Genomic DNA, 69,437 nt, shown 5'->3' with positions numbered 1-69,437 from the left:
TCCTGGAAATCCTGTAGCCGTGCCACATCTTTATCCTGTTAGAAGAACACGCATACATTTAGACAGATGTAGTGTTGGATGATCTGGAACAGGGCTGTGTATAATACACACACCTAGGATGGCTTGAGGGCGAGTCCTTTTTTATTTTTAGGTGAACTATCCCTTTAATATTAGGTATTTCACTGATTCACTGCAAGCCTCTTGTTTTTATGTAGACAGTGTTTATTTATATTAAGATAATATAATGAAAATATAATGCATCAAAGCTTGATTAGGGAAAAAGAAACCATGCATGTACTGACATTAAGTTGATTGGTGGCTTGTGAATGTGCAATGATTCTGACAAATCTAACAAAGCAATTTCTAAAATGACAATAATCATATATAGGGGTGTAACAGTACATGTACTCGTACCGGACCATTTCGGTACAGGGCTTTCGGTTCGGTGCACGTTATTTTGTGTGCGGAACGTAGGTACATTTTCGTGTTTCCAAACGAACATATTAAGTGGCGGAAGTCTCCGCGTTCAGCGCAAATCCCACCCTGCAGCTGAGTCTAAGGCCGGTGACACACTGCTGCGTGGCGTGAGCGTGGCGTTTCTGCTGTGTGTCAGTTGCGTGACGGCTGCTTCACGTTTTCTGTGTCTTTACACACCAGAATCGTGCCTGACGCGGCGCTGGCGCGCTGCTGCTGTAGGTGACATAGAGGGAGGCTGCCTACAGACCAGGATCTTGTCTTCACGACAACAATATCTATACTTCATGTTGAGCATAAATATAAAGCCTACTGATAAAGGACACCGTCAACAGTATTGACGGCAAAATAGACTATGTTTGACAGGTGCAATATGCCAGTGTGTCACCGGCCTAATGTTTTCAAAAGGCATCACATCACGCGAGTTTGAACATCACTACGACTAGGAAAAAAAAACGATTGTAATTCAAACGCAGCTCCCGTCGGCATTTAAACAGACCTTTGCTCTTAATTCCGATCAGTCCAACGCAATAACGAAATCTGAGCAGGTCTAAAAACTGAAACCGTTGATGCTGCAGTTTACACTTTGGAAAAGTTATATATTTTTTTTTAAATATGAGCAGGCCTACAAGCTGGGATTGGTAATGCTGCACTGTAATCATAGTTATTTATTTATATTTTTCATTATATTTTATTATATGATAATGGTTTGAGACTGAGAGTATTTTATTTAGTGGAGAACTTTGCAGCAGTATTTTATTTCTTATTCTTTTTTTATTTCATATATATTTTATTAAAAAGTTCTTCCATAAATATCTTCATTGGTGTTCAACAGAAGAGACTCATACAGGTTTGAAACAACTTGAAGGTGATGAAATGATGACAATTAAATGTTTAGGTGAACTATACCTTTAAGTTTCCACCTTCTGCTTTAATTATTTATTCCTTACATGTAAATTAAGATTTAGATTTGGGGAAAAAAATTATAGTGAAAAACTCTCAATGAAAACAAAATTATTGTAATCGAAAATAATTAAATAAAAAAAAAGAAGTAATTATTTAAATAAATTATAATGAATTAAAAACAGACTATTTTACCCAATTTTTTTGTGTCTGCGTCCAAATTGTTCTCACTTAGGATACTACATTAGAAGGCAGCTGCCTATGTAGGTGACTTGACTTAGCTGTTAATAGTCTCAGGCCTCACCTTTCTGAGCATAGTGTTGGGCAGCTTGCGGATCTTCTCCACGTGCTCCGCGCTGATGTCCAGCTCGCGGCAGCACACGCGGAGGAGTGCGCGGTACGTCAGCTCCTGCCGGTCCAGCTCCACCTCGATGAAGTCATTCTCTCTGACGCTGCTGTTCTGGATGCGCACCTTCAGGACCAGCTCTGAGAAGAGACGGCAAGTCTGAGACTGGGACTTTAGGAATCTCTCTGCATTCCTCAAACCGGTCTGTTTGAGTGCATGGATATTTAAAGAAAGAGTGCGCAAACTTGTTAGTGGAGATCTATAGCTGCCTTCAAGCAGTGTTGGAAAGATCGAATTAAGGAGATATGCATTTCTATGTAAAACCGCCTTAAATGTAAAATACACTACTGTTGAGGTCACTTTTTTTTAAGGATGCTTTAACTTAATCCAAAGTGACAGTAAAGTAAAATGTTATAAAAGATTTCTATTTCAAATAAATGCTGTTCTTTTAATTGACTATGCATCAAACGGTGATTCCTGGAAAAATATCACCGTTTCCACAAAATTATTAAGCAGCAGAAACATTTGAAATATTTATTTAATTATTTATTAAACAGCAAGTCATCATATCAGAATGATTTCTGAAGGATCATGTGACACTAAAGACTGGAGTAATGATACTGAAAACTCAGCTTTGCATCAGAGGAATAAATTATATTTAAAAATATTTAACTAAAAATGAATATGTTTTAATTGTTATAATTCTGATCAAATAAATGCAGCCTCGGTGAGCATAAGAGACTAAAAAGATTGAACATTAAAAATCCTACTGATTTGCTGATGACATATGTACGTGTATGTATGTATTTTATTCATTTATTTTACTACACACACACACACACATATATATATATATATATATATATATATATATATATATATATATATATATATATATATATACACACACACATAAATATAGTGTGTGTGTGTGTATTAAAGCTAATTCATTAGCATTCATCTGTTACTATAAATCTTATTCTAAATATATAATTAACAAAATGTATATTTATAATTTTATTACCAGTTATAATTTTTAGAATTATAATAAAAGTAAAATCGCAGTAATTTAAAGTATCAGATCAATGTTACTTTCATCTTCTTTCATTATTTTCATTATGTACGGAGTATGCCACGCTATCTGCTTCCTCATAAAATCGTCTTTCAGCAATTTCTCATGTGGAGGTCAGAGCAGAGGTGCATCGAATCAAATGAAAGGAAGTACTAAAAAAGTTTCCTAACAAATCCTCACTGTACCTTGTACGTTAACGGGAAAAGTGCTGGTGAAAAAGAAGGGCTGGAAGGCCGGCATAGATCCCCCGAGCTGGGAGCAGTTGATCTGCTGCGGGACGGACTGCTGCCGGGTGACGCTGGCGCTGGGGACCTGTGGCGGGCCGCTGGGACACACCGGGCCGTTCTGTGCTATAGGATGAGGGTGTGTAAACTCGCAGTGGCTGGTGTGATGAGTCTCTGAGGAGAGCTCCATGGGCAGGCCGTTCTGCTCCACTACGGGGATGAAGGGTAACTCCTGCTGGCTCTGGCTGTCTGAGTAAAGGCTCTTGGGCTGCTGATGCTGAGGCGGAAGCTGCTGCTCCTGTGTGGGTGATAAAGTCGCTGGTTCTGACTCCAGGGGCTCTGGAGGACTGTTGCTGCCGTTCTGCTGTGCTGTGCTCAGGGTGTCGTTTTCCATCTTGCTGTACAGGAAGGGCGGGTTGGAAAGATAGTTTGGGATGATTGGCAGCTCTGGTTCCTTCACCTCAGACACATCTTCTTCTTCCACTGGAGACGGAAAGACGACAAGCATGAATGTGACAGTGTAAGGACATTCATCTGCTTAATGGACATATGCAGAAGGTTTTCTGTTTTTTGCATTTTAGTGTATTGCAGGGTAGAGAAATTATTATATGTGGTCCTGGACCACAAAACCAGTCATAAGGTTTCCATTTTTAGAAATTGAGATAAGCTTTCCATTAGGACAGGACAATATATGGTCGAGATACAACTATTTGAAAATCTGGAATCTGAGGGTGCAATAAATTGCATGTAAAGTCATCCAAATGAAGTTCTTAGCAATGCATATTACTATTCAAAAAATTACGTTTTGATATTTATGGTAGGAAATTTATGGACCATGATCTTTACTTTACTATTATCATATTGATTTTTTGCATAAAAGAAAAATTTATAATTTTGACCCATACAATGTATTGTTGGCTACTGCTACAAATATACCTCAGCGAGTTAAGATTTAAGGTTTTGTGTTCCAGAGTCACATATGTTATAATAAAATAATAATTCAATAATAAATTATACATTTATGGCCAATGATGGATTGATGGCCAGTATTAGATTTTGTATTATTTTGTCTAAATATCTGAAAAAATTTAACACTACAAACTAAAATCAATAGTAATTTCATGCAAAATGAAAATGGATATTCATTTTAAGATTAGCTAAACATAACATTTAACACTATTCCTATATTTGTAGTGCTTGTAAAGGTTAACTTTAAATCAAGCTTTAAAAAGTTGATCAAGATGTCAAAACAGTGGAAGATGGAAGCTTTTAAATATATTTGAGTGTTTTCAAGAATTAATACGATGCAAATATAAAATTTTATGCAAACTATGAAAATTGATAATGTAATGGCTATTCAATTCTGTAATATTTTTCAAAAAAAAATTTTTTTTAATTAAAACATTAAAAACTAAAAACAATAGTTTCGAATGCTACAGATTTGGCATCACAATATTATAAAAATTTAAATAATACAAAATCGAAACCAAAGTTTGAAGGATCTTCTGTCAAATTCATGATATTTATAATTATTTTTACATTTATTGTCTTTATATCTCAGGAAAGAGCACTGTAAATTGACCATGTAAACACTGAATAAAATTGTCAAAAATTAATCACTAACATTAGTCGACAACCAATGATACTGAAACACTGTAAAAATAGACTAAGCACAGACATTTGATTTAATATGCAAATGTATATCATTTCATAAATGCGAGTCATATGAATGCATATGAGTATTTGTATCGGTCTGGACATTTAATACCTAATAAGTATGAATGGATACTATCCACACGCATTTATATTCCAGTGCAGAGGTTCTCAACTTTGGCCCTCGAGCTCCAACCCTAATGAATCCCACCTGAACAAGATATTCAAGGTCTTCAGGATCACTGGAAAGTTACAGGATGGCGGTCAGTTTAACCAAGACTGGAGCTAAGCTCTGCAGGAAAAGTGGACCTCGAGGGAGAAACCCTGTTCTAGTACACATATACCACTCAACATCACCCTCAGGCCATAAACTATAAATAACTAGACTTTATAAGAAAACATCTAAGGCACCTAACACACCATGTCCTGTGACACAGAAGGCAGGTTTTCTGAAAACATACCTCCGAGCAGTCTTCTGATTTCAGGTTTGGAAGTGAGTTGAACGGCTAGCTCTTCTTTCGCTGTTAGAATGTCTTTGTCGGCTCCGGCGTTCAACAGATAGGCCACTATGTGTTTGTGGTTTCTTTTACAGGCCCAGTGCAAACACGTCCTGGGTGAACAGGGGACATCACAACTTCTTAAACATGGTGTGCATTATGCAATGTGCACTGCATCAGACAAATGAGTTTGAATGCATTCAGGCATTACTAAAACAAAACAGTCAAGGCTTGGCATGCATGTCAGAACAAATCTTACACCTCAATTCAGTTGCTCAGCAAATATCCACAGTGAGAACACAGAGAGAATAAAGACAGGCAGTCTAATTAATCATGTCAGGAATGCTGCCAGGCTAGATGAAAGGTAAGGGCTTATCTACAGCACTCAGAAACTACTCAGCTTTCCTCAGTCCTGCTCTGTTCATTATAAACGGCTTTCTGCATTACATCATGACTCTGGGCTGATGCATTTTAAACCCTATTAAGGCCACATTAAACCGGAGTTATGTAGCACTATACATTAAACATTAAGCGACATACACATTAAACAATGTAAAATAATAAGAAGGTAGTGAGAAAACACAAAACACATAAAATCCCGTCCCAAACTCAAACTATTGGTTCATCCCATATTGCCTCTGCATATTAAAATTAAACTATTTTCAAACTATTAGAGAGTGAATGGGTGCCGTCAGAACTCGACAAACCCATCATTAAGATGTTTTTAATCTCAAAACCATTGCATCCAGCTAAAACACAAATCCTCTACTCCTAATATTGCTTCATCCAGTGAAAAAGTAATTTTGTCTGAATCAGGAGAGAAATATGTACAGATCAAAAACCATTTAAAAAGCATATGTTGCTGCTTTGATGCGAGAGGACAACAGGTAGGAAATGTTATTATGGACTCACATTCACATGTAAACTACAGGTCCTTATGCCAAAAAATTAGCATATTGTGATAAAGTTCATTATTTTCCATAATGTAATGATAAAAATTAAACTTTCATATATTTTAGATTCATTGCACACCAACTGAAATATTTCAGGTCTTTTATTGTTTTAATACTAATGATTTTGGCATACAGTTCATGAAAACCCAAAATACCTATCTCAAAAAATTAGCATATCATGAAAAGGTTCTCTAAACGAGCTATTAACCTAATCATCTGAATCAACTAATTAACTCTAAACACCTGCAAAAGATTCCTGAGGCTTTTAAAAACTCCCAGCCTGGTTCATTACTCAAAACCGCAATCATGAGTAAGACTGCTGTCCAGAAGGCCATCATTGATACCCTCAAGCAAGAGGGTAAGACACAGAAAGAAATTTCTGAATGAACAGGCTGTTCCCAGAGTGCTGTATCAAGGCACCTCAGTGGGAAGTCTGTGGGAAGGAAAAAGTGTGGCAAAAAACACTGCACAACGAGAAGAGGCGACCGGACCCTGAGGAAGATTGTGGAGAAGGACCGATTCCAGACCTTGGGGGACCTGCGGAAGCAGTGGACTGAGTCTGGAGTAGAAACATCCAGAGCCACCGTGCACAGGCGTGTGCAGGAAATGGGCTACAGGTGCCGCATTCCCCAGGTCAAGCCACTTTTGAACCAGAAACAGCGGCAGAAGCGCCTGACCTGGGCTACAGAGAAGCAGCACTGGACTTTTGGACAAATTTTGCATGTCATTCGGAAATCAAGGTGCCAGAGTCTGGAGGAAGACTGGGGAGAAGGAAATGCCAAAATACCTGAAGTCCAGTGTCAAGTACCCACAGTCAGTGATGGTCTGGGGTGCCATGTCAGCTGCTGCTGTTGGTCCACTGTGTTTTATCAAGGGCAGGGTCAATGCAGCTAGCTATCAGGAGATTTTGGAGCACTTCATGCTTCCATCTACTGAAAAGCTTTATGGAGATGAAGATTTCGTTTTTCAGCACGACCTGGCACCTGCTCACAGTGCCAAAACCACTGGTAAATGGTTTACTGACCATGGTATTACTGTGCTCAATTGGCCTGCCAGCTCTCCTGACCTGAACCCCAAAGAGAATCTGTGGGATATTGTGAAGAGAAAGTTGAGAGACGCAAGACCCATCACTCTGGATGAGCTTAAGGCCGCTATCGAAGCATCCTGGGCCTCCATAACACCTCAGCAGTGCCACAGGCTGATTGCCTCCATGCCACGCCGCATTGAAGCAGTCATTTCTGCAAAAGGATTCCCGACCAAGTATTGAGTGCATAACTAAACATAATTATTTGAAGGTTGACTTTTTTTGTATTAAAAACACTTTTCTTTTATTGGTCGGATGAAATATGCTAATTTTTTGAGATAGGAATTTTGGGTTTTCATGAACTGTATGCCAAAATCATCAGTATTAAAACAATAAAAGACCTGAAATATTTCAGTTGGTATGCAATGAATCTAAAATATATGAAAGTTTAATTTTTATCATTACATTATGGAAAATAATGAACTTTATCACAATATGCTAATTTTTTTAGAAGGACCTGTATAGTGATGTTTTTAATCAGCTGTTTGGACTCTCCTTCTGACGGCACCCATTCACTCCATTGGTGAGCGAGTGATGTAATGCTAAATTTCTCCCAATCTGTTCTGATAAAGAAACAAACTCCTCTACATCTTAAATGGCCTGGGAATAAGTAGCTTAATTTAATCAAATTTACATTTTTTGTGAACTGTGCCTTTAAGAAGGGGGACACTGCGCCCGCTGGTCACATATCTGACCCTGTCCTCACTGCCAAGTATAAATGATGCCCAGCGGCTCAGAATAAGGGCGAACTGATGTCTAAGAAAAGGTTAATGTAACTGCACGCACTTGTAAATCTAAATAAGCAGTGTGTAAACACGCACCATCCGTTGATCTCATTCTGAGAGTTGATGTTGACTCCGCTCTCCACTAAAGTCTTCACCTCCTCGAGGTCTCCGATGGCACTGGCCTCTCGCAGACGCTCCTGTAGCTCTTTATCCAGCGATGTCGTTGACATTATTCAAGTCTTTATGGAAATAAAAGCTTCATACGAACTGACACACTGTGCTTTTAAGACAGGAGACGAAAACAGACGCTCAACTTGCTCCGCCGTGGCTTTAACTGTTGTCTGTTCCGGATGAGTTTCGACAGGCGAGTCTATTTACAGTCTCTAGATTAAAATCGGCTCAAAACAGCACAGTACAGTAAATCGGGTTGAGTCAAATAATCTTTCGCCGACTACCGCAGTCCGCTGGTATCTGCTGCACCTCCCATGTTGGGGGCAACTTTCTGTGTAACACCTTCAGATCATGAACTTTAGTTCCTACGATAGCCAGTGAAACACACTTGAAAACTAAGATAAGAGTCCGATCAGAGGTCAAGAATACAAAACCTGCAGTCAATAAACAGACTCTGTGGTGCAAGATAACGCACTGATATTCTTTATTGAGCAAGGAACGTCAGTTGAATAATCAAGAGCAGAAAATACATGCACAGTGCAGCTAATATTAGTGTTTCGTAAAAAAAAAAAAATGCATTAAATGTATTTAGCTATAGGCATTGAAATATTTAATGAAGTTATATTCATTGCAACTGTGGCTGAATTGATGTTATCCATCAGTTGGATTAAAAGTATACATTTACATGTATGCATTAGGCTTAAAAGCAAAGGCAGCTCACGTTGCATTCAAAATAAACAATTGATCAGGTTTTATCACATAGTGGTTGTTCAACAAGCTTAAAGTGGATATTACAAGACGGGTGAATCTTGAAACAACCCTGCAGAACTATAATCCAGATGACCAATGAGGATGAACAAAGAAATGCATGGATACAGCTCGATCAATATTAAGTGCACATCATTTGAAACATCTGTCTAAATCATAATGAATTTCCTTTGGTTTGAAGAAAAAAAAATACAAAATAAATATTTTCCAGAAAAAGAGTGACGATCAATTTCAGCAAAGCCGTTGTATTATTCAGTATCTTTAAACCGTTGAAACACTGCAGAGTTCGTCCGCTCGATTGTAAACACAGAGTTATTGTATTAAACCACGCTGTCCTTGTGAAAAAGTAAGCACTTGTTGTTGGCGGGCATATCCACCTAGAAAATCAAAAACACAAACAGATGTATTTACAAGCCTTTGGTGACTCCAGGCGGTGAATCATCACATAATAAAGCCATTTAAGAGCAAGAACGGCATTTATAAGGCACCATGTCAGGTTCATTTACAAATGGAGCATGGCCAAGTAATGGATCGCAGCCTCTAAGAAAAACCTTCACAGCGAGAATGTTAATGAGGAGACTTGTCATGGACCATAGCATCTGAAAGTATATTTTCATCTACAGCAGATTTTCAATTAATTTTGATACTAAAACACTTACAATTTCTTCCAATCGCAGTCCATTTTCCTGGCCTAGCGTCTTCAGTAATGACACATCTCTTAGACCCCACTCTGGATTTCTGTAATAGTTTAAAAACAATATGATATACAGGGTACAATTGTAAGAGAACTTGTATTAAGACGTTGATGTTATCTTTTGGGAATCACATAGCAAAAAACTCACTTTCTTTCTCGGTATTTTTGTCTGGTTTTGCAGTACAATCTAAAGATATTTGTTTTGCAGCAAATATCTAAACGGTCCTAAAACATGACATCGAGTGAGTTTATGCTTAAAACAAGACAAAATCTATCGGTGGGGTGAGAAATAAAAATAAACTCAATTCAAAGGCAAAAAAGGGTTTTCTTACCTCCCTGACAGTTTTCGTTTGTGTGTCTGTTAAGCATGAACTTAATTTTATTTAATTTACTGTTGCTAGTCCTTTTTTCAAAAAGTAGCTTAAGTAGCTTTTAGATGTTTGTAATGGAAATCAAGAAAAATACACGATTATTAGTTTCTATTTTCTGTGAGCAAATCCACATATAAGACCATTTTGCAAATTGCAACCATCTAAACACACTGTAAGTGTCCTATAGCCTGAGAAGCATGTCTTTTCACACCAGTGGAATAAATGTGATCAAGAATCTTCTTATACAGGTATACAGGAGCTGTACCTTTGCCAGTGATTTCCTTTATCATCACTAACCTGTATCTCAAGCTGTGGTCAAAGTCAACATTACTCTGAGGAGTAATTGATCCATTGAAAGCATAAGGCTGCAAAACATTATCAGATGCAAGCCATTAGAAGTCAATACATGTAACCGAATGCATGTATATATATTAAAAAAAAATCAGCTTAACATGCTTGACGTACCCCATAAGTCAGAAGCAGTCCTTGTGGCTTCAGTATTTTTCCAACACCATTAAACAAACCCTGAAACAAGCGAACACATGTTAGGTGATCTATAATGCAAACGTTCAACAAAGAGAAACACAAGTAAGCAAGCTTAATACGGTAGTGCAGGCCAGAGGGGAGATGTGCATCATGTTGATGTTCACGATGAGGTCACATGACTCGGGTTGAAGTCCGGTCCAGTTCTCCCAGCTCTGAGACACATCCAGATACATGGGCGGCTTTACATTCTGCAGCTTATGATGCTCTCTGTATGCCTCAATACTGCAATACAAAAACCAAATCACAGATTAGTTCTTAAAATAAGTCACTAAACATTTCCCATTCAATAGCTGGAATACATTTCTGGTATGCTGTCTAATTTAAAGAACGGTTGGGACTCAAGAGTTTGAACTCGCCTTTAAGGCAAGCTCACCCAAAAGTAATTTTTTTTTAACTCAACTCCAAACATTTGAGTTTCTCTCATGTTAAACACAAAAGAATATATTTTAAAGGATGTTAGTAAGCAGACAGTTGGCGGTAGCCATTGACTTCCATAGTATTCTTTTTTCCATCCTATGGAAGTCAATGGCTGCCGCCAAATGTTTAGTAGTTATTTTTAAAAATATTACCCTTTGGGGGGAAACAAAATGCGGCTTAGAACACCAAGAATGTAAGTAAATAATTTTTACATAAAAAAGACATTTCATTTTTGGAACTATCCTATAGCTCTGTCAGAATAAGTGTTTGTAGTTTGACTATACTTGAGTATTTCTCTCTTATTTTAAGTTAATTAGTTCAATTCTGTGAATTAGCTTGAGACAAAAAAAAACTAACTTTAATGTAGCTCTTTTTATAAATGGTGAGAGAATTGCCTATATTTTATTTTATTCCCTGTTGACAGCAATGACATTCAGAACATTATATTTCTGACTAACACAAGAAACAAAGTAGGGCAACTTGATTTATCCATTGAGAATTGATTAGATTGTTTAATTTCTGTCGTTATTTGCTATTATTCCGTCAAAGTGTATTATATGAACTGGTATCATTTCAGTACCTAAATGATTATGTGGATATTACTGAACAATATGTATTAACCCTGCGTTGATGTCAGCTCTAAAATGAAATAGTTTCAAAAGGGGAGCATGCAACTATTTGAATTTTGTGAAAGCTTAGATTAAATAGTTTTTAACTTTTGGATTTTATGAATAATGCTAAGATCAAGAGCGTGTACTTTGAAAGACCTGTACATTAGAAAAAAAATTGTATTCGTTTTTAACTAACTAGAGTAGAGCACAGCTACAAAAGGTTTCTAAAAGTGACTGAGCACCGTCATCTAGTGACAGATGTCTGAGCAAACTTTGTCATAATCACAAGATTGCACGGGGAAATAGAAATTAAAGGATTATTTCAGGAAGTATTTCAACGACCTGACTCTTTGCTATTTAGTAAATGATATTTGTTGTCATAGTTTCAACCAATGCATTTCTGTAACTCTGGTGCATAAGAGATTTCATGTCTAAGTTACATTTAAAGTCGAGAGTTCACGACTAATCAAAGTGTTGCGCATATTTACCTCGATATCGACTGCGACTCTATCTCAGACGGTTGCCATGTAATGCTGGGAAATGCTTTGGCAAAGTGGACGACATGCTGTCCTGTGCCAGAAGATATTTCCAGACCGACCAGAGGCCTGTCTGATGCCAGTCTGCTTCTTAAAACATCGAGGATCGGCTCTTTATTTCGGTCGGCTGCTGCAGCATTCAGCATCTTCCACCTCCGACGACAAGATCCTGGAACCGAGAGCAAACCGTGAACAGCTATAGCAGCACTTGAAAGAAACAATCAACCAGAATCCAACAAGACCTTCAAAAGAGGCAAAGCACGGCGATCCGAGACACTTCCGAAATTGTGCAAATGCCCAAAACAAATGCATGCATTTCGATGATGGCAGCTCACACCATGCAGGTCACATGAGATGCATATAAAAGCTTGGGTGTGACAAAAATAAATAAATCAAAGCAATTAAAAATATCACTTCAGAAACATGTGCACTAGATAATAATTAATTATTATTGCTGTTGTTGATTTTCTTATTGTTTATTTTATTCAGATCACCAGCGTTTCACACCAGTGTTGCAGTAAAATAGCACCGTCAGAGCCCGTCTACGGAGAGCCTTCCCACTCCCTATTAAGTCCTATTGTACCGAATTTTGATTGCAGTTCCAACAGAGTTCCACTGGGGGCGATCCCCATGAGTGCAAAATGAATGGGAGTCTATGGGGCTAGACGGCTAAATTTTTCCCTTTCACCCGATTGCCGTTGAGAAATCTCAGATCTGATTGTAGGTTTTGCAAGTTCAACATGGGTTATAGGTCGAAAGTTGAATGAACGAGTACTTATGTCCTTTCAATTTCTTACAGGTTGAGTTGTTGTTGCCCATAACACGCTAGCATTATGTTAATGAACTCTGATTGGTCAGTGAAGGACTGATTATGACCAGAGATACCGCTTGATAGCATCCGAATCAGAGGGATCAGAATGTTAAGGCGGACTTTTTCGCCCAAGTTTTTATTTTCAACGCAGCAACCTTTTTTTTTGGTTGCTGGCACCTTTATCTAACTATTGTTATGTATGTACTGTGAAATTTACACGAAAAATAAATGGAATTTGAGTACTTGTTGTGTTATTCTTGTGTTAAGAAATACTGTAAAGATATGGTATAATATTTCCACCTTAAAAACAAAACACACAAACAAATGTCACGCTCAATAGTGTTAAATATCAATAAAAATTGAAAATGGAAAAAAAAATGCCTCGCAGGTGTGCAATGATAAATTGTTCTAATAGTGGGCAAGGGTTGTCCTATTTCTCATTTCCCAAGGACGAAAAAAGTTAACCCATGTGGACTGTGTTAATTGTCAAAGCCTGCCTGAATTTGGTCTTTCAAACCAACAAAACAATAACTTTCCTAGCACGTGTATTTACCTGTCAGCTGTGTTGTCGATGCCTCGAGAGAAAAGAAAGTGCAGAGCACGAAAGCACCAGAGACGTTGAATAATAAATTTTTCAACGACTCTGGAAAGCACCATGGACATTCTCGGAAAGCACCAAAGTGACTGAAGGATTGCGAGTATCTCTGGTCGTACGATGTGTATGACGTCATTGACTTTTTAAGAGACTTTTTAAAGCAAATAAGTAACTCTAAATTATATCCTGAGAAAAGTGGATTTTGAGTGGTATACCGCCATTGACCTCCATTCATTCTGCACTCGTCCTGTGAGCGCCCTCATATGGAATCAGAGTGGAACTGCAACCAGTTCAGAAGCCGGAAGTGCAGTGAGAGTGAAACTTCTCGCCATATTAGACATTCTCTCTCTGGCACCGTGCAGGAAGTATGGCAGAAGCGTAACTTCACCGAGGACTCTTCGAGTACAGTATGTCGAGACGAGCATTACTAACACAACAGCACGCTGTACTGTGTTTGGGAGCGGCGCTCGGTTCTGTACCGTCGAGATCTCTCGCCACTAACCACAGACTGCCTCCTCAAGCAGATGAAGCGTCTCTTTATGTCCACGTGAGTGTCTAGTCACAGTCATTGGCAAATGAATAGAATAAAAGTTAAACGGTATATCTTCTGCTTACAGTGGCCCTATTGCCTAAAGAGATGCTCCTACTGCAACTTCAACAAGTATATTCCTCGGAATCAAAACCACGCGGTCATGACAGCATGTCTGCAGAAAGAGACACAGACCTTACTGCAGCTCAGTCAGGTCTCCAGGTCAGTGTGCAGAGATACTGGCAAATTAAAAACAATAATTCTAATAATGATCTTTTTTTGTAAGAAATGACTAAATACAGGTTTGGAGCAATGTGTGTGTAAATAATGACACAATGTTTATTTGTGGGGTGAGGTATATCCTTTAATTAAGCCTGTGGTGTCCTGTAGGATCAGCTCAGTGTTTTTTGGAGGAGGAACACCCAGCTTGGCTCAGCCCTCCACAATCGCTGCGGTCTTGGAGACCGTCTCCAAGCACGCTCGTCTCTCAGATGAAGCAGAGGTCACTCTGGAGGTGAACCCTACACCTGCTGGAAGAGCTCGTCTGAAAGACTTCACGTTAGCAGGAGTTAACCGCTTCTCTGTTGGAATTCAGGTACAGTTAGGTCCATGTTTATTATCAGTGACACTGACACAATTTTAATAATTTTGGCCACCATGTATGCCACCAGAATAGATTTAAAATGAAACCGTTAAGATGAAATTGAAGTGCAGACTTCAAGGGGTTGAACAAAAGTATAACACAAAATCGTTTTCATTTTTATACACAGATTTTTAGCTGTAAATAATGCTGGGGGCGGGGAGTGTGCACTGAGCTTTTATTTAAGCTCAGATATTCATTATATAAATGTAACTTGAATATGTTTTGGCAAAAAGCTAAAATAATAAAAATTGTGCCTGTGTTGAAGTCTATATGGATCCAACTGGATGTTGCATGCACATGATGTTACATAGTTTTGACTAAGTTTCAATAGATCTTCTGCTATTCTCCACAGTCGCTGAATGATGATCACCTGAGGACACTAGGCAGGGATCATGATTCCCAGCATGCTCTCTGGACCGTGTCAGAGGCCAGGACGCTCTGCCCAGGACGCGTGTCAGTGGATGTCATGTTTGCGCTTCCAGGACAAAGTGTAACGTCATGGGAGAGTGAGCTGGAGAAATTGCTGCCGGTGTGCGATGATCATGTCTCACTGTATCACCTGACTGTGGAAAGGGGTACGCAGCTTTTTAAACAGGTCGAGAGCGGTGAACTAAGCGTGCCTGGTGACGATGTCACAGCTGTTATGTACAATAAAGCACGGGGAGTCCTGGAGAAAGCTGGGTTTCGTCAATACGAAGTGTCCAACTTTGCCAAAAATGTAAGTTATAATTGCTTAATTTCTTATAAGGTTAAAATGTAATGTGCTGCAAGTCGCTCCGGATAGAAGTATCTGCCAAATGAATAAATGCTATGTTACATACAATGTGGAAATAGTGTGTGTTTATTGTAGAGCGCTGTCAGTGAACACAATATTGGGTACTGGAAGGGACGTCAGTACATCGGTGTAGGACCAGGTACATTTGTGCACACACACACTACTGTTCAAAAGATTTTTTTAAAAAGAGATTAATGCTTTTGAGGAAGAATGCATCTAACTGGTCATAACTGAAGGTAAAGAGATTGATAATGTTCCAAAATATTGATCTTTTACTTAAATTCTTTTTAAGAGACCTTAAATGTGTCATAGATTCCACAAATATATTAAGCCGCACTAATATAACTAATATAATATAACTGATAATGAAGCAAATCAGCATATTAGACTGATTTATTAAGGATCATGTGATGCTGAAGACATCCTAGAAATAAAAATAATTTTAACATTTTCAAATAGAGAACAGTTATTTTCAATTGAAGTAACATTTTATAATATTCGTATTCATGTTAAATGAATCAAGTGCATTGCATGTGCATTTTCAGTTATACATCAATACCCTGTTGTTGCTTACTGCTTTACTGATCAAATAAATGCAGGCTTGCAGAGCAGAAAAGGGACTTCTTTAAGTCTTACTGACCGCAGACTTTTGTTTTGTATTCGATGTTAGGGGCACATGGACGGTTTGTGCCGCGTGCGGTGGGAGGAGTTCAGAGGGAAGCACGAACCCAGACCTTAGAACCAGATGTTTGGATACGAGAGGTTCAGCGTCACGGTCACGGGACACGCCGCCAAATACAGCTCGACCACTGTGGCCTGTAAGACCATCTCATCTGTAGTCCACACACAACTCGCTGTGGAGCGATTACACAGACTGTAACTGAGTTATTGAATCGGATGGAAATTGTCTCTGCAGGCTGGAGGAGGTTTTGGTCATGGGTCTGCGTATGAATGAAGGAATCACCCAGCAGGTACAGTTGACCGCTGGATAACATAACACACGTTTTACAACTATAAAACATTTCAACCAGTCATGTTTTGCATTAAAAAAAGAAACTTTTGGGGCGACCACTGTTATTAGTAGTAGATTTTCCATTGACATTTTCATTACAATTATCCACATTTTTCATAAAAGTATTATTAGTTATTTAAAGTATGAAGTATGTTTGTTTAATTATTTGGCCTGACGCCTATAATTTTCTGCTGTATTTTTTCCTTCAATATTGTAGCATTGGGAGTTATTCAGCCCAGAAGATGACCTCCAACAAATTTTTGGGATGTCAGAAAAAGTTCAAGAATTTCAGGCAGAGGGACTTTTAATACTTCATGACAGGTATTGTTTACTGCTAAAATATGATCTGTGTGTTTTTACTTGTTAAATAAGCCAAGTGTGATGTGTACATTGTATTTTCAGTTATACATCAATGCCCCATTGATGCTTATCTTTGTTTTAGGGGTTTGCGGTGTTCCTGGGAAGGGTTAGCAGTGCTGGACAGCATCTTACCCACAATGCTGCTGGAATTAGAGATGTTTTTCAAAAAGCAGTACACCGGCAGAAAGACAGACATTCAGAGAGGCAGATGACAGTTATGAGACAAGAGACAAGGTAATGCATGAGGTAAAAATAAAACCACCTCTCCCATGTGGAGAAATGTATAGTCTTGAAGAATGAACATTGGTCAGTGATGTAACTTATTAATTTATTCACAAATTTTGTTTGTTTGTTGGGGGATGCATAAGGTAAATATGTGAGAATATGATCTTGATATAATATTGAAGAAAAAATATTTCTTGAATGAAAAAAAAAAATAATTATTGCTATGAAATAGAAATTTACCCTGTTATGAATACATTTGTTTACATTTTTTTTAAAACCTATTGATTTTGTTTAATCAATTTCATAACGTCCATAGAAAATGGCAAATTTAAGTCCCTTACACAACACCCACAATTCAAAATCCATTCAACAGCTATACATCTTTTTTCTTTGGTGTTAGAGTATGCCAGACATACATTTCACTGCTTGTTGTATGTCATATAACTTGTACGTGACAAATAAAATATTGAATCTTGAATCTTAATTTGTTACACTCTGGTGTATTTTTCAGTATGGAAGAGAAGATCTGTCACTGCTTCCATTTAATCGTTACTTTGTCAATTTTTATTTTGAAAAAATCTATGAAAAACTAAAAAAAGTATTCTATTCAATGTGCATGGAAAATATAATAGTTTTGCGTTATGGTTGCATCACATGATTTTAGAATCATCACACTGAAAGGTTTCTGAAAATGATATAAAAGTTTTTTAAAAACCATATGAAAAAAATACAGAGTATTTTTAAGATGTGCATTTTAAACTGGATTTGTAAAATACTGGCAATTCTTACTGTTAATATTTAAGTAATATTTTAATACATTTAGGAATCTGTAAAAAGACGAACACTGTATACTAGATGATTGCCTTCTCTGATCTATGAAATTTGATGTGATTGTATGCCCTGAGGGCTTTTATAAACTTGAGTTATTTGGCACAGAAGTGATTTCTCATAGCATATACCTTTCTCTTTTCCAAACCACCCACATTCTCAGTCAGACAGAAGGTCATCGAAGAACCATGAATGATTCATTCTGCTCCCTATTCACTGTATAATATATTGTTTAAGCACAATGCAAATACATTTAGTTATTTTAGTTATCATTTTGAAAGTTAGTAATGTAGTTCAGACAATATTTTCAACTATCCATAACAGAAAACGCATCAGAGTAAACGAGAGGTACGCTGTCCATGGTACTGAGCGCAGTTGAGTCATGCACATGTTGAAGCGTCTGTGCGATGCTTACTTGTCTTACTGTTGATGAAGGTTATCATTTATTGTTCTCAATATTCTGGATTCATGATTATTCAAAGTCTAAAGTTAATTCGTCTCTCGGCTGTGTCGTGTTGTATAATGTCTATTATGCAAAGTGTGATTGTACTGTATTGTCCGGGACTCACACTTACGAGTGCGTGGGCAAGTTTTCTTACTATAGTATGAGAGACTTTTACGCCAGCTTAGCGATGATGACTCAAGCCACTGCAGATGATGAGAGCCATGGCTTCACCACCCACGCCTTTCTCCCCGTTGTTCACCCATAAATGGTCACACTGTGATTAAACTGGTTTCTCCTGGAAGCAGAGGCGTATGCTGTCTGTCGGCAAAACTGAGGTGAGGCGGGGACACGTTGTAAATATAGCTCAGCTCATGAATATTAAACACGTGACGTCACATTATCTCATTTGATTTGTCGACGTGCATCATGATTCCTTCTGGAATCATTCGAATATGTTGATTTGGTTGCATCAAGAATCGTTTCTCATTCCGAATGTTCGACATTCTACAACTTCAGGGGAAATATCGTTTGCGATGACGCAGATTTATTGAAAAAATTCATGTATTATGAGAGAGAGAGAGAGAGAAAACGATGCATTATTTCTCAGGCAACTTTTTTTTCATTCTTTTATTGTCTGTAATACAAGACAAAGTGGAAACAAATCTGAGGTAACAGATCTTTTATCAAGAATCATCGCGTTTTTTATAGTTAGTGAGCTATAAGAAATGTTTGAAACAAATTTGAGGTAATACAATCAATATAAAGAAAACATGCATACTTTCTTTAAAACATTTCCCCATTGGAAAAAAACAAGTCGGTAGCTGTTTTGGAACCAGTTTAGACCAGCTATAACCAAGGTAAACTGTTAACGGTAACATCAATATTAACTGGTTTTCGAGTCAAATGTATGAATTTACATCAATTGACCAATCTAAATACATTAATTTATACCACCAAACTCTTGTTTATGCGTTAAATCATGTCGAAAAAGCTGTTTAGGATAACAATGTCAGGTTACATGTCTTTTTACATTGTGGTTGATTTGCCTCATTGTGCCAAAAAATGAACAACTAATTTGACCAAGATTCAAAGCTGCTGGTTTGTTACCATTTTATGAACCAGTTTACACCTGATAATGACTAGTTTTGACTAGCTATACCATCTTAAGCCCGACTTTCCAACAGGGTTATAATAAATACATTTCACAAATACTTTGTCAGTGTGTAGAATCTGCCCCATGGTCCAGCCAGGGACTTATAGAATATAATAATTCTTACGTCGTTGAATAATTATTATTCATGGGTTTGAAACAGAGTCCCTAGCGTTACTCTTTTACTGTATTTGACACCTCTCAATAGGTGTGCTTCGTTTAGGGGTGCTCGGGCCCATCACGCGCCGCAGATCGCTACTGAAACTCGGTCTGCGGGCGAGCGGGTGCACCGCGCCACACGGCTCTTTCATGGCTCTTTTGTTTCGCTTTCTGCTGCTCAGCGCTTGATACGTGTGGATGGAGATGTCTCGATGGAGAGAGGGTCTGGTTTCTGTGGGGAGTCCTCCCAGCACCGCCAGGGACTCGAACATCTCCTCCAGGTTGGTGTAGTCTTTAGCAGACACCTCAAAGAGGACACTTTCCTCCCCGAGGGACTGGCGGACATCGGAGTCCTGCACAGCTCTCGAGGAGTTTAAATCAGTTTTATTGCCACAGATTATTATCGGAAGCGGTCTGTTTTCTTTGGACTTGGTCAGTTTGGATTTGGAAGTAACTATCTCCTCGCGTAACGAGCAGATCTCCGTGAACGACTCTCGGTCGATTACGCTGAACACCAGCAGGAATATGTCACCTGTTGAGGTCATAAAGCACATGGAATGCGATCTTTGTAAACCAATGAAAAGATAGCTATAGCAATGAAAGCTATAATGAAAAGATTTAAAGAACTCTGATTGAGTAAAAACACACGGTGCACATACTGACCTGTCAGAATAGACAGTCTTCGCTTGGCCGGGAAGTCTCTCTCTTTGGACGCGTCTAGGATGTCTAACTGGTATCTCTCTCCTCGGATGTGGTAGAGTTTGCTGTGGAAGTCTTCGGTCGTTGGCTCGTACTGTTCCTCGAATCCATCTTTACCCAAAAAGCGGCGTATAATCGCCGTTTTACCGACTCGGGGCGCGCCGAGCACAACTATGCGCCGGTAGTGACTGGGTTTTATGCTGACCAGATCGTCGTTTTTACTCGCATATCTCATATGCTTTGTTTTATGGAGCTGAGACGCGGAAAAGGGATCTAGAGGTCTCCTAGGTTTGCGTTCAGACGACGAGGGACGCATTCCGGTGCTGGAGGAGCGCACCACTCGCGCCTTCGGCTCTGAATGTCTCCAGTGCGACGCGCACTGCAAATGCGTGTCAACAGCGGTGCCTTCGGAATGATAGCTGCAACCGGAGAGCGTCGCGGTGCCATCAACTGAAAGAAGAGCTTTATCAGTTGTGTTCACCTCCATGCTCCTGGCTGGTATCATCCAGGACGGCTGGTGCTGAGGTCGCTGTGCTCTCGCTGCAGTGAGTTGTGCTCAGGTCCCGCAGTGCCTTTTATATACTGATGATGGATGGGTGGTGTCGTGCGGTGCGTCATTCAACGCTTAGGGCTCGTGTGGTGCATGTGAACAATTCTGTTTAAGGTATTGCCCACCGCAGTGTTACTTGGATATGGGCCATTATTATGTAGAGCTATTGTCAGTTAAATGCAGCTTTAGTGCAGACTTAAGTACTGTTTATATAATTACTGACGAAGTTAAAAGTTGTAATTTTCCATCTTAATTTGGAGTGAAAGATGCTTGAAAAGAGATACGTAAAACGTTATCCATTTCTCCCATAAAATAAATTTTGTTGATTATTAATTTATGTATTCAGGTTGGTTAAGTTGCGTTCAAAATATGTTTGACTTGAAACACCATTCTATTTTTGAACGTATTATCAGAAATAATGACAATTTATATGAAATACATGGAAGAACAAGTTACTAGCATGAATTTGAGTTTGATATTTTCTTTATAGTTAAATAAAATAAATAAAGAGTAACTTAGGCTACTACCAGCCAGAAGTTTTTTTTTTTTTTTTAAGATTAATTGTTTTTCCAAGGCATCGTTAGATGCCAGTGTTTCATGTCATAGCAATGCATTGAATAGATTTGATAAAAAAAAAAAAAACAGTATAATAGCTATTAAATTATATCTGGTTATGATTTTAAATCTGTATTTAACCTCAAGATAAAAGAACGATCTCAAAGTTGTGGTGGCTGTGCTTTAAAATTGAAAAGGATTTGGAAAGTCTGACAATAATCAGTGCTGAGCACTACTGTAAGGTTAACCCTGCCTGCTTTAAATGTTTCACAATGAGTAATAGTTGAAAACGTTTATTTGAAATTTTGAAAAGTAATCAAATGTAATCAGTTACATTAATAAAGAAATTGAAATCGTTACACTACTTATTAAATTCTGAATAGGGTAACTTGTAATCTGTAACCTAATACGTTTCCAAAGTAACCTTCCCAACACTGGTCACATGATCCTTCAGAAATCATTCTAATATTCTGATTTGCTGCTCAAGAAACATTTGTGATTCTTATAGCTGGTTTTCCAACTAAGCTTTGCATGTCACAAAGAAACATAACCACAGCCAGTCTGGAACGGTCCATCCGCACTGCCCAGGTCTGTAATAAGGTAAGCAAAGTGAAACAGACAATGAAAAGTCCCAGTGCTTTTGTGTTAAATATAAGCACTCTTGTAACACTGATCAAATGATCAAACACACAAACCAGAACCAACTGTTGTATAATGTTGTTTTTGAAATAGGTGCGTCAATGCAGCTTTCAGTATAGCAGCATGAGTGGCATGTGGGTGGCAATATTTCAGCTCACTTCCCTCAGTTGTCGGGATAATTGTGGGGTTGCTAATGACTGACTTTGCAAAATATTTATTAAACACAGCTTAATTTTCATTTACTGAATGATTTCCTGATGGATAGCCCATTTTATTTGTGTGGGCACACAGGAACATTTGGTCAAAGAGGTAAAGGTTTAAGCCCTCCTCTGTGTGTGTGTGTGTGTGTGTGTGTGTGTGTGTGTGTGTAGATGAGACTGGTACCTTGGGAATTGCATCTATATGAATGAATCTGTTTCACATCCTATGAATCCCTATGTGCTTAATGATGCTGATGGCTCTCTTTTAATAGAAATAGAAAAACAGCTGACATTAAACTAATTCAAGCATCACGACAATATTATATATTGGTATGATCACGACCATCATTCTCTCTCGCAGCTGACAATTGATTTGAACAGAGCTCTAAGCTCCAAGCAGACCCTTAAGTGCATGTTGTGTACAATTGAATGAAAATATATTGTTTGAATTTATATGAGTTATTTTTTATACCATCTTAAGTAGGACTTAAAGTAGGTTAAAGTGAACTGCTGAATCAACCATGTATGGTAAAATAAAATATACTTTAATGTCATTTCTACTGAAACGGTATGTTTTATGTTCAAATATATTTGTAAGGATGAGGTTGCAATTTAGTGCACTTATATTAACTCCAGAATTATAATCAATTATTTTACACATGCTTTAGAATGTTAGTCAACACATCAAAATAAGATGCTAAGATGACTAAAATATAATGATTTAAAATGTATTTTAAAGTAAAACTTTTAATTTGACATTGCACTTTGTGTTCGTAACGAAAATTTAAATGTGCTTAGTTGGCAAACATTTAAATGTTCCAAAAAATATTTGGGTGAAATATCACCATATTCAAGAATGATCAAGAACATTCTCATTACCTAAGAGCAGACAAATCCTCACCTTCTGCTGTGTAAACAACACCTACATCTCATTCACTCAAGGCTACTCTGAATGGACTGCATTGCTGCATGGCGTGCTTTAGCTTTTCTTCTCCAATGCTTACCTTGAAGAGCTTGAGACTAAATGTTCTCTGCAGAGAGTGGAATATGCATCACCATGGCAACACTGCACTTTCTAACACTGGCTTCCAGAATCTATTCCATAACTCTTAAAAGCAGGGGACATGTCTTTTGTGAGATATCACAATATCACTCACTCCTCTGTAGGCCTTGTGTTCAGTTTTACGACCCTGCTTTCCATTGTGCTGAGATGTTCAGAGATCTTGGAGGCACGTATGGTTTCTCTGCAGTAGAATTCACTGTTTAAAGCTAAGTCAATGTAGTCACTGAAGATAAAACGTGAAGTTGCTGTGGCCTGAAATGATCCATCATTCTAACAATTACTTAAGTAAATTTGGTTCTATGCACATTGTGCACTTTCTTTACATGGTTGAAACTTCATCTTGTTTCTTCAACTCAAAATGTATGTTCTCTTAAATTAATGAAAAAAACACTCATGTGACAAAATTGCACAAAGCACCTTAAAATGCCACTGGCAGACCTGGAAAATAAATGTGACGTGTAACAAGTGACTAACATTTATTTCACATTTGTTTAACAATGAACTAAAAATAATTAAATAAAGCCTTTAAATAAAACTGGCAAATTCTTATACAGTGCAGCTACATTAATAAATAACCCTCTAGTGCTGCTTTATTGATTTTTACTTCAAGGGAATGCTGTGAAAATCTGTTAAACGTTGGTTTTGACGTTTGTTTTGTGAACACAGAAATGTCATTTGTTTCATTGGATATGATTTGAAAAAGTTAAATGGTCCTGAAAAACAGTTGTTAATTTTTTAGAAATATCAACCTCAAATTTGGACCACAACTTGTTTGCGTTTTGACTTTCAGTTTTTGAGCGAAAATAGTATTTCTGTGCATTTTCATAACAATAAACTTAAACTTTTGTACCTTTTTTTTTATTTTAAACTTCAGTAATTATCTCCGTCTTCTCAATGAAGTCTTTGCTCCAAGATTTATTTTCATGCTTAGTACCATAAAATACAAAAAGACTATACACATTCACCCACACACTCATTTTAATTTTCATTATTCATCTGTAGGCTTATGAGAACTAAAAATAAAAACTCTTCTCCTTGCTTCAATTAAAAACAATATATCGCGAAAGAAAATCTTCCTTTACATGTTTTACTTTTGTTCCTATAAAAATAAAAACCTTGCTTGATCATTTTAACACAGATTAATATTTACACTAAGACTCATTTGTATTCTTAGTCTACTATATCTACTAATGCACAAATTCTGAACTAATACATCATCATATTGGTTAATATAGTAAACCGATAGATTATTTGTTGTTATACGAAAGTGCTACCATGTGAGGGCAGCAAAGGCATGATGGGTGTTTCTGCGTTTCCTCTCATGCCTGCCAGGCAGCAATATTTCAAGCAGTGCTTCATGAAGGTCTGAGCCGGAGATAGGTCTGGATGGGATTGTGAGTCTTTAACTTCCTCCTCTGCTCTGTCTGCATGTGCACTCTGATGACATCACCGCCGGGCCTTCGTTACGAAACAAAGAATTTGTCCCAGAGTCTGTTTTCAGGGAAAAAGAAGACATAGTGTGAGGATAGACAGGAGGAGAGCTTCTGTTAAATGCAAAAACAGGTCCATCAAGCAACAATGTGAAAAGGAAATAATATAATACGTTTTTAACATTGGATGTTTATTCTAGAGATAATATAAACTAGGAAGTAGTGACACCTAGATTTGCACTCATAACTTTCCTGGACTCATAGCTTGTCCATTTTGTATGAGATATGGCTCTTAAAAATTCAGTTGGTGATACTTTGGGAAATGTTATCAACCAAATAATGTCAAACAACTGTTGTATTTGATGTTTTATGTGACATTTAATTTGTAATATTTTTGAAAGAAAATTCTTATGACCACCAAGGCTGAATTTATATGACCAAAAATACAGTAAAATATAACAATATTCTGAAATAATATAACAATTGAAAATAACTTCTTTCAGTCTGAATATATTTTAAAATGCAATTTATTCCTGTGAAGCAAGGCCGAATTTCCAGCATCACTACTCCAGTCTTCAGTCTCATGTTCAGAAATCATTCTAATAAGCTGATTTGCTGCTTAAGAAACTTTATTTTTAGCAATACTGAAATATTTTTGTGGAAATAATGATGCTTTAACAGGACAGCATTGATTTAAAAAAAAATTTTAACATAAAAAATGTCTTTACTGTCATTTTGGTGAGGTTTGCAGCTTTTCACAGCGTTATAAAATGTCTGAATACAACAGATTGCATGATTTTATTTGTTGCAAGAAATGTAAAATCCACATTTTAAGCATGCAGATATTTTACATATCAGATACTCCTTAAGAGTGAAGTATAATAAAATCAATAAGAATTTGTGCCTCTAAACAACCGTTATGTGACACGAGAATGTACCCTTTTGTGGAAAGTGTCAAAACGTAATTTGTTTAGGATTAACACTGTTTGTCTTCTCACTACAGATTTGACAAGCAGAACTGACACTTTTTTTTCTCGGTGGCTGTTCATAATGTCTTTGCTTATTCAACAGAAACGAGGGAGACTATCAGTTTTTCAAGAGCACAGCTGGTATTTCCAGAATCACTTGCTTGGGCAAAACACAAGGACGCTTGGGATAGTTCTTATCTTCAGTAGTTTTGCATTCTTCCTCACTATTTATTCATCAGTGATAAAGAGTCTGATTGTTCTAATGATTTCCAACCAAAGTGTGTACTTGGAAAGATGTTGCTTTTGATAATATCTCCATAAGGAGGTTTTGTCAGATTCAGCTCAGTTTTGTGTACACATTTATCTCCAAAATAAAGCTAATGTTGATCAAATGTAGCTGCATGTCCCAATCAAATTTTAAATGACATTTATACTATTTATGATAATGCTGAATGAGTTGATCATGTGGCTGCAAGGCTTGCATAAGACAGAAGAGGTTGGGAAACACTTCTAAGACATTATATGGCATAATAATGAATAAATCATGAGAATAAGCGGTAGGTCTGTGGGAAGAGTCATAAGTAATTTAACACCCCTCATCTCCACCCCCTTTAATCCGGCTCTAGAGCTGCTCTGCCATTTCCAAAGAGCACATGAGACAGTTTCACCATCCTCAGATACAGTAAACACTGGTGTATTTTTTTCCAAAAGCATTAAGGGCACAAATCCCATTGTTTTGTTTTATGAGCTATTATATATATTAAATAAAATATTATCCAGTATAAAATGAATGAAAGAGAAAAGTAGCTATTTTAGAAATCTATCTATCTATCTATCTATCTATCTATCTATCTATCTATCTATCTATCTATCTATCTATCTATCTATCTATCTATCTATCTATCTATCATTAAATTGTGATGTTTATTTAAATTATTTATAAACTGCAAAACCACTCAAATCAGGGATTTAAACTGTTTAGACATGTTACAAACAAGGCTGTATAAATTGCAGATGCCAGAGAAAATGAATAGAACATGTCCTATAAAAAAATGGCCATTACTGATGACTATTTTCTTCAGTCTAAGCACCTCCTTTTACCATTTGTTCAAAAAGAAAAATATGGACAGGCTATATAATTTTAGAGATGCGAAACATATTCTGTATTCACTGCATATATTCTGTATATATATATATGTGTGTGTGTGTGTGTGTAGAACGATTTTTTTATTTTTATATATTTATATATATATATATATATATATATATATATATATATATATATATATATATATATATATATATATATATATATATATTTTTTTTTTTTTAGAGAAAGAATGAAATAGTATTTCTTTCTAAACGCACATCAGATGATCTTTGGATTATTCCATATATAGCCTACACAGAAAGAAACATAAAAACTAATAGTAGAAAGTGTCCTCTGAGAGCAGGTTTCTAGGCAGAGCTGACTGATGAATCGGGACATTCAGGGTAGCAGCAGTGTTTTGGTTTCTGCCAGTGACGGGCTCGTGTGTCTCGTCTCGGAGCACAAAGGGTTAAAGCAGACTGCCTGACTCTGCAGGCTCGAGCCGCCCTCCCTCCATCAGCCTCGTCCCTCGGCTCTCTTTACTGGGCTTTAACACGGGGCTGTGTATCAGCGAGGTTGGCGCCTGGCACTTTTTCTCGGGATATGTACCAATAACTCCTAACCGGATACTCCTCCACAAAGCGAAACAACAAAAGCACGCAGGCGAAACTTTGAGGCGCTTAACTGTGTTGAACGCCTGCTGCATTTGGGTCGAGATTTCCCAAACTCTCCACCCTGAAAACAAACATGCGGAGATGTCGAGAGGAGCACAGCTGCCGATAGGAGAGGTTGGGACCTTTATGTCAAGCAATGAGAGGTAAGGGCACAAAGGACGGTGTGCGGTCTCGGCTCTTTTCGGGTCAATGTAAGATTCCCAAATCTTGCTGTTGTTAGTCCAGCTGAGTCACGCGAGCAGACGTCGCCCTCTCCACATTCAGCTCTCCTGCCGCATTGAGAGGATGCGAGCGAGCGCTGCTAAAGCGCCTCTTTATCCCTGTCCCGAAGCATCGGACTGATTTTAAGGGTGTGATTTACCTTCCAGGTTAAAATCCTTAGTCAAACCCGCGAGAGAGGCAGATTTGAGCACGAGCTGGTCCTCCACCCGCAGTGAAAGTGGTTTTCTTCTGAAGCGGTCTGCTTAGTAAACTCGTTTACGAGAGTACAGAGATAGTCTATCTATTTACATATTATTTATCTGAAATATAACGCGATATAGGCTACGTGACGTTACATTGACACAAAAGTAGAAACTAATCCATAATAGGCTACAACTTTTTCGATATTCTGTTGGTAATTCAATGAAGTTAGGCATATTTTCATTTTTAAAAAGATAATTTCCTTGCATTGTGTCAGTTGTATTTTAAAATAATAAAAAAGTCTACTATATAATCCCTTTTTAATAATTGTACTATACAAAAATAAATAAAAACGGGGTAGAAATTGATATATTTGCTTGTCATTAAAGAATTTACTTCCTGATGATGTCATTATGGTGTAATTATGACAAAGCTTTTTGGTAATAAGCAGCAACTTAGACGTATTTTGTACAAAAGTTGTAGTTAATGGTTTGTTAAGGCAAGAATTTGACCTTAAAAGAAAGTGTGGCCACTTTTTTTTTTTTTAAATATGTACTTCATAGTTCATTGTACTTACAGAATTCATTCCTAGTATTTTTTTTTATACTTGATTATAAGCCAAATGTAAAGCTAACTATATATATAAAGATCTTGTTTACACACACACACACACAGCTTTTAACAAAGTATTAGTACAAAATACTATTTTAAATATATGTATATTTTTAAGCGATGACACACAGTAAAAGAATCTGAGAGGTGAGACTGACCGTATGTAAATGACCCCACTCTTTCTTATACTGATGTGTTTGGATATGTAGAGTGTATTTGTGTGCCTTGCGTTCAGATGGACGTGGGAACTCATTGTGTATTGTGCCCAGGTGCCAGCAGCGCTTGTTTTTGAAATCCCACCCTCTTTGTTCAGTGCCGACTCTCAGCAGAAAAGTGAAGTTAATCAAACTGCTGTTATTGATTGTCGTCTACACCCAGAGAGCAGAATGTGTGCCCACATCAAGGTCATGGCCTGTGCACTATCAGAGCAGGTTCTCACTGGTCTATGAAGCATATGGCTTTGATGGGTGCCTGTCTTTTTTATTCAGGGTGTGGGCTTTGTTTATATAAAGTTATTAATAATTTTTCAGAGGAAGCCAACAGTGGCTCTATGGCTTTGCCATTCAAAATACAATGCACAGACTTATGCAGTGACGTGTGTAATCAACAACATAAAATAACAGGAATATTTCTAGACCAGTCTAGTAAAAAATTAATCATTTTCATTGGTTTGACTGATCAAACCCACACAGTCTCTCCACCAGAACGCAGTTAGAATGATTTTTTCAGAGTATGTTTTACAACAAAATACTATTTCAGACTTTCTTTACTTGTCTTAGTCTTATTTACTTGCATATTTATATACTCTATTGTATGGCATGCGTTCGTCCAATCAATGTGCATTTACACCACTGGTAGTTCCTAGAGTGCTGGGTTAAACCCTGAAGTAGGAGTTAATATAGTCCCCAAAAAAGGTTTTCCAAGAGCTACCATCGTTCCCAGTTCCTGCGGTGTGAACACGCTACTTCCGGCAATTGTTACAGGAACTCTGAAAGCATTCCTCATGTTGTGAAAGCCCCTTTCTTTTAGCAGGTGATGATCCTAGCTGTTTGTTTGATTAGCTGTGTCAGTGACCAGGAGGATGTTTCAATAGGTTAACTCAGTTGGTTCATGGTTACAGGCATTTTCCTCTTTCTATATTTGAGTTTAGACTGACAGCCTACATTATCCTGGATAATGTGATTAAATGTGCATGTAGCCATAACACTTGTGCCTAATGCGAATTTCAAGTTTTGCTAGTTCTAAAGTATTTGTATGAGGGAAAATGTGTGCCAAAGTTTTACTGGTCTTTTCTTTACACATGTGCCATTCAGGCAAAATTGATAAAGTTTTAAATTTCTGCACCAAGCTTTCTTTTTCAAACAAGTTTTACGTAAATACAGTACATCCTTGTCTAATATGGGACAAACAGATAGGAAAGCTCACCTCAAACTGGTGGTGGCTGGGTGCTGAAATAAACAAATAGAGGTACTGAAATTACACACTTCAGCTGTTTGACTGAATGGCACACCTTTGAAAAGCACCTTCGACATCCAAGATTGTTGCTACAAATAGCTTTACAGTTAAAGACCAAAAAAGCAGAAGTTTCTTTCGGGATGTTTCTTCCTGCGTTCCTCCTCAGCTGGTGCTCATTTCTTTGAAGACATGTTGAATGCAGGTGGCTTGTGTTATATTGCATAGAGGAGCTGAGTTATGTTTTGATATCATATCAAAAGAACCTGTCATCTGTCAGACAGTACCCTTGTGAAAAATAAGTGCACTTAAATGTATTTTTAAGAAGCTGGAATTTCTTTTAATATAAATTGAAAAAAAAAAGTACTTAAAGAGATATATTTTCATGATTTTGTTTCTTAACAGTTAAGTACACTTTTAATAAGTACACTATTATAATGTCAAATTAAAAGTTTTACTCTAAATGAATTAATACTCTTTTGTCTTGCTTTCAAGAAGTACATTTAATGTGTTGAGTAACAAACTAAAGCACATGTACAGTACTTGTTTATAATTTAACTTTAATATGTTATGTGATATTACTTTTCAATGTAATTTATTTTAAGTGTACTTAATTGCAACTGCATTGCAAATGTGTAATTCTAAATATATTTAATCGACGACACAGAAGTTTTAACGTGATATTAAAGTATATTTAGTTCACCATAAATGCGTGGTACATGGCAATACACTTACAATGTATTTAATTACAACAGAAGTAATTATGAAATTACTTATTAAGATGTACTAAAGCCATATGTATGTGGGTCAAAAAAGCATTTTCAGGTTATTTTTTATTGCATTCAATGTAAGTTTACACTAAAATAGCATTTTGCATAATTTGAAAATCATGCAGTTAAGTGTCCAATAACATTACATAACAGTTTTTAGTAAGTGTTTTATTTTGATTGAAATCTGCGTTCCGTGGGTGAAGTACACATTTTTTTGGTGGGGTTCCCCTGGTAAAAGTCACATTCCGGGATTAAATATCACGTTATTGGGGTCGCTTCAACCGGCGGACATGAAAAACATCCCGCAGAAACTGTGTTAAAGTAGCCCAATTCCACATGAAAACCGCAGACTTGGCAAGACTGCCCCTTACTAACACAAGATTGGGGAACCTTGTGTTTTTTTGTTTACAAATAAATATAATAGAATGTTTAATGCACTTCATGATGTTAATTTCAACAGATGGAATATATTTTCTAATCTCTTTGTATTTTTATGATCTGATTGTCTGATTATGTTGCATAAAATTGGAAATGTAATGGATTGCGTTACAAACTACAATTCATGTATGTAATTTGTAATCAGTGACAGACAACAATTTGTAAGTAATCTAACCACTGATATTAAGTAAGCTTTAATGCACTTCTTTTTAGAAGGATAGGTTTGCCAAAAAGCTGACGAATCCATTAAAATATCAGGTGCATGTTATCCAAAGACATCCAGGGAACCAATCCATTGAAATGAGTCATGTGTCTCTCTTTTTCAGGATAACAAAGCTGTAGATTTTGCTGGAGATTCCTGACCATTGCTTCTTGGTGGCACACATTGCATCCCATTTCTTCTCACCACAAACCGTCTTCATCCTCCCACACACCGTAGCAATCATGACGACCTCTTCTTTACGGCGGCAGATGAAGAACATTGTGAACAACTACACGGATGCAGAGATCAAGGTCAGGGAGGCGACCTCCAACGACCCGTGGGGTCCTCCGACCTCGCTCTTGATGGAAATTGCAGACCTGACCTTCAACGTGGTGGCCTTCACCGAGGTCATGGGCATCATCTGGAAGAGGCTCAATGACCACGGCAAGAACTGGCGGCACGTGTACAAGGCCCTCACTCTGCTGGACTATCTGATCAAGTCAGGATCAGAGCGAGTGGCCCAGCAGTGCAAGGAGAACATCTACGCCATCCAGACTCTGCGGGATTTCCAGTACATCGACCGGGAAGGGCAGGATCAGGGCATGGGCGTGCGGGAAAAGTCCAAGCAGCTGGTGGCTCTGCTCAGGGACGACGAGCGGCTCAAGCAGGAGAGATCGCAGGCGCATAAGACCCGTGAGCGTGTGACGGGAACCAGCAGTGCCATGGCTTATGGATCTTTACCACCACCCTATCCGGGACGTCACACCGCTCAGCCCAACATGGAAGCGGTGTATGGGGAAGAGCATGGCAGGGTGAGGCACTCACCTTCCTCCTTCAACTGTGAGTATGACTGTTCATACTGTTTATGAATGACCGGGATAAATCACACACTTATGGTACAGTTTAATATTAAGTAATGCACAATCATTTATAGAGATTACCAAAAAATGAAAATTCTGTCATTAATTACTCACCCTCATGTCGTTCCAAACCTGTAAGACCTTCGTTCATCCTCAGAACACAAATTAAGATATTTTTGATGAAATCCGAGAGCTTTCTGACTCTGCGTAGACAGCAACGGACATGTTTGAGGTCCAGAAAGGTAGTAAGGACTTCAGTAAAATAGTCCAAAATAGCCATCGGTGGCTCAACTGCAGTTTATGAAGCTACGAGAATAGTTTTTGTGCTCCAAAATAACTATTTTGACACTCAATGTAAATGGTCACAAGGACTATTTGACCAATGTCCTTTCTAAATTTATTGACCTGGGAACGTTGCAGTAGCGTTGCTGTCTATGCAGGGGCAGAAAGCTCTCAGATTTAATCAAAAATATGTTAATTTATGTTCCAAAGATGAACGAAGGTCTTATGAGTTTGCAAGGAGATCAGGCTGAGTAATTAATGACAGAATTTTCATTTTTGGGTGAACTGTCCCTTTAACGTTGTCTTTTACTGTTTTGTTAAAAATATACTCTTGATGGTGTTTGTGTTGATCAAGCTTGTATTACAGAATTTGCATATCCAAGTCAATACTGAAATGTAACCAGTAACATAATGATTAGATATGGCCGAAAATTATATTATATTTTTTGATGAAATCCAAGAGCTTTCTTTCTGACCCCTCATTTTTGGGTGAACTAACCCTTTAAATATGGTAACTTGAAGTTTCAATTTTCTTGCTTGATGTGGGAACAAATCTCATTGGAGTTACTGTGAAGTTTTTGAAGCGTCAAAGTTCTGGGCAAATGGACTTTGATTGAAGGGACAGAAATCCCTCTGGTTTCATTAAGAAATCAGTTCTGAAGGGGAATGAAAGTTGTACAGGTTTGGAAGGACAAGAATGTGGGTAGATGATGACAGAATTTTCATTTTGGTATGAGTTATACCTTTAATGTTTGTCAGGAGTTGATTTCTCTGAAATGGATAGTACTTCATTCTTTCATTGACTGGGGATTGCAAAATAGTTTTATAATCATTTAGCTGCTGAAGTGAACCAAGTCAGCCAATGAGTAACCTCTGTCAATAGTGAAAAATGTGTACATACACTGTTTACATAGAGAGGTGCATCACACACAGCCTTGTGCTTTTAACCCTCATGCTTCTTTCATTTGGAAGGTCTACGGTCTCTTTTTGTGAGAATGTGATACAGTTTTAATATAAAGTGCCTCATTAGGGTGTGGATGACTCCATATAGATCTGATCACTTAATCCATGTGTAGCTGTGGAGCGGATATGCTACATTCTTCCCATGTTCAATCATTTACTCACTCTGTGAGGCTCTTTGCTTACTATATGTTAATTTTTGAAGGCTTCAGGTTGATTTTTGTCTGCTGTTTTAAAGAGATAGTTCACTCAGAAATGACCGTTCTGTCATGAACTCACTCTCGTGTCTTTCCAAACTTTATCTTTCACCTCTTAGACTTAAAAATAAAAGTTTCTGAAGAACTTTGACACAGCTTGTTTCCATGTATCAGTAGTTGTTTGCCCTGCTGCCTGGCTTCTTCAGTTTGGCCCGCAGTTTAGAAACTGATGGTATATCAAAACTGTCAGAAACGCATCAAAGATGTTCCTCCTCTGCATACTTACAGAGAAAAAACTTTTTTTTTTGACTCGTTGCATCCTTCACATATTTATTGAGCAGATATCCAGTATATGCATGTGAGGAATGTGCCTCTACAGCATTTATCAATGCATTTAAAGTGAATCTACAGGGCGTTTATAGTGAAACTCTAGATTAAATCACACTGTGAAGGCAACTGGTTAATGTATGAGCATGAACATTTAGAGAAAGAAATCGGTTTAAACATGAAGAATAAAAATGTGTATTACAATGCTTTTGGCTGTTCATAAATGTGTTAGATTACTAAATTTGGTTTTGGATTCTATCTAGGACTGTCCATTTACTGGGTAATTAGTCTGAATGTGTACACAGAGACCAAAACTTAAAATATTTCTTATGGCCTGCTCAATCAAACACATTTTTGATTACAAAATTAAATTCTATGGACCGTACTTTAGTGATAGACTTGAGCTCAGTTTATTAAAACAAACAATATATAGGATATGTTGGAATAAGTCATTTTTTTCCAAAACAATTATTACTTTAAGCAAGGATGCATTATATTTTTTAGAAGTGAAAGCAAATACATTTATAATGTTGCAAAAGATTTCTATTTCAAATAAATGCTTTTCATTTATTCATCAAAGAATCCTGAAAAAAAGCATTACGTCTTCCACAAAAATACTGAGCAGCACATTTTATTCCAAGATATGCAGACTTGTAGTGCATAAGCATAAGAGCTATCAAAAACATAAAAATGGTAGTGTATATGCCATAACGTTATAATGATCAGCTTATCATTTCTAATTTGTAAAATGTTTATCTGTTTTTTAGGCCCTCTCTCGTACAGTACGACAGACCACATATTTAGTTTCTACAAGGGACTATTTGACATTCGTTGATCTACTGAAATCAAACCTTTGATGTCACAAGGAGCAATGTGCTTTCACTTTTACTTACAATAAACCAACATATTTGTCATGATGCCAGGTATTTTGGGAAAGTACAGGAATTTCCGAACCCGTGCTTCCGTGGGTGCTTAATGAAATGTGTTAATGGTCACCGTTTTCAGGGTCAGATGGTCATGAGCCAGAGTAGATGATGGTAAAAAGTTGACCTTATCTGTACATCAGGGCATTCCAGGCCAGACGTGCCATTCAGAGCCACTGTAGTGGAAATGATCGCAACTGGAAAACGGCACGGCCAGTTTCTGGTTCTTTCCAGTTTCTGGTCCAAGGCTGTGTTCACCGAGAAAGCAGTTCTATCTTCTTCTAAAACACATAAAGAAAAGCATGTAATTCACAGTAAATAAATAAAACAACAGATTTATATAAAGATCAATGTACAGACAGAACAATAGCATGCATAATTGCACATGCAACACCCATTATATTATAATACGACTTTATGAACAATCATTTGCTTTTTTGAGTGAAATATTATGTTAAACTAATGTAATGCTTTCTGAGGCTGAAACACTGATTGAGTGATTAACATGAGACATACATTTCAGTAGGTTGTACTGTTTCCTTCTAATGTTCATTCATGTTTATTTCATGCTGTAACTAGTAGTTAAGAGAAAGAGGTTATCGGTTCACATGACGCTTGAACTGATGCGCTACAGCGCTAAGAGCACCAAAAAGTGGGATGGGGTAATTATAATGTAAGCCCCATCACCCCATCTCTCCTCTCCTGCCCCACACAGACACCCCATTGTTTCACCAGCAGAGTCAGACAGGCACAGGAAAGCAATTCCTGCCCGGGCATGGAACAACACTGATTTGGGTGCTTGATTAACATTCAGTGGCGGTGCCAGTCCTTTCTCATCCAAAGCAAGAGGTTGAATCAAGCATTTTCTCTTTTCTTCCTCCCAGCCTCCTCTTCCTCTCCTCATCTGGCCCCAGATCTGGAGCGCGCCCGGCCGCAGACGAGCGGAGAGGAGGAACTCCAGCTGCAGCTGGCCTTGGCCATGAGCCGAGAGGAGAGCGAGAAGGTGAGGCTCACATTCACTGTTACACACACACACACACACACACCTAATACTAACTGCATTAGGGTCACTGGTTCCCCACTGGTTTTGCTTAAGGATGCATATTTGACATCGGATATCACATGGTACTAAAAATATTTGGTAACACTTTTATTTTGAGGACCAGTTTCATTGCTTATTTGCATGTATATTACTAGTACTGTATATTGGCTGTTTAGTAGTAATGATTAAGCATATATTAATTCTGCATGACAATATTTTAGATATATCTTTAATCCACCCCACACCTAAACTTAACAACCGCCTTACTAAAAATGAATAAGCGGCAAATAAGGAGTTTACTGAGGCATCAGTCATAGTTAATAGTCAGTTTAGTCAGTCTAAAATATTTATTGTACGTACAGTAAGTAACAAAAGTTATTCATCTTACTAAAGTATCACTTTCCAACAGCAACACCAATTGATGAAGTAGGAGACTTCATGCAAGTGACTAAAGGGAGACTAAAGTTAGTAGTAACATATAAAAGGCACACATAAATGTTTAAATAAACTTGGGGTTACTTAGTTCATATAAAGGTACTTTTTTGTTGTTTTCTAGGTAGTTTATAGAATAAATTAAATGTGCTTTTGATCCATAAATGGTCTGAACATCAAAAAGAAGGCAGAAATGCAAATATTACTAAAACATGAATCATTCAAGAATAACAAAAGTGATTAATCTTTTTTTTTAGGTAACACTGATTCCAACTGAAAAAGTTAGTCACTAGTAAGTAGTTACTGACAAATAAAAGCCACACGTTATGCTGAATATTAAAAATGTATAAATAAACTTGCAGTAACTGGGCTATCTGATCATGTTTAATCAGAAAACGTAGTCAGAAGTCTTACCTTCGTCAAAGTTTTGGTGGAATGGACTTTCAGTGGAGGGACAGACATCTCTCATCTCTACATGAAAATGATATAGTTTTGGAATGACATGAGGGTCAGTAAATAATTATATTTTTGGGTTAACAATTGCATGATAAAGATAGACCACTAAAAAAAAAAAATTTGTACTTTTGTGGATTTTACACAAAAGAACATTAGGTCCATTGTAACAAATCAAATATATTTATTGGTGTATATTTAAAGGTGCTGTATTTAGGATTGACACCAAGTGGTTGAACTAGGTATTGCAGTCCAAATTCAAAATATTGGAGACAGGCAGGTTGCCAGATTTACAACACAACCAGGAACGAGCGCACTTGATGATGAATTAAATGAAATAAGCTGTGCTTTCCACCAACTGGCAACCCGGGGTGCCGAAATACAACTGGGCAAACTGGCAGTCGGCGGGTTTCACAAACCAAAACAAACACCGACATTATGGCCCCGAACACACATTTTCAAAGTAGAATGACCGTAGCATTGTTTTTCAGATAAACAAGTATGTTAACTTAGCATGTTTCTTAAATATCTGCAAACATATTATGGTACTTTTATGCTTTAGTAGAGTCAAAAACTTACATACCTTTACAGCACCTTTAAATGATCCGTTTTTAATATTTCACCAGATTAGTCCCTCTTTTTTGTCCTTTTCCCATTATATCGCTTGCTTCCAAATAGAAAATCTAAAGTCAATTGGCTATTGGTTATGTAATAAGCAAGGCTGAACACTTGCAGTAATAAGAAATAGCAATTTCATGGGTCTTTAATACTTGAGAGTCAGTATGAAATTTTTTCTGTAGTCTGAGATCTTTGATTTAGTGAATTAAAATGGCCTTTTGTATTGTGCTTCAATGGAGATCACTTGTGTTTAATTAAAAGTTTGTAACAACTCATTGTATGGCTGGAGGCTTTAGTACAGCACCAAATTTCCAATTAGCATGTGGGCTAATGATTTGTTTTTGTAGTGCACTTGAGGTGAGACCGGCATGCTGCTGTCTCCATTCTGCATTGTCCAGAAAGATCTTAGTCATCATCTGACAGTGTAGCCAGTGTGTGAAGAGAGAGCGCATTAGCATCCTCTCTCACTGATAATGCATTTCTAAGTGAAGCCACAATGACTCCGAGTGTGTTACATTGATCCAGCGCTCATAAATGAGACCGAGTGGAGCTGCTCTCGTTCTCTTGATGTTTAGAGAACATATGCTATACTCCAGTCTAAGATCCATCAGCCTGGTATTGGCTTTGGTAGCACTTTATTTTAATGTGTCCTTGTAATTAATTAATACATTTAAGCACTGAGCAATATTAATTCACTAACCTCATTCCTCTTCTCCTCCAGCCGGTTCCTGCTGTGGATATCGATGAACAGACGCAGCTTCAGATCGCTATGAGTCTCAGTAAGGAGGAGGCACACAAGGTACTGCAATCCCAGAAGTCAGCGCTACATCATTCATGAATTGCCTGCCTGTGTGTTGTGAGTGACACTATCTGTATGTTGTGTGGTTGTATCTCTCTAGCCAGCTCCTCTTCCTCCTGCTGCTGCTGTTCTGGACATGGATGAAGAGGCACAGCTTCAGCTGGCCCTTACTCTCAGTAAAGAGGAACATCAGCAGGTACGACCCTGGATCACGAGCTGCACAGATGAATAGATATTGTTAGATGTTTCAAGAGATAGTGTCCCAGATATAGAAGTGCCATATTCATTAGAAGTCTACCATGGGAGTGATGATATTCACTAATATGAGATCTTCAATGGAAAATTTGTAAAGTTCTACCCTCAATTGTGGAGTTATTTATTGTGTGCTGTTATTTACAAAGCATTTTTGTAGTATTTATGTATATTAGCAACCCTTGTGATAAAGAAGTACACTTTAGCATGCACTTTAGCACAATATACTGAAATGTACTTGTATAGAATATACTGAAGTGTGAACTGAATGTAATGTTTTGACATTCATAAATGCTGGTGATTGCTTTTTGACCCACTTTCTATTTTCACTTTTCCACTTTCAATTTCTTTTAAATCTATACAAAGTACACTTTAAGTGTGTTATTACATAGTAATAAAAGTGTGCTTTCTTTAAGTACAAGTAAACGACAACCTATTTCCGTTGAAACAAGACTTTTTGGATTTTAGAAATATTGAACCATTTTTAAGAAGGCGAAATAACAGGGCTGAACAGAATGTAAGGAACAAATTCTACATTTTCTACAAAATGCCTAGTGCTTTTTCTTCTGTTTTGTATTATGGTGCATTATTTATCTGAAATTCTGATGGACAAAAAAAGGTTTACAAATACATATGTGCCTGTATCAGGTATGTTTCAGGTATTTTTTTATTGTTAATGCATCAGTATTAACTCAAGGAGACAAAAATGGCCATTCTTCAGTGTTTTAACCCTTTCAATTGCATACAGTTGCATAGTTTCTTGTACCAAAATGTTATTTTTCCATGAATCTCACAAGTAGCCTCGAGCGGTCATTTTACGATGGAATCAGATTTTCCTTTCCTTTGAGCTCAGTGTACTTTGAAATCATGCTGTCATTTTTAGAACTCACAACATTCGTCCCAAACCAAAAGAACCATTTATTGAAACTAAACTGCCAAAATTACTTGTTCTGAAATCCTTGAGCTGGCCATTTATTTATAGTGTCCGAAAGAGGACAAGTGGCTGGTTTTTCAGGCAGTATATCCAGAGATAGGAAGGCATCAAGGTACTTTGAGATACAGCCTCACTATTTCCTGACATGCTGTCTACTCCGATATCTTCATCTGTTCGTTTTTTTTAAGGCAGCATTACATTAAATGAGTTTATAAATAATAAATAGTTTTCAACTCACGATTCAATTTCTATTGAGAAAAAAGCACTGTAGTTATTAAATATTAATTTGGTTAATCATGGTGTGTCGGAAGTGAATTGAGTCCAGTCCAGACCAGTTTCTTCAAGAGGTGATTTCTTACTAAAACACTAGCTGTTTAGTCACTAACTGGCTGGGCAGCAAAACCATATTCAGCAAATATGAAGGATACATAGTATTATTTCTGATACAAGAAGAGGTGTTGAAAATAAAAACTGCAGTTAGTTTGTCCCTGGTTGTATGTAGCACCTACAGCTCTGCATATCACATTAGGAGAGCAACCTTCATGGTCATTTTCTTCTGATTCTATCAGGTTTAACGGTGTATTTCACTGCGGATTGTTTTGTGAAGGATGAGGGAATTGACAACAAACTTGCATTTTACCAAAAGGAGTACAGAAAAAAAACAAATGGCTTGAAAATGATCATATAAAACTAAATGGCCATATATAACTAAATTAAATAATGAAAAATAATAGGATGAACTCTGAGACGTCTTCTATGTCCGTTGGTTTCTAGGAGGAGCGAAGCCGGAAGGGAGACGAGTCGTTGCTCCAGAAAGCACTTGAGGAGAGCAAACGAGAATTGGAGGCCAAAGGAGGAAGAGTATGAGACTCTTTTAACATGTTCGCTACTTGTGGATTGACAAATCATGTGTAGCCATTTTTTACTGTAAATAAGAGGAAAGAGATAAACCAGACATTGACACAGACTGATACAGTGAGATCTGGACCACCATTCTGCTTCTCTTAGAAACATATGAGAAAAAATGTTGTCAAAAATGCTAATCACTACTTGAGAAGACTTAATGTGCTTTGGCCCTTTAATTGAAGCTAGTTCATTTTTAGTTTGACACATAATTTCAGTGTACTGTACTGCAGTTAAATATCCCCACTGCAAGGTTTTTGTGAACGCCTGCCGTATTGACCTAAAAAATCCTTTTGAATGTGCTGAAAGTGCTTTTCTGTGTTCTCCTTTGGCAGTCTGCCATGCTGGATCTTGCAGATATTTTTGCTCCAGCTCCTGATGTGCCCTCTGCTGCCGATTCTTGGGATTCGTCCGGAGGCCAAAGTGGCTTAGCCCAGGCTGGTCCTCAGAGGTCTGACCCCTGGGATAGTCTGGGTAAGCTAATATGATTGTGCAGTATATCAGCAATTTGCACTCTTAAACATTAAAGGTCCACCAAGTATTTATTTTTGACAGATATGTTGAAAATAATGAGGGGCTTTTATTCTATGTAATATTCTACATAAGATGTTGCTTTTTATGGTGGCTGCCTTGTTGTGAACTTGTGATCATGATACCAAAATGACTTTTTTAGCCACACCAACCAATGGGGTTTAAACTCAGTTTGCCAAGATAATGCAATATGATCTTTATTTTGATTTGAAAAGAATATTTTTGCTCAGGTTTTTTTGTCAATCGTCCTTAAAAGCCGCTGGCAAACTGGAGTAAGAATTCATTTATTTGCCATAGCCAGTTTTTTTCTTGCATTTGGACTCTTTCAGTTTTCAGAAGAGATGAATCATGGATGACGAATACGCCTGTGAATAGAGATTAGTATAGGCGTTCCTCAATGACACTGGGAACCAAAAATGTTTGCTTCAACTATGCCAGTGGCTCTAAACCTATTTTATTCCAAGGCACCCAGAAATATTATGGATTCTTCTGCTATAATGAGCTTGGCTGCTCATTTTCAAACTTTTTATGAACAGAAACTAGAATAATTAAAATTCATAATTACAGTAAATTAATGTCCTTATTTTATTTTATTTTTTGCACTTTTTATTACCAAATAGTTTTTATAATATAGTTTCCTAGTTTGGCGTAACAGATTTTACACTCAAATAGCAATTTCTACCCAATAAAAGATATAAAACAGCAGGTGGCAGTAGTCCGTTTATAATTGACAAATGTATATACATTTGGATAGCCAGGTTGTCCAAGATCAAGTTAAAATGGCAGTTAGTTAGAAAACAAATTAAAATCAGAAACATGGTTACATCTTGTTTTTAGGTGTTTTAGGTTATTTTAAAATAGGAGTGTGTAAAACTAGTTATTTAGTTGACAAAAGTCTGCTATAGACTTTGCAAACACTAGTCATTTACATTGCATTACATGTGTGCATACATGTTATTTTTACAAAGGCTAAACTTAAATTACAGCAATGTAAATTTAATTTCATCTCAGCTTGCATGCATGTTTTACAGATAAAGCTTTTCTTGCTATTTCGCTGTCTGCCAAGTGTCATGTGCATGGGTACTTTTTAAAAACTTCTCAAACCTGGACACACAGGAGATTAATTTGTTTCAGCATGATATTTCATGAATTTCATTCATATATAAAGTAAGCTACTTCAGATGGTTTGCATATACAAGACCATCTTCTACTGGTTTGTTAGACTAGTCATTTACAAAAGTTCAGCTTAAACATTTATGAAATTAGTCATCTTTCACATCCCTATTTTAAACCTTGTTTTGTCTCATAAATATGAATCCATTATTCGGCCCTTAAGTTGTGTGCTTTGGCCCTCTAGTGGATGTCAGACACTAGGCTGAGAACCACTGATCTACACACTGATCTGGGGAAGTCGTGGCCTAATGGTTAGAGAGTCGGACTCCCAATCGAAAGGTTGTGAGTTCGAGTCCCGGGCCGGCAGGAATTGTGGGTGGGGGGAGTGCATGTACAGTTCTCTCTCTACTTTCAATACCACGACTTAGGTGCCCTTGAGCAAGGCATCGAACCCCCAACTGCTCCCCGGGCGCCGCAGCATAAATGGCTGCCCACTGCTCCGGGTGTGTGCTCACAGTGTGTGTGTGTGTTCACTGCTCTGTGTGTGTGCATTTCGGATGGGTTAAATGCAGAGCACAAATTCTGAGTATGGGTCACCATACTTGGCTGAATGTCTCTTCACTTTCACTTCACTTTCACTGATATGTGTCAGTATGAAGTCCAAGACCACTGTTGTTTTGGCCAATGAAACATAAACAATAAATGAATAATACTGCATTATTGATGTGAACGGCACACACCTGCTGGATTGTGTTGAAGGAGAACCCAGCTCTTTAAGCTGTCAGCATGGAAGCTCATGGATGGCACCACCGGCATCCAGTGTTCGTTCCCAGCCTTGGCCTCAGCGACAGCCAAATCCTGACCCATGGGACGCCCCTCAGAACGCCCCGATCCCTGTGTCCATGAATCAGACCTGGATGTCCCCTGCACCTGGTACAAACTTCAGCTTCTAGATATCAGTGTAGATTATAACTAAAGATGCTAAACATAGTAAATACACTAACTGAAGATGCTGCTGATTCTGTAGAAGTCCAACCATTTTAGATTTGATGTTAATTCTGTAGGAACTGGTGTGGACCCCTTTTCTCCCCTAGTAGCAGACAAACAAGGATCTATTGGCGCTCTCAAAACCCCTTCCCCTCGGGCAGGAAGTCCCTCAGGCAATCACAATGACTCTGTTGTTCTTAACTGATTTTATTTTTCTATTTATTTTAATATATTACTATTAATAATCACTTATCGCTATTGTAATATATTTCTTTTTTTTGTGAACAGTTTGATTTTATGTCATATAGAAATATCTTATGTTTACTATTCAAAAGTTTGAGGTCTACGATTTTTTTTTATTCTGCAAAACCACATAAAGTTGATTAAAAAGACATTTACAATTTGAAGCAGCTTGTTGATAATAAGAAATGTTTCTTGAGCAGCAAATCAGTATATTAGAATGATTTCTGAAAGATCATGTGACACTGAAGAATGATTCTGAAAATTCAGTTTTGCATCACATGAATAAATTACATTTTAATACATATTTAAATAAAAAATCAGTTATTTTAGTTGTAATATTTGCAGAATATTACAGTTTTTACAGTATTTCTGAGTGAATAAATGCAGCCTTGGTTAGCATGAGAGACTTATTTCAAAAACATTAAAAAATGGAAAATTCCCCAAACTTTTAAATGGTAATGTGCATTTTGTTATTATTATTATTATTATTTTTTAAGCTCATTACTTTTGTTTAATTCATATTTTTAGATGACAATCTTTTTGATGAGGCTATGGATGGAGGTCAGGCAAATATAAATGGTCACAGTAGTCCTGAGCCTTTTGATATGTCTTCTCTTGGCCGCGGTCTACCAAAAACAGCTCCTCGAACCTGCAGTACTCCCGAGGCATTTCTGGGTCCCACCGGAGCTTCACTCGTCAACCTGGATTCTTTGATTCCCTCCAACCCTCCTTCCAAGAACTTCAACCCGTTTTTATCAGGTCGGCATGCATCATCAAACTTCTTGTTGTCATGTGTATCTAAATCCATAACATTTTAACTGATTGCAGACTCTTTCCCATTTAGGAATAACTGCTCCATCGGCCTCTAATCCATTCCAACAGGAACCGGCTCGTCTCACACTAAATCAGATGCGCCCCAGCTCCACATCTCCTGTACCCACATCCCTCCCATTTAATGCCTCTCTGCCCATGGCTTCCAGCAACCAGCCCAGCTCCCTCCCTACTACCTTCACACAGTCTGCACAGGTCCCGCCGCTGGTCCCCAGACACCTGCCGCAGCCGCTGCTACCCCTGTCTATGACATCCACGCTTGGAGATCCAGACCAACACAATCAGAACCCGTTCCTATGAGCAGACCCAAACAAGCTTTTAAAATGACAATTTAACCACCGACTTGACTTAAAACTGGAACACATTTTTGCATATCTTTGCTTATTTCACAGTTTTCCTGGTTTTGCTCTATGCAGTCACTCATAAGAGGCGTTCACACATATAGTGGTTTCCAGTGACAAAAATCTGTCATTTTCAACAATGGTTACAAATGATGAAGCTATGTGGCCATATACTGTGATGTGACAAAGTTGAGAAAAGTTCAGTATTATGCAAATGAGCGGCCATGTAATGTGGAGACCAGTAGACACTGGTGCACATGTGATCCATCTCCTGTGAGATACTGTAGTGAGTTTCAATAAGATGTAGAAATTGCTTAAAGTCCAGACCCACCAAACTGACATTGAAGAACTAGTGGCAAAAAACCACCAATAAAAAAAACATTATACCTTTTGTTAAGTCCTAGACGCACCAAGCCAATGCCAAAGAACTAGCAGTGGTGAAAACCAACTGTGTCGACGTCTGCGTTGCGCTTGAACTTATTATGAAGTGTCTCCACACCAGCAGGTGGCAGTAGTCTGTATTTATCATTCAAAGAAAAAAAAACTGTAAGAGATACTACTGTTAATGTACAAACCTCAAACAAAGGCTACTGTATGTGCCCTCCTAACTTTGTCGTTTGCTTGACTTCATCACATTATTATTTATCTCATGAATTTCATAACGCGCAAATGGCCAAAATCCGTCAACGCCAGAAATTCTGATGACTAGTCAAGTTAAATTTATGTATATATCGTAATATACATAAATATAACAGTCTTACATTGTGAAATGTGTTAATTAGAAAATTATAGGGATAGTTAATCCACAAATGAAAAGTCTGTTATTAATTTCTCACCTTCATGTCATTCCGAACCTGTAAGACCTTCGTCCATCTTCAGAACAAAAATTAAGATATTTTTAATGAAATCCGAGAGCTTTCTGACCTTCCCATAAACAGTAACACAACTGACACGTTCAAGACCCAGAAAGGTAGTAAGGACATTGTTAAAATATTAAATCTCGTATGAAGCTACGAGAATCCTTTTTGTGCACAACAGTAATAAAAAAACCAGGAATAACGACTTTATTAAAAAACATCTTAATTCGTGTTCTGAGGATGAATGAATTTCTTACAGGTTTGGAATGACATGAGGGTGAGTAATCAATGACAGGATTTTCATTTTTGGGTGAACTATTCTGTTAATTTCAGCTGTATAGTAGCTTTACAACAGTGCCTCCATTGTTCAGCGACATTTAGTTAAATGTTGATTCAATGATATCGCAAAAAAAAGCCAACAGACACTCAATGATGACCTGACATTGGGCAATGGCTTGGTGTGTCACAGGTATACTTCAAATCGGAATCAAAAGACAAACTGGTGTCATTTTAAACAAAATCAGGACCAAAAAAAAATTGTTTACAGTTTGTTTTGGGGGTTCAAAACTGCTTGCCAAAGAAACTTTCTGGAAAATTAATTCCAGTTAGAAAACACATTTAAACTACCATTAGTCCATGGCAATTACGTAATAAGTGGCTCCGCCATCGTTGACATGGATATCTTCTCTGGTTCATCTCTTCTGCTCAGTCCATCAAGGTCAGACGTCCATTGCTAAAAAAAAAAATCACGAACACACTGGAGATCTGCGTTATAGTAAAAATTGATTTGAAAGCGTGAAACAAATATTTACATATTCATCTAAACGCACTCAAAGCATGGTTGGCATTTAGCATGTTCCCTAACTCAGGTATTTCAAATGTCTTTTTAAGAGAAGAATGAAAAATACCTTCGATGTGAGTATATCAAAGGCCTTTAATGTGAGCAAATTAACAGCTCTTTATTTTGTCTCTGCACATATAAAGGGTTAGTTAAAACACTTTACTGATCCTACGTCTCATTTGTAATCAGATTTTCAAAAGATTTGGCCAGTTGTTCAGCCCACCAATAACCTCCAGCAATAAGAACATCCACAGTGACCACCAATACAGCCACTCGACGACCTCTGGTCATAAAATCACTGTATGCGTGAACGCCCTTGAACTGTAGTCATATGTGTGAATGTCAACTATGCATTACATGGCAATACAGATTGATGTTGGCTTTATAAGAAATGACAAATACATTGCACAATTTAAAGGTTAAGAATATTTAATCCAACTCCCACAGCATCAGTGTCGCCTTTTAAGTATTATAATAGTTTTTGGAAATGATAACACACTTGTTACTCGTACCATAAAACCCAGTACATAACCAAGCACAAGTCCAAAGCCTCTCATACAGTTTCATTATATTCTCTGATTTCTTGAACCAATTTCTAGCCTTGCTTTAGTGTCCCTTTCTTGGTCTGGAGTGTCTGATGACTTTCAATGATGTCCTTTTATTTTCTTGACTGGTATCTGTGAAATCCTGATGGGTCACCGACACCAGAATGACAGATATAAGCGACTAAGATTTTATGGCCAATAATTTAAGCAGCAAAATGTAAAGTATAAATAATGATTTTGTAATATTGGGCAGTGACTGTTGAATGACTAGACTTCCAGCAAGAGAATGTACTTCCCGTGGTGTTCAGATTGAACTGATGCCACATACTAGCAGAATGTACGAATGTGAGACTGTTGCACATGTTGCTCATCAAATACAAGGATGAAGATGAGAATGAATCACTCGTTTGGTTTGTGTTTGTTTATGGTTCATGCGCTCTACCTCTGGATGGCTTTTTCTTAAATATATGAAAACAATGCTAGTCAAATATTTGGATGCACATACTCATAATTTATTCTTTTTTCCACATTTTAGAAAACTATGAAATGATACAAATTGAAGAATGGAAATTGTGTGACCAAAATGTCTCATATAGTCTACACTACACGTCATAATCACACAGGGATATTACACAGGTTTGTATTGTGTTGTAAACATGCAGTAGACAGACTTTGACCCTTTTGCTTTGTCTTGCACCGATCGAATAAGATGACAACTTTTTTATAACTTTTATAAAACAAATCTCTAGATATCACCCCCCCCCCCCCACATTTGTCTGCCCTGCATGACGTTTTTTCTGTTGTTTCTCTATCTAAACATGCTCTAGACTGAAGGTTCCCTAATTAGGGTCTGCGGGCCAATGTTAGCCCCTGATGCCCTTCGATTTGACCAATCATATCATTAGTCTTTTTAACATTTATTTTTTGCATCGAGATGTAGAGAATATAATAGAGAAAATAATAATACTTGGAGTGCTCAATAAAATGTTTATTTTTGGCCACTCTTAGTAAAATATTTGGGCTCTTCTGCGTTGGTTTTTCTACGCAAAGACATGCTAGATGAATGTTTTTAGCATCTCACCCATGACATAGTTCCAGTCCTGGATTCTGATTGGTTAAGCCACGTTTGAAGCTGTTGTAAAATACTCTTCTAACATACACGCTTTTGTTTACGTCTGTGTGTTGCTTGGCAACCACTTTGATGCAATCACAACCGTTTCTGAGGAACTACATTGTTTGGTGGAAGAAAGTTTTTTTTAATTAATATCATTAAATTTTATTTGCTTTGCTTTATTTCTGAAACCTTGCTATGAATATGGAACAACCGTTTTATAAAAGCATTAAGCCCCAAGAAGCTGTGGTTTACAGTACATTTACAACAGCTAAGAGAGTGCTCCGTGTCGTGCCTAAACAATGCCCTTAGCTGTTATAAATTCACTGTAAACCACAGCTTTTTGGGGCTTAATGCTTTATTATAGGTCTTTCTTTTTACTTCCCCATTCCACTGACTACATCTCACATGAACGGCTGCTTATAGTTTAGATTCTTTATCTTGAAAAAACGCAATATTCCTGCACTTCAAACTAAACTTTAATATAGATTTTGGAACAATTCTTCCACATAAACTGTTAACCAGCGCACAGGAAGTCATACAGGTCTTTAACGACATGACGGTAATCAAAAGTTCTCCAGTTCTTCTACATTTTTTCCCAGCTGTTTCTCAGATTAGTGTGTTTGCACAAACATGTGGCGTGGGACCGAGCTGAGCTCAAAGCCATGAGAGGACTGAACATCACAAGTGTATCGCCACATCACATCTGTCTGATGTTTGTTTCCTGTGATGTAATATTAGTTCTCATCTATCCTGTATCATGAGAGCGGTGTGAAAACAGCCAGCTGAGCAGCTCCTGAAGGCCCTGTCCGGAGCGAGCGCTGGTCTCTAGTGTTGAGATCGACTGAGGCGCACTTCTAATGATGTCATCCATCCTGAACAACGCCTTCAGCTCCACCAGAGACATGGTGCAAGAAAGATCCCTGAGGAAAGAAGTGGAGTGAGGAGCGCTGGATTCACTCAGTAAAATCAACAAGTGCGAGCGAGAGTGGAGTCAGCTGACCTCTTGTTGAAGAGTACGAGTACAGCAGCAGACTGCAGCGGGTCGGCAGAGAGAACAGACAGCAGCTGGACACAAGACGACGAGATCTGGACGGTGTTGACACTGTCCACCACAAACTGAAATGAGTGAAGAACAAACCCACATCAGACATGAAGAGAAACATGATCACATTGTAAATGTACTTATAGTCTCTCTCAAGGACGCTTTAAAGAAGAGAAGAGAAATACAGACAATACTACAAATAAAGTCCAACAAATAAAGCCATTGTCTTCTGCCAAAAATACATTTTCTCTTATATTTTCATTTCTGTACTGTTTTTTTTTTTCTTCCTGTCACAATATAATTTTTCTGCGTCATGTTTAACTTAATATTTTCTTAATTGTATTCATTCTTTTTCTTTATAGTGTAGAGGGTCAATGCAGAGGGACCTTCTCTTGTAAAGCAAACACAAAATGAACTGCTAGCAGATGAAGAGCTGATGTATTTCTGACACTCACTATAACAGATCTGCAATCGGAGTAGTATTTTGGCCAAATGGGCCCCATACAGCCCCCCAGCTCTCGAACCGTTATCTTCCTCTTCCGGAGTGTGAGGTCTGTGAGGTTGGTGCCGACCTAAAAATACAAAACATAACAAAAACACACAGGTTTAGTTAGCTATATCACCGGATATTACAGATTGTTATAGATTTTATAAACTAATCCCATCCCACACACGAACCCTAACCCTCACACAAGACTTTCTGCATTTTTACAATTAAAATAATGTTGTTTACTGTGTTTATTTTTTATGTCAGTTTTACAAATGAAGACCAGAAGACGTCATAGTTAGATAGATAGATAGATAGTCAATCTCCAGGTTTCTGGAGATTTTGTCAGGTTTAACTCATTTTTGGGTACAGATTTGTCCCAAAAATATGGTTAAGTAGGCACACACAATATTAATCTTTATGACATCTTTAAGTCAACTTGAATCTTTTTTTACATGTATATATATACATATATACACATATATATATATACATATATACACATATATATATATATATATATATATATATATATAAATGCTTTTTTTCTGAATTAACGGTGTATTTTGACCTCAAACTTATATTAATAAATATGCATATTAATAAAAGATTGTAATATATTTATACATTTTGTGTAAAATCTTACACTTAAGATGACAATGTACTAAAAAACCCTAAATGTATTAACCCTGGTACCATGTTTACCGACTATTAAACTAAACTTAATCTAAAACAAATCCAGTTGCAGTGTTTCTCAACGTGTGTATAACTGCAGATCCACAGTGCGTTATACTTGATCTTATCCACAGTCTGTTGTATTCGAGCACTCGATCTTATGTCTTGATCTTATGTCTCGTGCTTGATCTCAGAAGAGCTCTGTCCTGCTGACAGTAACAGTAACAGTGTTATTGAGCAGGACCCAGCAGAAGCAGCTCACCGTGGGCAGCGTGACGGGCGCTTCCCCCAAATCCTCCTGTGCACCCATCTGACACAACTGTTAGTCCAGATAAAGAAGACACACTCATGACAACAGATCAACAGCTTAATAACACCTGCAGCACAAACTGTACTGAGCTAACGATACATTAAGAGAAGCACAACATTAAGTCAGTGGGACTCAATCAGCTGCTGAAGGATATTCTGTAGTCGCTTCAGTAAAAGCGTTTTTCCTGCTCCAGACGCACCGAGCAATAAACACATCGCAGCGATCACTTCACCTGAAGTTACTTCATCAAAACGAGATCACAGATTTCTGTTTTACAAACGACTGACTCCTGAGCATTAAATGGACCGAGTTCCTGTGTCGCCACGACAACGACGTGTTTACACAATAAAAGTCTCCATGCGTCACGAAGGATTCTCTGTCAGTGATTGGCGCCCTCCAGTGATCTGAAGAAGACCGACTCTGTTCAAAAGTTACATTTAGTCTGAGGAAACTACGCAGTAAAGTCTATTATTGTTATAACAGTATGCAAACCAGTAGCAATATACAGTTTTTATAATGGTTTTTCGTAATGATTTTTATACCGTACAAACTGTAGGGGAGAACCGGGGCGAAAGTAACGCGGGACGAAAGTAACAAAGCGATTTTCTCCGAGCCTATTACTGCATTTGCATTCCCAGCTATAACGGTATATTCAGCATTCAATCCTTGATGGTGCTGAGAAATATCACGTGATTTCCTCATCATTTCCCGCAGTTAGGTCGGTAAAACTGTTTTCGAGTACAAAAAGTAAATTATTGAAGCGGTAATTTTTTTTAATTAGTTGTGTTGTTTTTTTTTGTTTCATGTGTCACAGTAATGATCAATCTACAGGTTATTTGATGCTTTAACACATCCTAAAGTTTGCATTATCAAAGTGTTTTAGTATAAAAGTAAATCAGGTTTAAATGCCAGGAGTTCCTGTCGGGACGAAAGTAACAGTTGTTACTTTTGTCCCGCTACAGTGACAAGAAGTATTTATTTTGTTCCGGTACATGCTATTCTGTGAATTTCTGTCTCTTGCATCATTTATTAAAATGTTTATGTCATATTATACCAAAAGAATATGTCTGAGTGAGGGTCAGAAAGACAAACAGTGGTCTGGTTTTATCCAGATGTTTATGAGAGAGCGTTTCTGGACATAGAGTAACATCTGGGCAGCTCCTACTTCGCATTTACCTTAGTTATATTTAGGTTTTAGCCATACCTTAGCTTTTACACCTCCAGCTATGAATTTGCAGTGTTTCCAGATGTTTTAATGCACATTTTGAATTTATGCATAAAAACAACTGGAAGGAAACATGAATAGGCCTACTGTTACATTATGTTTAAAATTTATATTATGCCAATGTAATTTAATTATTATATTGTTCATATCTGAATCTGAATCATTTCTCCATCAATTAAACGTGTAAAGCACACAGTCAGCTGAGCTCGAGCAAGTGTTTCACTTCTGTTTGTGTCTCTCATCTTTTCACTGTTATTACATTTATTTATTACTGTTTTACATATAATTTGCTCAGTGTAGATATAGAAACTCAATATTTTTAGTTAACCTTTGTATTTATTTACAGTTAAATGTGTGAATTCAGTCTCTATAGTTTTATTCAGAGACTCCTGCAGTCTTTCACTTCAGCTTTAACTTTGATCTGTTTTATATATTAGTTGCATCTTATATTCAGCTATTATGAGTAATGTTTCTGATTTAAGGAGCATCAGCTTTGTGTTTAATTTAAGTCATTTCTGTACATTATTTGTGAAACAGCACATGAGAAACTGACCTGAAGTATGACATGCTGTAATAAATCTAAAACTCTTCTTTGTTAGTTCTGTTATAATTATTAAGCATGCAGCTCTCATGATATTAATTGACAAAGGAGTAATTGTTTTAATGCTGAAATGTGAAATATTAGAGATGTGGAGAGTGTGAAATGCAGTCAGACTGTAATATCTGAGTTGTCTGGCAGATGAAGGTCTGTCTGCAGATGTTGATGGTGATTTGTGTTCAGATGCTGCTGCTGATGCTCCAGTGCTGAACATCCTCCGTCCGTCCAGAGAAGAGCTGAGCTCCAGTAAACTCACTCTGGTGTGTCTGATCAATCACATGTCTGGGGCTTTTGCTGATGTGCGCTGGCTTGTGAACGGGAACTCAGTTACTGAAGGCGTCTTCACTGGATCTGCTGAACAGCAGCCTGATAAGAAGTTCAAGATCAGCAGTTATTTAAGCATCGAGAGCTCAGAGTGGGACAAAGACACACCGCTGACATGTGAAGCGACTGCTGCCTCAAAAACCACCAGCAAAAGCATCAAGAAATCTGACTGCAGCGACTGAACTGTGTGATCTCCTCTTGATTTATGTCAGAGTCATTCAGTTTGCTTGAGTAGAGTAGAAGAAAACATGGATAGATACTAGTACAAATAAAAAGTATTAGTTGCCTCATTTTCTGAATGTCATTTTATATTTGAATGTACATTATTGTGCTTTATAAACTCAAATAAACTGCATGTTAATCAAACTTTTCCCATTTGTGTCCAGTTTATGCACAAAAGTATATTTTTCAGTTTATTATTTTAGCATCAGTTTATGTTAAAAAACATGTTTGCAATTAGAATAGAAAACAATTTTATTTATATGATTTCATTTATTAATAAATAGAAATCAATTAAATATTACTATAATAATAATCATCAATAAAACATTCTATTGAACTCTAGAAACATGAAACTCAAAGTCGTTAGCTAATTCCACAGGACAGATGTTATTTTGAAATGATTCATATATTAATGGTATTAATTTGAGTTTTTTAAAATGTGTCTTTTGAATAGTCTTAAAACCGAAATGTTGAAGTTTATCTTCTGTCAGAGGCAGTGATCTGTGGAGATTTTCTTCAGTCCTGATACACAGGAAACACCTGCTGTTCGGATCAGCTTTCTGTCAATGTTTGATTATTCATATAACATACAGTATCTAATGTGACCGAGTCTGCAGGCAGAAAGCAGAAGTGAATGTGAGCAGTGAGGAGGTTTTTGTCATGCTGTGAATCACTGTGATACGTACTCTTTAGCAGAGCTGTCCCATGTGTAACAGTAATACACTGCAGAATCATCCACATCCACATTACTGATGATCAGACTATAATCTGATTTAGTTTTGTGATTTGAGTTGAATTTAGGAGAGGAGTAGCCGGATCCATATGTAGGAGAACTGTTTGGATGGTAGAAAACTAAGACAAACTGTGGAACTCCTCCATGAATCTGTTTATACCATCGAGCACCACTATCTGTGACGGTGTCCAGATTACAGTCCAGCGTGGCCGTCTGTCCTTTACTCAGCGTGAGGACTGGAGGATTCTGGGTCACCACTATTACACCACTGACACCTGAAAAAGACAGAAACTATGAAAGTGAGCTGAAACACAAGCATGCTTTAGAAGAATCTCTTAAGGATCTGAGGTTCACACATGTGCAAGCAGTGATGAGAAGGCAGAGTTTTATCAGCATGTTTCTCTCTGTGAGTATCTGCCCTCAGTGTTTTATGAAGTACTGTACAGAGAGAGAGAGAGACAGAGATTATTTAAGAGCGGTTTGTGGGAGGAGCCTCTGACAGCCAATCACTGCCAGTCTCATATTCTGGAAAAATCCTAATTAGCCTGTTACAGGGCTGACAAAACCAAAGAGCAATAGAGGGTAAAATTAATATTACTACGCCCATTAATTCAATAGTTTTTCTTTTTAATTTGTTGTGTATGTGTTGTCCTTGTTATGGTTGTTATTATTATTATGTACAAATAAAATCAAATCAAGTAATGCAAACTTCACCATCGGTTTATTCAATATTTAAGCAATTTATTATTTCTGATGAAAACAAAACTTTCAATTCTTTCATCATTAAAAACTGGATTGCACATTTGAATTCAATTTATTTGTGTTTTATTGCTGATTTGCCCAAAATGAAAACTTCCTGAATATACACTATATATTTTAAGACTATTATTGCCCCCATGCCATCCAAGATGCGGATGAGTTTGTTTCTTCATCAGAACAGATTTGGAGAAATGTAGCATTGCATCACTTGCTAATCAATGGATCCTCTGCAGTGAATGGGTGCCGTCAGAATGAGAGCCCAAACAGCTGATAAGCACATCACAATAACCTCCAGTCCATTAAGCAAAATCTGCACATTTGTAAGAAACAAATCCATTATTAAGACATTTTTAACCTCAAACCTCTGCTTATGGCTAAAATTACGAGTCTTCTTTTCATATTATTGCTTTCTCCAGTGAAAAAGCCATCTTGCCTGAATCAGGTGACAAGTATGCCGTGTACAAGCAAAAACAGTCCAAAAAATTCCGGAAATGTTGGGACTTTTTTTTTTTTTTTTTGAATAAAATGAAAACTAAAAGAATTTCAAATCACATGGGCCAATATTTTATTCACATTAGAGCATCGATAACATAAAAAATGTTTTTATGCACAAAATGAGCTCATTTCAAATTTGATGCCTGATGCAGGTCTCAAAATTGTTGGGACGGGGTCTTGTTTATCATGGCGTAGCATCTCCTCTTCTCCTCTTCAAATTTTAACCACTGATCTGCATATAATTATATGTTCTCTATATGATCAGTGGATAAAACTCGTGTTTGAGTTCATGTTTTAGTTCAGTGTCTCTCAACTCTGAAACTGCGAGAGGTTTTTGTACGAGTGAAGATGTGAAATGTATCACTGTTGTCACGATCATTAGATGGAGTGCGCATGAACTTCAGTAGAGGGCACTCCACTCAGGACCATTCCACCCATCAACCACCAGATGTCACTTGGACACCCGAACTACATTCCCCATGAGTCACTGCATCACAATCACCTTGCCACACCTGCACCTCATTCATCAGCCAATTTCCTTGCCACACCTGCACTTCATTTACACACACATAAAAGCAGCACAATCACTCTCACTCACTGCGAAGTCTTGTTTAGCCTGCCTGACATTTTTCCCGTGTATTATCTTGGATTGTTTAAACCGACTCTGCTGCCTGCGCTGATCTCTGCTTGTTACCGTTACTGATTCTGGATATCCCTAACACACATTACAATTGTTTTATGACTGCAAGTCTTTCTCCTCAAATGCTATTGAGCTTCAAATTTGTGTTTGAGCCCATGTGAAAAAGTAGCACAATTTACATATGATTTACAGTTTATTTTAATAAATATCAAACATTCAATTCAATTGTGCATTAAAGATGACACCTACATGAACAATTACAGTTGTTTTTATGACTGTAAGTCATTCTCTTCAAATGCTACTGATGTTACAAAAGGGTATACCAATATCGCATGTAACTTTAGAGACGGTCCCTAAATTTGAGACTCGAACGTCCAACGTCAAGCCAACTTCATTTTTTCATAGTTTTCTTCTCTCTGCGCTGGATTGGTGATGTCCTTTACCCAGGCATAGATGTCCATCCATCAATTATGAACATTCAGCCGCAAACATGAGGTGCGAGCGTTCGCAAGCGCGGATGGGAGAATGGTGCAGGTTTTTAAAAAAAGAATTTCACAATCACTCTCACTCACTGCGAAGTCTTGTTTAGCCTGCCTGACATTTCCGAGCATTTTTCCTAGTGTTTGTTGTTCCCGTGTATTATCTTGGATTGTTGGATTAAACCGACTCTGATTCTCTGCTGCCTGCCCTGATCTCTGCTTGTTACCGTTAATGATTCTGGATATCACTAACACACCTGACACCGTTCCTGATTTCTGCCTGTATGACCATTCTCTTAATAAAATTCTGCACTTGGATCCTAACGCCTCTGACTCCTCGTTACAACTGTGGTGTTCGGCCAAGGAACAAAACTCAATGTAATCGGTAAGTAAGCTTTAATCTTGACTTTAGTTCAGATACATGATTTATTTTTATGCGTTTTATGTATTATTTTTGGACAGTCAATACAAATTACAATATTTTTGCTCAACTTTTGAGTTTCTGTGTATATATATATATGCTGTATACATTTAAAATGAATCTTCAAAATAACATTCCAAAATTGTACTTGATGGGAATCATTCTGAAGTGTGTGCAGATGTTTTTAAAGGCTTATTTACAGATCGTCATATGTAGGTATAAAGTTCCTTTTCTTTGTTAATATAGGCCTACTTGTCATTTTCTGGTAAGTGAAAAAATAAGAATATGTTCAGTATTATAAATATAATGTAGTGTTCAATGTCCATTTATCATTTAAATGATCCTTTTAAGTAAATATATTTTGTTATATTGATTATATCTGAAGGAGAGTAAGGCTACTCTGGTGTGTCTGGCTGAGGATATTTCAGTAGCTCTGGTGCACGTCTCCTGGTCAGTCAACGGTCGCTCCATTACAGATGGTGTTTGTAGCAGTGCCACTGAGAAACAGCAACACCTAACACTTTCTTTGTCAACTTATTGTCACCTTATACTAACCCTAAACTACCCCTAAACTTACCCTAACAGTTTACTCTGAGAGTTAATAGACATGTAGCTGCAAATGAATGAGAATTATTTGACATGTTACTTATAGTTAATAAAATGTCTAAAGTGGACTATCAAAAGTATCCCAGTTTTATAATGTTGAAAGCTGAGTGAAAATGTCAGATGTTTTGTCTTTATTTCTGTTCATGTTATGTGAACTGTGTGACTTCAGTAGGCTACTTCATATAAGAAAATGAATATGAATATGTTTGGTTTTGGTTCTGCAATTAAAAATCTTTGGCATGACATTAGTTTGCATTTTCTTTCATGCAGAACGCATGACTCTCATTCAGGATACACCTGCACCATGTGCCTCATATTTTTAGCTTTATGTAAATCAGGTCCCCTGAGCTCAGATCTTGAAATACAGAAACATAGGATAGGAATCATAAGCTGCAAGTGACAGATAATATAGGGTATATTAATATACCCACAAAACCATAAGTTTCATATTATTAGACTATTATAAAAATAAGATGCTCAATCAATGCTGTTATTTTAATCACATTTTCCTTTGCACTGATATCTTTCTGTAATGTACAGTTCAGACCATCTGTTAACACAGTGAACTACATATAGAATTTTGAAATAGTTTGATTTAGGTAGAATTATTTTTTTTTTTTTTGACTGAAGAATTTTAGTAATAACTTACATCATGGCAGATCTTTCATGATTTCGGGCGCACTGACCCTTAATGAGAATGCTGATAAATCTATAGATGCGTCCCAAATCGCTTCTATTAAGTTTTAGTATTAATAGTGCGAGTAGTGCGTTCACACTGAAAATTTTAAAAAGAAAAAGTGCATTTTAAATACCCGGATGATGCACTTAAATAACCAGCTTTAATTACGTAACGAAAGGGGGAGGACTACTTCGATTATGATGACAAAGTAACCTTATATCATACATGGTTGAGTGTATATAGTGCATAAGTATGAGTGCATAGTGTATGTGCGTCATTTGGGACGCAGCTTATGTGTATTTGGGACGCAGCTTATGTGTGTAGGCTAGGGTTAAATTATTATGAGAGAGTAAACAGGTTAATTATTATTTTAATAAAGAAGCGATAGCTATATGCTTGCATCACACGTAAAGTAAAACGTAGCCTAAGAAATTCCCTTCCACCAAAGGCAGAACTAATCCAGAAACCTACGCTTACACCAGTAAGAGATACATACAACAAGTGCACCTACAAGACGGTTTGTGTTGACATCAGTCTGTAATAAATGTGGCACTGTTTTACAGGGGTCTTTTTTCTGCCAGAGGCACTGAGACGTTGGTCCAGAAGATGGCGTCCTTCACTGTGGTATGGCGACGCCTTGAAAAATTCATTAATAGGAAGAGTTCATTGTCGAACTGATAAATGCAGCAATTAATTTTAAAATAAATACAATAAATACATTTTGAAAATGTGTGGTAATGCCCTTGGTTCAAGAGTATGTGACATGCCGTCGATCATCAGAGAAAATGATTTGCCTCGTTACTCAATAGTGCTACCTACTTTGATTTAGGCTACTCCATTTTTAAACAACCATGTCTTTTTTAAATTAAAACTTAACACTGTATTTTTGATCAAATAAATGCAAACCTTTTTCAAATAAACCAACTTTAAATGTGTCTTTTGTCTGTGACCATTTTCTGTTTAATGGCTTTGTCATATGAGAAAGTGACTGTTTAATACTGATTCACGGCATTGTTTTGAAGTAGCCTACTAATAAAAGATTTTGTCCAAACCAACAAAAAAATCAGCACAAATCAGCAGCCATGTTTCAAAACACACCTAACCAGCATTTGCTGGATTTTTCAATATTGTTTCCTTTAAAAATCTGTTATCAACACATGAATAAGGTTCACAAGTACACAGTGCGTCTTGTCAGAACAGAAGCACTGATAGTTCAGTCCATACTCTGTACACCTAAGCCCAATGATATATGATATAAATGCACAAAAAAGGTCCATGTTCAAGAGGAGCAGCATGAATTTTCAGCAGTATTCTCTGTCCCAGTTGTCCAGTATTGTGGGGTTGAAGCAGGATTGTTCACTGCTGTTCACATACAAGGCAGCGTGTTGGTCTGCTTGCTCTTGTAATGAAGTGATGTACCATAAGTCTTCTGGCACATCCAGCTCAAGGATCCTCTGCTTGATGCGCTGATTCTTCTCAATGGTCCTCCGCTTGAACTTAAACTCAATGATAGTTTTGGTGTAATGGTTTAGAGCCGTGACTGCTGAGCCCATGCAGGTGCCAAACGAGCCCCACGCCAAACTGACAGAAAGAGTCGAGGAGCATGATAAATGATCACATGTAACATTATTACCAAGCATTAAAATAATATGGAATTGAAACTTTTGAATTCCAAACATTTTAAACATTACCGAGATATGTACATTTATAAGGGAAAGTACATATTTTGTGTGCTGTTTTTCATCATTGCAATCATTTATTTATTTATTTGTGCAGCAGTTACTATTTTTCATCGAGTGCAGTTTGATGAATTGTATTAAACCCAATCAGTTTGGTCTGCAAACATCACAATATATTTGAATTGTAATAATAGTATATGCCACTCACAATATGTAAAATAATAATAATATTGGCCTTTTATTTGTAATGTGTCATATGTTAAACTTACAGATATGACCAGCTGTAGTCCCATGTCTTAGGTCTCCAGTCTTCTGGACCCATCTGGACAGCCAGCTGGAAAGCTGTGGTGAACATCATATGTGCAACCATCCCGAAAAGGCCTGGGTCACAGAACATTTACAGAGCATGAGTTGTCATTTTTGCCTTTATCCTCAAGATGTATAAATAAACTCTAATATGACAGATTTGTTATGTTGATTATAGGTTGAAACCCATTAAACATTAAAAGTGAATATTCCAGAAGACGCTGCTGCCACTGCTGCCATGCACATACGCATCATATGGCAGGTGCAGCTGTGCATCGGGTGTGTTCCTGACCATTCCTACAATCATCAGGATTAGTGCAAATATAGGGGGAGGGAGGATGGTCTCCACTGGCCATGTCACGTACCAAAACCACTAACCCCCACACCAATCCGATTACAGCACAAACCACCAAATCCCCATGCTGTTGGGACAGATCGCTCATTCAAACCAGAGCAGAAAGGCAGCTACGATCCAGAACAACCTCTCACCCAGCCCTGCATACATTCACTGCAAAAAACATCTTTCTTAAAATCATGTTTTCTTTTTTTCTTGTTTTTCAACAAAAATATTTAAATATATGCTTTACACAACATGCAACATATTAGACTTTACTTATTATGCTTAAATTATTTACATACTGGTAAAAAAAAAAAAAAAAAAATATATATATATATATATATATATATATATATATATATATATATATATATATATATATATATAGCCTGAATGCACTGTAAGTAGCTTTGGATAAAAACATCTGCTAAATGCATAAATGTAAATGTAAACTAAGATTATTTTAGTTTAATTTAAGATTTAGGAAATTTCAGGACAAAATGTACAGTGATTTTGGTCCCAGTTTATTCAAGGTCCAATTCTCACTATTAATAAACCATTAACTATGTTTGTGTTCAGTAGGATTCTAGTTAATAGGTCCCTATACTAAAGTGTTACCGTGATTTTAAAAACGATTTGCACATTCTTTCCCCACTATTTTACTGTATACTCAACCTGAAAAAAAAGTATAGTAGTGTCAATGTTGGCCATTAGTGAGGGCAATGATTTTTTGATGCATTAAAGGGATACTCCATCTTAAAATGAAAATTGAATTGAAAATGTTGTTTCTAACCCATGAAAGCTTTAAGATATTTGAATGAAAACCAAGAGGCTTGTGACTGTCCCATTCACTGGCAAGTAAGTTACAATGTCAGGGTAAAGAAAAGTATTTAAGACTCTGTCAGAATAATTCATCTGCCATCAGTGGTTCAACCTTAATGTTTTGAAGCGCCAAGAATACTTTTTGTATAAGAAGAACACAAAAAGAACAATTTTATTCAACCAGTAGTCTCCTCTGTCTCTCCGCATCACCGTTGCACCATTTTTGAAAACACCTGCTGAATGCAAACTGCGTACACTCTTCTGTGTCAGCCGCGACACAAGGATGCAACGTTTTCTTTCAAATCTAAGCGTAAATTCATGTAGCAAATATATCCTTGTAGCACGTCTGACACAGAAGACCGTACACAGTTTGCGGAGAGACAGAGGAAAAAAATTGTTGAATAAAGTTATTTTTGTTTTCTTCTCATTCAAAAAGTATTGTCTTCGCTTCATAACATATGGTTTACCACTAATGGTAAAAAACTAAAAACTAAACTAAAAAAGATGTTCCAAAGATGAATTAAGCTGTTACGGGTTTGGAACGACATGGGGGTAAGTGATTAATGACTGAATCTTTTTTTATTTTGAGGGTGGAGTATCCCTTTAATTTGTTGTTGTAAGCAGCCCTGCAGTGCGGGACTCCTTTTTTTCTGACATCAAACAAACAAATACATATAGAATTATTATTATTATAATTATGCTTTGTTTTTCATTTAAATGCACAATAAAGAAATAAAAATAGTGCAGAACTTGTCTCAGGAAGGCATCGCTGACCCATCATTGCTCTCTGGAAAGTATTGGGAACATGTGGAGTTGGATTTGTGCTGTATAATCTCTGACTGGCAGGAGTTGAACTAGCAGGATTTTTGGCTTTCCTGGCAAATGAGCATTCAAGAGGGACTAATGTTCCTCTGTCTGTTTTTACTGAAAATGTGAAAGCAAGAAGCATAAATGGACATTTGTTACTTTTCTAGGAAATGCAGCCACCTGCAGTTGTGTTTTAGTTAAAGGGTCACATCATGGAAAACAGGATGCTAAATGCTCTTTCACAACACCTTTGATGGACAGTGTATGCTGCAAAGCCTGTGACATTATCAGTGCATTAAAGTAACAGTTCCCATAAACATGAAAATTCTCTCATCATTTACTCACCCTTAATTTTTTTTAAAGATAGTATTTAAGAATCTAGGGATGATTTGAGGATTTACTGTCTCAGGATGCTTAGTCGAGTGATAAATACCATGTACATGTTGATATAGTACACAGTATATACAGTGGTGGCCAAAATTGTCATAACACTTGCCATATTTAAGAGGTTTCCATAGTTTTTTGTTGAATTGGCCATTACATTACCCATAAAAGTAAATTGCTCAACTATTGCCAGGACTACCTGCGATGAAAGGAATCTGCTGGAACATTGAAAATGATGGACAGGCCCCCTCAAAGTTCAGACCTCAACCCCATCAAACAAATTTGGGGCGAGTTGGAAAATAAACTGGACAGATCTATTGTACATTTAAAGGAAAGCCTTTGGCTTGAGTTGCAGAAGGCATGGGATAACATTAGTGTTGAAGTTCTCAGGAAATATACTGAGACTATGCCAGAGAGATGTGCTGCTGTAATTGTTGCAAAAGATGGACATACCATATATTACAGTTAAAAGTGGATAAAAACAGTACGACTCACTTCGACTCACTTTATCTGATATCTGTTGTCCTCAGAGCAACCGTCTGCATGTTTCATGAACATTATGAAATTAAACCATGCTCTGGAGGCAAAAAAATTTCAATATTTTCAGATCTGTCAGGTGTAACAATTGTGGCCATCACTATATATATATATATATATATATATATATATATATATTTATGGGCCTTGAATGTGGTAGTTACACTGCTGTCTATGGAGGGTCAATCAAACAAACAAACAAACAAAAAAAAACTCGGATTTCATCAAAAATGTCTTAATATGTGTTCTGAAGATGAACAAAGGTCTTATGGGTTTGGAATGACATGAAGGTGAGTAATTGATGACAGTTTTCATTTTTGGGTCAACTATCTCTTTAAACTAAAGTAAAACTGTTTGTTTAAAACAGCCCTTCAGTATGTCCCGTCCCAAAAAAGCTCATCAGTTTTTTAATTTATAGAAATAAGTTACCTGAGAGAGCAGTGCACAGTGCTGCAAAGGCATTGAGCTTGAGTCTGTTTATCAAGTTAAAGCATGGACACATCTCTATCACCATCAGAGCTCCACCGGTGAACAGCAGAGCAATGTACAGACACTCAGCTACAATACACAGCCAGAGCACTCCTGAGAAAGAGACACAAACACACAGAGAGAGAGAGAGAGATTATATTTCTTGATTTATCATCCGAGACACTGATGTCCTGTTGCTTTTACACATCATTTTTATTTCATTTACATTCCATTTGAATATATTAACATAAACATATGCTTTCATTACGAGGTGGCTGCTACAAAGCATAAACTGCCAGATGGAATAAAGAGCAGAGCTAATACAATATATCTTATTAATATTTTTTAATTTATCAGACGTAAATATTAAACAAGCTACCATAATAATAGTTTCTTCAATACATGATGAGCATACATTCATGTTCACCTCCTTTGTTATTGTCATCTTAGACAATATATATTTATAATAGCAATAAAATGATGTGTTCTTTTTCTTATTTTCTAGGGCACTTTCATACAAAGATAATATTACAAAGATAATTTAATGCACCTTTAGGTTACTTCAGTTGCTAAACTCTTTATGCCCTCACAATTATTCAAGTTCAAACGCACTCTTGAAAAATGATCTTGTGTACAGTGGTGTGTTTATAAAGAATTTGTGGGCCCTTATACACAAGTGGACAATTGGGGCCCTCACCTCAGTTGAAATAACTTTCTTTTCGGGGGCTTCCTGGCACATGGTGCCCCATGCAATTGCGTGGTGCCTAAACACATACTGCTTGTGTAGGAAGTGTTTGGGTGGTTTTACTGTGTGACTTTGATAAAACCAGTGCCTGTAATGGAACTGTGTAAATTCATTTTAGGGTGACAATACAGAGAATTTAAGATTTGATCAGCAATCAGTAATAGAAGCTCATTTGTGAAGGATAATGCATGTTTTTTGTTCATATGAATAACATGTAACACTTGTTACTTACCCACCTATTTCATGATCTGGTGCGATCTCTAAAAAGCTCCTGCAGTTAAACCCTATAAAGAGAAAAGGTTTTGGTGAACACTTGCTACTGTTTCCACATGTGAATAACACATTTAGCAATGAACAACAATATGTACATTATTGAGCAAATGATAATTTTAATTTATAAATAATTAACGCTAATGTTGAATGTAAATTAATGCATGTTCATTATGTGTAACCTAATGCTCTATTTCATAGGTTCACCTAATGCTGCGTTATGGGAACACCTTCAGGTGTGACGGTTGTCTGAAGCCCATGTACAGTAGAGAGTGTATTGCAGTTTGAGAATGCTGATGGAGAAGCATATCATAATGCAAATTTGGCAGTGAAATTGGTTTGTCACTATACAGTTGACCTGAAGAGCATTTACTTTCATATTCAGGTCAATCAGAAAAGTTTCTCAGGTTTGCTTTAAAGCATACCAATTCTTCCTGCTTCCTTTCAACCAAGCCTTAGCACCTTGCCCAATTACAATGGTCCATTGGTTTCATTTATGGCATTTATTTGTAGACCTTCCTTTTCCATTGGCTAACTGTAGCACATTCTAGGGACTTGCTGTCAAGACTTTTGAAGTCTGGGGCCAAAGTTGGATCCCTGGAGGAGTGTCCTACTGCAGAGCCAGCAGTCCATGTTTAGGGGAAGTATTAGCCTTAAACTTGATGCAGACATGGCTGAATCCTGCTTGTGTTCAGTCATCTCGGACCTGTCCCTCTGAATACTTTCAGAACAGGACAGGACGTCAATGTGAGTCTGATTTTAAGATTCTTGGGTAAGCTGCTTCACCAGTGACTCTTGGGCTTTCTCAGTGCATGAGGGTCACAAGTAGATGCTATCAGAGCCTCATCATATGGACACAATGCCAGCTTGAGAAATTGAGGTGATTCTCTATGCAGAGTCTGTCACCGTGAGTCAAATACCTCAATAGTAGGCAGTAATGCAGTCTACTAATGCTTCAAAACCATCAAAGTTTGGATCGGTGGGCATGTCTCATTGCACATAAAGATGGAGATGCTGGCATTGGTCTTTCATCTGGGCTGACAGTGACCATTTTTGATACAAGGGCTCCCTCCACTAGGATGTTTTGTACTCTCAAATGGAAGCTATTTGAATCTTGGTGTGGGAATGGCAACTTGGACCCAGTTTTTTTTCTCCCAGTTTATGTGGGGGACAAGATGGTTGATACTCTTCTGGCATGGTTGTGTTCTGTCCTGGGAACTACCTGTGGTTTTAGAAGAGCTCACTGGGTCTCGGTTTGAACTGTTGGAGTCAGCCCTGATAGGTTTCGGGTTTCTCTCATGTTGGTACTGTTTATGGTTTTAACATTGCAAAAGTGTACCAGAAATGTGATTTCACTCGTCTATGAGCCTCATAGTTTAACTTCATAGTCAATAAACTGATAAACTGATAGTTAAACATGGTTTCAACACAAGACATGTGAATTGACTCTTTACCGAGAGATTGACTGACAGACGATCTGACCAATCATGGCCAAGCCAATCAAGGCATTTTATCCGACAAACAAACCAGACAGGAGAGCAGATTAATATCGGTGGACTTGAACTTGAAAAATGGTGTGTACTGAAATCCTTTCGCAGTTGAAACCAGTTACCTTCTGATGTTTATTCATGTTTATTTTGTGCTATAGTAAAAATGAATAGATGATCAGTTCATGTGCCATTTAAACTGAGACAATTCAGCAATCTGTTACGACACATTAAAGAGCCACAAAACTGTATTTAAACGGCATGGCTTGTTGGACATAGCAGGGGGACGGGTCTTTGCAAAAGGTCAGTTGGTGCCTAGGACTCTGTCTGTATGTCTGAAAGGGGGTTTATTCAAATTGCTAGCTATCAACTTAGAAACCAGCTACATATTGAAACAGCTCACTGCATGACACAGTTTCAGACTCAGACAGCCCATGACAAACTGGCTGCGTGTTTTCTTTTCAGCTGGCATTCACACCACAAACCTGACTTAAAAGCTAAAAAAGCGCAACTTTCATTAGATGTCCCCTTTAAGAAAGACATTAATATATGTACTGTACAAGTTAACATAAACAAAGATTAACTAATGCTGCATCACCCCAGAAAAAAAGGGGGGAAAAAGAATGAATTAATTTCTTACTTCTAAGATATTCTGAAAAATTGGGACAACCAAACAGTTTCTGTTCCACAGCATTTTTTCTTACTACGGAAGGCAATAGTGACTACAACTCTTTGGTAATCCACATTCTTCCAAATATCTTATTTTGTGTCCAACAGAAGAAAGAAACTCACCAAGGTTTAAAACAACTTGAGAGTAAATGATGACAAAATTAAAATTTCGGCATGACTATATCTTTTTAACAATTTTATTTACTGATTTTTACAAACAAACATTAATTTCTTCTGAGTCCAGTCCCAGAGCTGGAACATGTTCTAATACTGACCGAGTATTTTGGCATTGGGAAGTCAAGTCTTTGATGGGATATTGTCTGTTACATTTTGACAAAAGAAACACTGTCCAAACCTGCTTTCACTTTTACCAGTCACTAGAGGAACCTTCTCCTAAATTACAACCCTATGTGCAGGCAGTCCAACCATGAGAAAGAGCCAGTGATGTCGTCTTACCTATTAAGTCCACGGATTGTTCGCAGGAGAACCAGATTCCTGTGTGGAACTTCCTCATGAGGAACTTCTCCTCTCCGGTCTCGTAGATGTACTGCACCAGCCGCGTGTCGTTGGTGTTGGAGCTGTTAAAATGGATGCAGTATGTCTGCTTGGCTTTTACCGGCCCCATGCAGAAAGGCTTCACTACCTTCCTGGTCCCCTCACACCAGTAGCTAGTGGTGACTGCTGAGACCGCCAAAGCAAATGCCACATAGTTGAGCGTGAGAGCCAGGGATGCTCTCTGAGCACTCTGTATACCCATAGTGCTCCAGGAGGCACGAGGAGACAAGCAATCCTGACTTCGAGGTCCTTGCTTCAGACATTCAACCTCTTTGTAATTGGTATCTTCAGGATTATTGGGTTTTGCTGATCTGTACTTTCTTCTCCTTGATAGACCAACTGAACGAGAGCAGAGCTTTCACAAATGACAGCTGCTCTACTACTTGATGTCTATCTCTAATGCTATAAGGCTGTTATGTTTCGCTCTAACTAACCCTACAGTCCCCCTCCCAACCCATGATTCCCTTCCCCCCATCCTTTTCACTGATATTATTTCAAAGGGCAAATTACATGTGAGACCTTGGTTTTGTTCGTCCATCTAAACCCATAGCTTATTTTCATGAGCATAGCAATAATGCAGATTATCAATCAGATTATTCTTCAATCTGATGCAGGGCTGTTTGCCAGCGTCTCAGTGGAAACTTCCCCCATTTTTCAAGACTTTCAGATTTTTGAACAATCATTTACAGTAAAAAAAAAAAAAAAAAAAAAATCTGTAACATCTTTGATGCTGTGAAGAAGCTCTTACATCTTTTTGTGCATGCACGAACACGCACACACACACAGTTTATACTGTATATATATATGTGTGTGTGTGTTTGTGTTTGCACACAAAGCAAATCCTGTCCTATTTGGCAGATGGATGACTGATGCAGGATATTTCATACATATATAGGGAAACAGCTGTGGCAAATATGATTAGGGGCTGACAGATGTCAGCTTAAATGGACTCTCATCCAAGACCTCAAGGGCTTATGTAATAAATTGTAATTTAACATTTATTATTCTAGAATTTACAAACAATCCAGAGGAGAATAAAGAGATTAGCATTGCATTTTTAGTAAATGCTTAGATGTTTGTTGTTATTTACTCACCTTCATGTGGAACACAACATGAGATATTTAGCTAAATGTCCATGCAAAATACCATACAATGGAATTCCAATAAGACTTTAGGAAACACATATTTACTATTAACTAAGATTCAATAAACTCCCAATTCACTGCTTATTAATAGTTAGTAAGGTACAGTAGTTGTTAGTTAAAGTATTGGGAAGGATTAAGATACACGTATCGACATATGGCCATACAGAACAAGGCATTAATATATACTTTATACGTATTAATAAACAGCCAATATGCTAGTAATATGCTTACTAACAAGTAGTTAATAGTGAGAACTGGTCCTTAAAATAAAATTCCTTTTATGTAAAGATTTAGTTTTACTCTTCCCCCAGAGCCAGACTTTTCATCTTAAACTAAACAAACTATGAAAATCCATCAGAAAAATGTGAATTATAACATTTAAAAGTATGATAATTGGAAATAAACCAATTCAGTGTTAAATATCAGTATATTCAGCTTGCCCACATTATTATTTATATCAATTATTTAGAAAATTAACAACAATGTAAAGAGCTTTAGATGAAGAGCTGTGAATTGAAATCAAAGTAAATATCTAAGCAGAATGCGTTTGGTTATCATTTCAAGTTAAGCTGTAATTTTACCAAAAGTGTAATAATTCACATTTAATATGGCTTTGAGTCTTGCTCACCCATTTTTGCTTGCACTATATTGTATAGCCTGTAGTAGATGAACAAATAAATGTTACAGTGATTGAGATATTAAAGGTACAGCAGAGTATTATTATTATTATTATTATTATTATTATTTTGTTAATAACAACTTACAGTCGTGGCCAAAAATATTGCCCCCCTTGGTAAATATGATCAAAGAAGGCTGTGAAAATTGATCTGCATTGTTAATCCTTTTGATTTTTTATTTAAAAAACTCACAAAAATATATCCTTTCATTGGATAATAAGAATTTAAAAAGGGGGGAATATCATTATGAAATAAATGTTTTTCTCAAATATTCATTGGACACAATTATTGGCACCCCTAGAAGTTTTTATGAGTAAAATATCTCTGAAGTATATTCGCATTCATATTCAAAATTTTGAGCACTCCAGCATGATTATAAACATGAAATTATCCAGCCACGGCTACCTGTTTCACAGAAATATAAAGAGGAGGGAAAACAAAGTCCAAATTCTCTTAATCATCCATCACAATGAGAAAAAGAATATATTTCTGATGTGCAGCTAAAGATAATTGAGCTTCACAAATTAGTTAAGTGGCTTTAAGAAAAGAGCTAGAGCAGTAAAAATTTCCCATTTCCAGCATAAGGGCAATATCTGCCTGGAAGAGGACGAGTCTATATCGCCCTAATGCATGGTGAGAAGGAGAGTTTGAGTGGCTAAAGACTCTCCAAGGATCACAGCTGGAGAAATGCAGAAAAAGTTGACTCTCGGTTTCAGAAAACCTTTAAAAAATTGTCAAACAGAACCTACATCACCACATGTTGTTTAGGAGCCACAGCCTTCTTTATTCATATTTACCAAGGGGGGCCGATATTTTTGGCCACGACTGTACATTTCAATCTGTTCCTCCGAAAAAGATATGGTACGATTTCTGAAAACTTGGAATATAGTACACATGTTGCATCACTTAATGTTCATTCACTCCTCAACAAAAGCAGCATGAACATTCTGCTGAATGTTTGTTTTTATGATCCAAAGAAGCCAGGTGAGTAAATGATAACAGAAAATGTAATTTTTACACAATACATTACAGTAGGCTATAATAATTACATTTAGTTTTTTTTTTTTTCTTCTCCAATGCCATTTCACATGAACAGGTGACAAGGATGCATCCTAGAGGATAAAGATTGGAAATATAGGGGAAAAAAA

The 69,437-nt window shown here is 37.2% G+C and overlaps 7 protein-coding genes and 2 gene segments (V, D, J or C); 3 read left to right on the top strand and 6 right to left on the bottom strand.

The window, feature by feature from the left end:
- ankrd40 (ankyrin repeat domain 40) overlaps positions 1 to 8,455 on the bottom strand; it is a 9,679-nt gene extending 1,224 nt beyond the window's left edge. Inside the window, exons 1-5 of the mRNA XM_059551094.1 lie at positions 8,028 to 8,455; positions 5,134 to 5,282; positions 2,981 to 3,502; positions 1,682 to 1,863; positions 1 to 35 (exon numbers count right to left, since the gene is read on the bottom strand). The exon at positions 1 to 35 is cut by the window's left edge and continues 1,224 nt beyond it. Coding sequence (XP_059407077.1) covers positions 1 to 35; positions 1,682 to 1,863; positions 2,981 to 3,502; positions 5,134 to 5,282; positions 8,028 to 8,161 — 1,022 coding nt within the window. The 5' untranslated portion in view covers positions 8,162 to 8,455. The remainder of the gene's footprint in view (positions 36 to 1,681; positions 1,864 to 2,980; positions 3,503 to 5,133; positions 5,283 to 8,027) is intronic.
- Positions 8,456 to 8,562: 107 nt separating this feature from the next.
- mettl26 (methyltransferase like 26) lies at positions 8,563 to 13,462 on the bottom strand. Of its 2 annotated transcripts, none has more exons than XM_059551114.1 (7): positions 13,354 to 13,462; positions 11,998 to 12,214; positions 10,541 to 10,703; positions 10,401 to 10,460; positions 10,233 to 10,300; positions 9,530 to 9,608; positions 8,563 to 9,247 (listed from the first exon to the last, which is right to left on the bottom strand). In XM_059551114.1, the coding sequence occupies exons 2-7, from the start codon at positions 12,189 to 12,191 to the stop codon at positions 9,191 to 9,193; spliced, it is 621 nt and encodes a 206-aa protein (XP_059407097.1). In that variant the 5' UTR covers positions 12,192 to 12,214; positions 13,354 to 13,462; the 3' UTR covers positions 8,563 to 9,190. The 2 variants fall into 2 exon arrangements, with proteins under 2 accessions (XP_059407097.1, XP_059407088.1); XM_059551105.1 differs by lacking the exon at positions 13,354 to 13,462 and adding an exon at positions 12,288 to 12,526.
- A 287-nt stretch (positions 13,463 to 13,749) lies between these two features.
- On the top strand, positions 13,750 to 17,972 carry rsad1 (radical S-adenosyl methionine domain containing 1). 2 transcript variants are annotated; one of them, XM_059551081.1, is made up of 10 exons: positions 13,750 to 13,998; positions 14,069 to 14,202; positions 14,371 to 14,575; positions 14,976 to 15,341; positions 15,474 to 15,537; positions 16,069 to 16,216; positions 16,315 to 16,369; positions 16,628 to 16,731; positions 16,853 to 17,004; positions 17,507 to 17,972. In XM_059551081.1, the coding sequence occupies exons 1-9, from the start codon at positions 13,861 to 13,863 to the stop codon at positions 16,980 to 16,982; spliced, it is 1,344 nt and encodes a 447-aa protein (XP_059407064.1). In that variant the 5' UTR covers positions 13,750 to 13,860; the 3' UTR covers positions 16,983 to 17,004; positions 17,507 to 17,972. The 2 variants fall into 2 exon arrangements, with proteins under 2 accessions (XP_059407064.1, XP_059407054.1); XM_059551071.1 differs by lacking the exon at positions 17,507 to 17,972 and having other exon boundaries at positions 13,751 to 13,998; positions 16,853 to 17,479.
- A 1,277-nt stretch (positions 17,973 to 19,249) lies between these two features.
- Positions 19,250 to 20,795, bottom strand: LOC132110904 (GTP-binding protein Rhes-like). Its single transcript, XM_059518031.1, has 2 exons — positions 20,241 to 20,795; positions 19,250 to 20,109 (listed from the first exon to the last, which is right to left on the bottom strand). Exons 1-2 carry the CDS (start codon positions 20,779 to 20,781, stop codon positions 19,601 to 19,603), a joined length of 1,050 nt encoding a protein of 349 aa, XP_059374014.1. The 5' UTR covers positions 20,782 to 20,795; the 3' UTR covers positions 19,250 to 19,600.
- Positions 20,796 to 27,140: 6,345 nt separating this feature from the next.
- On the top strand, positions 27,141 to 45,114 carry epn3a (epsin 3a). 3 transcript variants are annotated; one of them, XM_059551205.1, is made up of 11 exons: positions 27,141 to 27,588; positions 31,446 to 32,161; positions 35,755 to 35,873; positions 38,137 to 38,214; positions 38,315 to 38,410; positions 40,175 to 40,261; positions 40,639 to 40,777; positions 42,707 to 42,880; positions 43,012 to 43,107; positions 43,706 to 43,936; positions 44,022 to 45,114. In XM_059551205.1, exons 2-11 carry the CDS (start codon positions 31,564 to 31,566, stop codon positions 44,306 to 44,308), a joined length of 1,905 nt encoding a protein of 634 aa, XP_059407188.1. In that variant the 5' UTR covers positions 27,141 to 27,588; positions 31,446 to 31,563; the 3' UTR covers positions 44,309 to 45,114. The 3 variants fall into 3 exon arrangements, with proteins under 3 accessions (XP_059407188.1, XP_059407205.1, XP_059407198.1); XM_059551215.1 differs by lacking the exon at positions 43,012 to 43,107 and having other exon boundaries at positions 27,143 to 27,588; positions 44,022 to 45,113; XM_059551222.1 differs by lacking the exons at positions 42,707 to 42,880; positions 43,012 to 43,107 and having other exon boundaries at positions 27,142 to 27,588.
- A 1,979-nt stretch (positions 45,115 to 47,093) lies between these two features.
- Positions 47,094 to 50,588, bottom strand: LOC132141503 (ADP-ribosylation factor-like protein 16). The gene is made up of 5 exons (XM_059551058.1): positions 50,375 to 50,588; positions 50,173 to 50,231; positions 49,204 to 49,320; positions 48,707 to 48,822; positions 47,094 to 48,626 (listed from the first exon to the last, which is right to left on the bottom strand). Exons 1-5 carry the CDS (start codon positions 50,433 to 50,435, stop codon positions 48,452 to 48,454), a joined length of 528 nt encoding a protein of 175 aa, XP_059407041.1. The 5' UTR covers positions 50,436 to 50,588; the 3' UTR covers positions 47,094 to 48,451.
- A 1,577-nt stretch (positions 50,589 to 52,165) lies between these two features.
- On the top strand, positions 52,166 to 52,727 carry LOC132110416 (Ig lambda chain C region-like; the record flags this gene model as incomplete). The annotated part of the segment is given in 1 exon segment: positions 52,166 to 52,727. A coding segment is annotated over 1 exon segment (384 nt), but the record flags the coding sequence as incomplete, so codon positions are not given.
- A 532-nt stretch (positions 52,728 to 53,259) lies between these two features.
- LOC132109633 (immunoglobulin lambda variable 3-10-like) lies at positions 53,260 to 53,718 on the bottom strand. The segment is given in 2 exon segments: positions 53,260 to 53,597; positions 53,679 to 53,718. Coding segments are annotated over 2 exon segments (378 nt in total).
- A 4,630-nt stretch (positions 53,719 to 58,348) lies between these two features.
- LOC132110847 (germ cell-specific gene 1-like protein) lies at positions 58,349 to 66,895 on the bottom strand. The gene is made up of 5 exons (XM_059517898.1): positions 66,369 to 66,895; positions 63,723 to 63,770; positions 62,703 to 62,855; positions 59,350 to 59,461; positions 58,349 to 58,982 (listed from the first exon to the last, which is right to left on the bottom strand). Exons 1-5 carry the CDS (start codon positions 66,667 to 66,669, stop codon positions 58,703 to 58,705), a joined length of 894 nt encoding a protein of 297 aa, XP_059373881.1. The 5' UTR covers positions 66,670 to 66,895; the 3' UTR covers positions 58,349 to 58,702.
- Between the last annotated feature and the right edge of the window lie 2,542 nt (positions 66,896 to 69,437).

This window comes from Carassius carassius, chromosome 1 (assembly GCF_963082965.1).
Source record: "Carassius carassius chromosome 1, fCarCar2.1, whole genome shotgun sequence".
In the NCBI taxonomy this organism is placed as follows: domain Eukaryota; kingdom Metazoa; phylum Chordata; class Actinopteri; order Cypriniformes; family Cyprinidae; genus Carassius; species Carassius carassius.
The sequence above is the reverse complement of the archived record's forward strand: the minus strand, read 5'-3'. Positions and strand labels throughout refer to the sequence as shown.

Coding starts and splice junctions, on each gene's coding strand:
- mettl26 (XM_059551105.1), bottom strand. CDS start 12,357: ATGCATTTGTTTTGGGCATTTGCACAATTTCGGAAGTGTCTCGGATCG. Junction 12,215..12,287: donor GTGCTTTGCCTCTTTTGAAG/GTCTTGTTGGAT, acceptor TCTCGGTTCCAG/GATCTTGTCGTCGGAGGTGG. Junction 10,301..10,400: donor GACTGCTTCTGACTTATGGG/GTACGTCAAGCA, acceptor AATGTTTTGCAG/CCTTATGCTTTCAATGGATC.
- rsad1 (XM_059551081.1), top strand. CDS start 13,861: ATGTCGAGACGAGCATTACTAACACAACAGCACGCTGTACTGTGTTTG. Junction 16,217..16,314: donor CAGCTCGACCACTGTGGCCT/GTAAGACCATCT, acceptor TTGTCTCTGCAG/GCTGGAGGAGGTTTTGGTCA. Junction 16,370..16,627: donor ATGAAGGAATCACCCAGCAG/GTACAGTTGACC, acceptor TCAATATTGTAG/CATTGGGAGTTATTCAGCCC.
- LOC132110904 (XM_059518031.1), bottom strand. CDS start 20,781: ATGATACCAGCCAGGAGCATGGAGGTGAACACAACTGATAAAGCTCTT. Junction 20,110..20,240: donor AAGACTGTCTATTCTGACAG/GTCAGTATGTGC, acceptor TGACCTCAACAG/GTGACATATTCCTGCTGGTG.
- epn3a (XM_059551205.1), top strand. CDS start 31,564: ATGACGACCTCTTCTTTACGGCGGCAGATGAAGAACATTGTGAACAAC. Junction 38,215..38,314: donor GTAAGGAGGAGGCACACAAG/GTACTGCAATCC, acceptor GTATCTCTCTAG/CCAGCTCCTCTTCCTCCTGC. Junction 40,262..40,638: donor TGGAGGCCAAAGGAGGAAGA/GTATGAGACTCT, acceptor CTCCTTTGGCAG/TCTGCCATGCTGGATCTTGC.
- LOC132141503 (XM_059551058.1), bottom strand. CDS start 50,435: ATGTGTTTATTGCTCGGTGCGTCTGGAGCAGGAAAAACGCTTTTACTG. Junction 50,232..50,374: donor TTTACTGAAGCGACTACAGA/ATATCCTTCAGC, acceptor ATCTGGACTAAC/AGTTGTGTCAGATGGGTGCA. Junction 48,823..49,203: donor CCGATTGCAGATCTGTTATA/GTGAGTGTCAGA, acceptor CACTCATTTCAG/TTTGTGGTGGACAGTGTCAA.
- LOC132110847 (XM_059517898.1), bottom strand. CDS start 66,669: ATGGGTATACAGAGTGCTCAGAGAGCATCCCTGGCTCTCACGCTCAAC. Junction 63,771..66,368: donor ACAATCCGTGGACTTAATAG/GTAAGACGACAT, acceptor TTCTCTTTATAG/GGTTTAACTGCAGGAGCTTT. Junction 58,983..59,349: donor GACTACAGCTGGTCATATCT/GTAAGTTTAACA, acceptor TCTTTCTGTCAG/TTTGGCGTGGGGCTCGTTTG.